Source organism: Pristis pectinata, chromosome 33 (genome assembly GCF_009764475.1).
Source record: "Pristis pectinata isolate sPriPec2 chromosome 33, sPriPec2.1.pri, whole genome shotgun sequence".
In the NCBI taxonomy this organism is placed as follows: domain Eukaryota; kingdom Metazoa; phylum Chordata; class Chondrichthyes; order Rhinopristiformes; family Pristidae; genus Pristis; species Pristis pectinata.
This window is the reverse complement of record NC_067437.1, coordinates 9657871-9729959: the sequence shown is the minus strand read 5'-3', so window position 1 is coordinate 9729959 and position 72089 is coordinate 9657871. Positions and strand designations below refer to the sequence as shown.

At 46.4% G+C, this 72089-nt stretch overlaps 2 protein-coding genes across 2 annotated transcripts in view; one reads left to right on the top strand and one right to left on the bottom strand.

The window, feature by feature from the left end:
- The window catches only part of LOC127585591 (calcitonin gene-related peptide-like), a 7131-nt gene extending 4870 nt beyond the window's left edge, over positions 1-2261 (top strand). The window contains exons 4-5 of the mRNA XM_052043179.1: positions 383-572; positions 1846-2261. Of these exons, the coding sequence (XP_051899139.1) occupies positions 383-551 (169 nt within the window). The 3' untranslated portion in view covers positions 552-572; positions 1846-2261. The remainder of the gene's footprint in view (positions 1-382; positions 573-1845) is intronic.
- Positions 2262-29869: 27608 nt separating this feature from the next.
- Positions 29870-66309, bottom strand: LOC127585497 (ras-related protein R-Ras2-like). Its single transcript, XM_052042993.1, has 6 exons — positions 66039-66309; positions 41967-42054; positions 34849-34951; positions 33828-33936; positions 33619-33737; positions 29870-31199 (listed from the first exon to the last, which is right to left on the bottom strand). Exons 1-6 carry the CDS (start codon positions 66135-66137, stop codon positions 31112-31114), a joined length of 606 nt encoding a protein of 201 aa, XP_051898953.1. The 5' UTR covers positions 66138-66309; the 3' UTR covers positions 29870-31111.
- Positions 66310-72089: the final 5780 nt, after the last annotated feature.

The following is a 72089-nucleotide window of genomic DNA, read 5'->3' as shown; positions in this document are numbered from 1 at the left end:
CTCTCCCCCTCTCTCTCCATCCCTCTCCCTCTCTCTCCCCCCTCTCTCCCATCCCTCTATCTCTGTCACTACCTCTCTCTCTCACTCTCTCTCCCCCCCCTTCCCCCTCCCCCTCTCTGTCACGACCTCGCACTCTCCACCTTCTAACAAGCTGTACCACGATCTCTGGGCATAATTCTTCTCTATTCCACATTACCCGTCTCTTTCTTCTCTCTGTCTCTGTCTGTCTGTCTGTCCCTCTCCCCTCTACCATCCATCTACCTGTTAGCCGGCCTGGCTCCCTCTCTGCCTCCCTCTCTGTCAGTCTAACTCCTGTCCTGATCGTCTCACTCCTTTCCCAGTGTTTTTAACTCCTTTATTTTTCCCCAATGTTTGCCGGCAGGCTCCTCCTGCTCCACAAGCAGAAGCGCTCCTGTAACACGGCTACGTGTGTGACGTTCCGCTTGGCCAACTTCCTCAGCCGCTCGGGGGCGATGGGCAGCAGTAGCTTCATTCCCACCGACGTTGGGGCAAAAGCGTTCGGGAGAAAGCGGCGTGAGGTTCCAGTGTAGGAGTCCCACTGCCTTTCACAGGTAGACGCAGCCAGTAAATATACAGCAGTGGGACTGAGAGTAACAGCTGGATTGTAACATCGAGATCGCATACAGCAGGTTGCACACCTGGGTCAACATCTGCATTGCAAGATTTCTTCATATACAGGTCTTAAAATCTGGATGATGAGATTTAGGTTGTCTTTCAAGTCTCATCTTCAGGATTGTAACATCTGCTTAGTAGAATGCAGGCTGTAGACGTGGGTTGTAACAACTGGGTCTCAATAGTTATATTGTACCATCAATGTCATAATATCTGGTTAGCAGCATTAAGACCTTTAAGATATGTACTGTACCATCTGGATTGTAAGTTTTTTGTTGTAACATCTTGATGGCAACATCTGTATTATAAGATCTGTGTTATAACATCAAGTTTGCAGTGTTATGAATTGCAACATCTGGATCACAAGTTTTACTTTGTAATATCTGGGTTCCAACATCTGTATTGTGAATTTTAAATTGTAACACTGGAGGTGGTAACTTCAGTATTGTAACATCTGTGTTAGCAGTGTTGTGACTCATAGTAGCAACATCTGGATTGTGGTTTTAGTTGCACTAGCTAGTTACCCAGGTGATGAGACTGTGATTCTTCAACTCCGAGCGATAAATCTGCTTGGAGTCATCTGATTTGGTCTCCGACGGATGGCGAGGCTGGGCATACAGAGTGCACTTTCTAACAGCACACAACCACACATCCTTCCCGGAGCACCTTCATTTGTGACCCCATTCTTACCTTAGAGAGGCGGGACCCTCTACGACACCGTCACGTGAGATCCAACAGCCTATTACCATCACTGAAAGCAGTTCTTTTGGCTGTAGGATATGGGTGTCACCTAGTGATTAAGCACGTCTTTATTGAACACAGGCAACAGCCATAGATCTGGCACCCAAAGGTCTAGTCAGAGTAGATATGGAGAGGGTGCTTCCTCTCAGGGATAATCTAGAACGAGGGGTTTACTACTTAGAAATAAGGCAGAGGAGGACATTCAAAGTGGAATTTTTTCTCACAGGGCGTTGTGTGTCTTTGAACCAACTTCCTCAAAGCAGAGTCTTTAAATACTTTTAAGGCAGATATTTTAGGTAAGCAATAGGCAAAAGGTTACTGGGGCAGGAATGCAGAACTAAAGGTTATAGTCAGGTGGCCACGATCTGATTAAATGGCAGAACAGGCTTGAGGGGCTGAGTGGCAAGCTCCTGCTCCTAATGAGGATGTTTGTATCCCTGCTGATTTATGTCTCCTCTCTCTCCTTTGCAGTTCAGCTCGGCTGGGACCCACTGTTCAAACTTCCCAGGTGTGTGATGTCTGGATTCCGCTCAATTCTGGAGAAACTACAGCCTCCCAGAACTCCTGTAATGTCACCAGAGTTTCAAACCCCAGGACAGATAAGGCACCGAAACGACCACATCCCCTACAAACACTATTTCACAAACCATTAGCGTAAGACTCTGTTACACACTTCCTTTCTCACACCCTGCTGTCAGTATAAAATTCCCAGTTGTAATCAAGGCTTGAATTCTTATTGTAATTTGTTTTTTTTCACACTAGAGTTTGAATGTTTGAAAGAAAAACTCACGGGACTTTTGCTCTCTAAACACAACTAAGTCAAAACTGAGACACAAGAGATCCTGCAGATACTGTAATCTGGAGCAACACACACACACACACACACACACACAAAAAGCTGGAGCAACTCAGCAAGTCAGGCAGCATCTATGGAGGGAAGTAAACAGTCGATGTTTCGGGTCCTGGAGAAGGGTCTCAACCCGAAATGTTGACTGTTTATATATCTCCATAGATGCTGTCTGACCTGCTGAGTTCCTCCGCCATCTTGTGTGTGTTGTTAAGTCAAAACTGGTAATTATAACTAATTAGTTCCTAATTATTTCTTTGACAAATCTTCAATTTATTCCACATGTTCGCAAACATCTTTTATTTTGCTCTCTACTTGCATCGAATCTTTGATCTTCCATCCACTGTCACCCTGTTAAGCCATTGACCAGTGAGTCGCCACAGACAAGTGTGACTAATCAGTGTAGTGTAGTGGTTAGCAGAACGCTATTACAGAGCCAGCGACCCAGGTTCAATTCCCACCACTGTCTGTATGGAGTTTGTACGTTCTCCCCGTGACTTCCAAAGACGTGCAGGTTAGGAAGTTGTGGGCATGCTATATTAGCACCGGAAGCGTGGCGACACTTGTGGGCTTCCCCCAGAAAACTCTACGCTAAAGGTGCATTTCACTGTGTGTTTCGGTGTACATGTGACTAATAAAGATCTTGTCTTATGTTATATAGAAGCAGGATTAGACCATTCTGCCCCTCATGCCTGCTGAACCATTCAACAAGATCGTGGCTGATATATGACCTCAGCCCCACTTTCTTGCACGAACTCCCTTGATTCCTTTAAATGCAAAACCCTATCATTCACTTGTCTTAAATACAGTCAATGACTGAGCATCCACAGTCTGTATCCACGGAGAATCCCAGCCTCTACCATGCACTCATACAGGGCAGAAACAGGCCCTTCAGCTCACCACATCTATGCTGACCATTGTTCCACTTACTCACATTTGCTCCATAGTCTTCTATACTTCAATGCCTGTCTAGATTCTTCTTAAGTGTTGTGAGAGTCTCAATCTCTGCCTCCGCCACCTTTTCCAGCAGCGCGTTCCAGATTCCAGTTGCTCTCTGTGTGAAGAATTTCCTCTCAGATCCTCTCTACAACCTCCCACCACTCAGCTTACACCAATGGCCACTTGTTTTAGACAACCCCACCGTGAGAAAAAGTTCTCACTATTTACCCATTCCACCGCCCTCATAATTTTGTGTATGTCTATCGGTCACCCCTCAGTCTCCTCCTCTCCAGGGAGAACAAGCCCAGCCTATCCATAGTCATAGAAAGATATAGTAGGAAACAAGCCCTTCAGCCCATCGAGTCCGCACTATCAACCACTTGCTTACACCAATCCTGCACTAATCCCATTTTTTATTCTCATCAGTTCTACCCTGATTCTACCACTCATCTACACACTAGGGGTCATTTACAGCAGCCATCTAACCTACCAAGCAACATGTCTCTGGGGTGTGGGGGGAAACCGGAGCACCTGAGGGAAACCCATGGAGTCACAGGAAGAACATGCAAACTCCATACAGACAGCACCGGAGGTCAGGATCAAACCTAGGTCTCTAGCGTTGTGAGGCAGTGCCTCTACTCGCTGCACTGACCTAGATCCAACCTTATAACTGAAATGTTCCACCCCAGACAACAACCCAGTGAACCTCCTCTGCACCCACTCCAATGCAACCACATCCTCCCTATAGTGTGGAGACCAGAACTGAACGCAATGCTCTGGGTGAAGGAATCTCTTTCCCCAGTGGCTGACCCCTTAGTTTGAGACTGTGACCCGTGGTTCCAGGCATCCCAGCTGGGAGAAACACCATCCCTGCACCCACTCTGGTCTGTCTATTGCTGGAATGGAGTTTTATCAGCAGGAAAGACTGATTTTACAGGAAATGTATTTTTTTGATGAAAAAAATTCAAGCCCTGATTATAAGACATTCTCTCTCTCACACCTGGCCCTTGGTATGGGAGTCTCAGCTGGTTTTATTCCTGGTCATCCCCGTTAAATCTGGCTGGAGTTGCCATGGTTTTCTCTCCCACCTGATGAGCCACCAATAGTGATTTCTCTAAGCCTGCAATGCTCCCCTTGAGAGAAAAATTTAAACAGTAACCCAGTGTCATCCTAGTGCATCATGGCTGCATGTGAATGCCTGTATGTGTAGTATCCCAAACTGTGCTTGTAAATCTCAGTACTGGATTAGTAAAGATACATGAATAAATATTTCCAACAATTGCAGTGCTCTCTCTGGGTTCTTTATTGAGTCCTTCAGTGGGAGTGGGGTAAGAATAATTTGTATTTATAAAGCACACTTACAGTTTAGGGTATGTGCTGTAAAAATAGAAAGCACAATGGTGCAGTGGTAGAGCTACTGCCTCACAGCTGCAGAGAGCCGAGTTCAATCCTGACCTCAGTTGCTGTCTGCGTGGAGTTTGCACATTCTCCCTGAGACTGCCCGGGTTTCCCCTGGGTGTTCCCAGTTTCCTCCCACATCCCACAAATGTGTGTAATGATAGGTTAGCTGGGTGTAGGTGAGTGATAGAATCTGGTGGGAATATGGGCAGGATGAAGAGGGATTAGTGTTAATGAGTGTCTGATGGTTGCCATGGTAGGCTGAAGGGCCCGTTTCCAGGCTGTATGATTCTATAACAGTATGACTCGATATGAACACAGCAAGATCCCACAAACAGCAAGTGATAATGACACTGCAGGGCGTAAATACCGGTATAAGTCCGATGAAAGGACATTGATCCGAAGCATTAGCTAGACTTCTCTGCGGATGCTGTCTGATCTGCTGAGCATTTCTGCCCTCTGACCAGACTCCCAACAAGGTTTAATTGATCTTTGAAATAGTGCAACGGAATCTTGTATCCAGCGGACAAGGCTGGGACAACAGAACAGAAGAGTGGTGCCTCCGACAAAGCAGCACTCACTCTGTACTGCACCGGGCCTAGATTGTGATCTGGAGTCTCCTGAGTGGGACTTGAGCCGCTGATTTGCTGACTGACACTTTGTAGTTGAATCTCTGTCATAAGCAAACAACACAGCAGCTCAGGGAAGCAATCACGTTGATGATTACGCATGGGGACATCATAAACACATTGCTTTATAATATAACCATTGGAGTCACTGACTGGAAAGCTATGTGGAGAGAGGGGAGAATGGTATTGAGATAAATGGTTGGTCACGATCGTATTGAACATAGAACATAGAACAGTACAGCACAGAACAGGCCCTTCTTCCCACAATGTTGCGCTGACATAGCTATTCCCTCCTACCTACAGAATGCCCATATCCCTCTATTTTCCTCTCACTCATGTGCCCATCCAAGCCCCTCTTAAAAGTCCCCAAGGAGTTTGCCTCCAACACCCTATCAGGCAACGCATTCCAGGCATCCACCACTCTCTCAGTAAAAAACATACCCCTCACGTCTGTTCTGAACCTACCCCCTCTCACCTTAAATGCATGCCCTCTGATATTGGACCGCTCAATAATGGGAGAATGATATTACTTGTCCACCCTATCTATGCCCCTCATAATTTTATACACCTCCAACAGATCACCCCTCAGCCTCCTCCGCTCCAGAGAAAAGAGCCCAAGTTTGTCCTGCCTCTCCTGATAGCACGTGCCCTGTAATCCAGGCAGCATCCTAGTAAACCTCCACTGCACCCTCTCTAAAGCCTCGACATCCTTCCTATAGAGAGGTGACCACTATAGTGAGGTTGACTGCTGGAGCAGGCTCGAAGGGCTGTAACCAAGGAGCTGTGACCCCCACAAGCCATCCTCGAGCTGCAGGTCCCACAGCTTATCCTTCTTCCCCTTGTATATCTGCCGTGGGGCTGGGAACTCAGTGGATCAACCAAGTCAAGCACCTCCCTTTCAAGGCACTCGGTTTTGGATCCTGCCTCTTGTTGGACCTTCTTGTGTACTCCTGACAGAAGAGGTGGATGTGCGTCTTGCACACGTCCCTCTGCATCTGGAGTATTGCATTCAATTCTGGTTGCCCCATTAGAGGAAGGATGTGGAGGCTTTGGAGAGGGGGCAGAAGAGGTTCACCAGGATGCTGCCTGGATTAGAGGGCATGTGCTATAAGGAGCGGTTGGACAAACTTGGGTTGGCAGAGGCTGAGGGGAGACCTGATGGAAATTTATAAAATTATGAGAGGCATAGATGGAGTAGACAGCTAGTATCTTCTTCCCAGGGTCGAAATGTCTAACACTAGAGGACATGCATTTAAGGTAAGAGGGGGTAAATTCAAAGGAGATATGCAGGGCAAACTTTTTTACACAAGGAGTGGTGGGTGCCTGGAATGCACTGCCAGGGGTGGTGGTGAAGGCAGATACGACAGAGGCGTTTTAACTTAGGCAGGCACATGAATGTGCAGAGAATGGAGGGATACAGACACCAGGTAGTGATCCGAACATGCTAGGGGGCCACATGAAGGCAGCTGGGGTAGGGGAGATGCATGATCAGTTTGGGATCTCCCCCAGGTCACACAGTGAAGGTTCACCAAACAAATCAAGGGAGCTGACTAGTTCCCTCAGCTTCACTATCAACGCTTCACCTCGAGTGGAATCCCCTGTGGGGAGGATGCACTCAATGGAGCTTGAGAATGGACAACTCTAGAAAGAAATGCATTTGCACGTGGACCAGGCTTAGGGGCGGGCACCATCGCCAATGTAATGTCACGTTATACTGGGAACAGTAAAGTGGAGCAAATGGCCTAGCACTGGCTGCATGAGCCCCAAGATCTCAGCCAAAAGGTCCGGGCTAGCAAGACAGCTAACCCACTGCAAGTAGAACAAGCAACTCATGTGGAATCTTCTTGCCAATCCAGTGGCTGTGGCCCACAGAATGGTGTGGGTTTCCTGCAGAAAATTCCCTGCATATCTCCCTTCCCTGAGCACCAACCACCTGTTAAACCTGAGGAGGGACCCTAAAACTGCCGTCGATGTTGGGCTGGCTGGGGTCATCCTCCAACTTCCTCCAAAAGAACCCACCACCAAGACCCTGCTCTGGGGAGGGAGCGGAGTCGCTCATCATCCTCTGCCCTGTCAGCCGCTCCTCGAGGAACGCCTTGAACTGATGTCGCTTGGTGCCAACCCTCCCCATCTTTTTGAGAGGGGTGGAGATAGAGTGCACAGTCAGCGCCAGTTCTGAACACCAATTAACCGGACCTAATGGCGGGCAACTCCTGGTCTTTCCTGGGAAATCCCATAGTTTCCCAGAGGGGAGAAGAGGAGACTTCCAACAGGGAGCAGGAGGAATGCCTCATGGCGATGGACATTGTCCTCTCCCACACTGAGTCCCCTGCCTGTTTTCAGAAGGCAATTAATAAGATGCTGTATGGAAGGTTAGTGGGGCAAAGTAAAGCTCTCGGTGAAGAGGATAACATATTGGAATGGATGAAGATTAGCTGGCTAGCAGAAACCAGAGACCAGGCATAAATGAGTGGGGTACCTTAGGAATCAATACAGGAGCCCCACCCTTTTTACAATCCACATGAATGACTTGGATGAAGGTACCAAAGGTATGGTTAGTAAATTTGCCAAAGACACAATAACAGGTAGAGCCGCTGCCTCACAGCTCCAGCGTCCCGGGTTCGATCCTGACCTCGGGTACCGTCTGTGTGGAGTCTGCACATTCTCCCTGTGACCATGTGTGCTTCCTCCGGGTGTTCCGATTGTTTACTGCATCCCAAAGACGTGCAGGTTGGTCGTTTAATTGGCCGCTAAAAAATGTCTCTAGTGTTTAGGTGAGTGGTAGGAACTGGGGGGAGCTGATGGCGATCTGAGGAGAATAAAATGGGATTGGTGTAGATGAGTCAGTGTGGACTCCTCGGCCTCCTCCACTGCCAGGAGAATTCTGGAGGAACAGCACCTCATTTTCCATCTTGGAAACTTGCAGTCTAACAGCATGAACATTGAATTCTCCCACTTCAGGTAATCACCACCCCCCTTTCCCACACCCCCACCCCCACCATGCTTGTTTGCTTTTTCCCTTTCCTAGCTTTTTTCCTCCTCTCTCTCCTTACCTTTGACCCATCCCCTGGTGGAGCTGCTCTTCCCTCCTCCCCCGCAGCTGCCTATCACCTGAGTCTACCTATCACCACCTTGTGCCCACCCCACCTCCCCTCTTTGTCCACCTATCGCTGCTCTGCTTTTCCCTCCTATACATTGGGCTTCCCCTTTTCCTATCTTCGGTCCTGAAGATGGGTCCTGACCCGAAATGGTGACCGCCTGCTTTTCTCCATGGATGCTGCCTGGCCTGCTGAGTTCCTCCAGCATCACAGTGGTTTTCAGCATGGACTTTAGTGGGCAGAAGGGTCTATTTCCATGCTACATGACTCTATGACCATGATAGGTAAGTAAGAAGAGAGCGTAAGGGGGCCACAAAGGGATATAGATAGGTTGTAAGTGGGCAAAGATCTGGTAAATGGAGTATAATGTGGAAACATGTGTAACTGTCCAATTTGGTGAGATAAGTAAATGGAAAGTATACTATCTAACTGGTGGGAGATTGCTGAGCTCTTGAGATGCAGAGGGATCTGGGTGTAGTAGTGCATGGTTCACAAAAGACTACTTTGCAGGCGAAGCAAGTAATTAGGAATGCTCAAAGAATGTTGCTGTGCATTGTGAGGGGAATTGAATACAAAAGTAGGGAAGTGATGCATGAGTCACTTTGGGCAGCAGTGAGACCACACTGGGGTGCAGTGCGCAGCACTGGTCTCCTAATTTAAGGAAGGATGTTTGGAGAATCTGGTGTCTGTTGCATAGAAGGGATGATTCAAAGGACATTTCAAAAGGGGATAAGAATGAAAGAAAACTTGAATAAAATACGTAGCACAGCGGCAGAGGTAGTAGATCCACTGCCTCTCAGCTCCAGTGACGTGGGTTGGATCCTGACTTAACCTGTTATTTTTTATATAAAGAGGGCAAATATTTTTCATTTACATCGGAACGTTATGAAAGGTTTACTTATCACACATTAATCAAGGGTGAATAATGTCACACATGCACCGAGTTCTTTCTCACTGTACCAGCTGACAGCCCTGCTCCTTTCATACCTGACACAGCCGCTATCTCTGGCCAACCACCTCAGGTACTGGCAGCATGCATTCAGGCCATGAGTGCTGGCGCACACTCAGCACAAGTGGGAGTCTTATCAGTAATTCCTGAGCAAACCAATACAACAGCTGTCCCTGCCCTGGGAGTGCGTGAAGGGACAGTGTAGAGAGAGCTTTACTCTCTATCTAACCCACACTGTCCCTGCCCTGGGAGTGTGTGATGGGACAGTGTAGAGGGAGATACATTCTGAATCTAACCCACACTGTCCCTACACTGGGAGTGTGCGATGGGACAGTCCAGAGGGAGCTTCACTCTGTATCTAACCCACCCTGTCCTTGCCCTGGGATGGGACAGTGAAGAGGGGCTTTACCCTGTATCTAACTCTGGGAGTGTGTGATGGGACAGTGTGGAGGGAGCCTTACTCTGTATCTAACCCATGTTGTCCCTGTCCTGGGAGTGCGTGGTGGGACAGTGTAGAGGGAGAGTTACTCTGTATCGAACTCATTTTATTTGCAAAATTGGAGCATAGCAAAAGGTTTCCTTCCCTCATGTGATCACAATATTGTTCAACATACCACGGAGCTCCTCTCCCCAGTGCACAAGGTTGGGATCTTGCTCCATTGAGTCCAACCCAACACAGCTACTATCTCCGGCCAACGACCTCAAGTGCTGACGGCACACATTCAGGCTGTGAGTGTTGGCACACGCTCAGCACCAGCAGCAATCCTGCCCGTAATTCCTGGGGTAAGACTGTCCCTACCCTGGGAGTTTGCAATGGGACAGTGTGGTGGGAGCTCCAGTACAGCCACTGGTGACCTCTCTCTGAGACCGGTGGAAGATAACCAGTTAAATTAAGCATGGTCCTCAGAGTCCAGGGTGCACACTGAGCCCTGCCATGCCACCAGTCTCCGAAGGCCATGTTGTGTCTTTTTGTTTCTGTTTTTTTTGCTCGGTTTTTCAATACAGTAAAGCTCCGATAATCCACTTTTCCAACCATTCAGAAATCCCAATCTTTTGGCATCTGGCTCAGCAGATAACGCTTGCCTTGCTCCTTTCTGTCTCACCAGGGCCCCAGTTCCTTCACTCCCTTACAACTCACTGGAGCCCTGGTCCCCACATTCCCTTCACTCTGAGATTTATTATAACACTGTGTAATATTTTCAAAAAGTGAACTGAAAATGTTGGCTATTATAAACACCATTATTACCATGGACTTCTCTCTGACTGGGTCTTTGTTTTTGCACAATCTTTTTTTCCCTCTCTCTTCACTTGTACAATTTATGTATAATTTATGTTCTGTGTGTTGTCTGTACCTACGTGCCTGTGATGTTGCTGCAAGTAAGTTTTTCATTGTACCTGTACCTCACTGCACTTGCGCACATGACAATAAACTCGACTTGTCCTTGATTTATCCAATAGTCTGGAAAATCTGACACCTTCACCATCCTGAGCGTGCTCGATTATTGGAGATTTACTGCTTCTTCATTTACAATGAGATACGAGATATCTTTATTAGTCACACGTACATCGAAACACACAGTGAAATGCACCTTTTGCGTGGAGTGTTCTGGGGGCAGCCCGCAAGTGTCACCACGCTTCCGGTGCCAACATAGCATGCCCACAACTTTCTAACCCGTACATCTTTGGAATGTGGAAGGAAACCGGAGCACCTGAAGGAAACCCACGCAGACACGGGGAGAATGTACAAACTCCTTACAGACAGCGGCAGGAATTGAACCCGGGTCGCTGGCGCTGTAATAACGTTACGCTAACCGCTAAAGTGTTCTTCTCCTCAGTAGGATGTACTGCAACACCTGCAGTGCCCACTGGTCCTGAAAGTCCTCCAGCAAGCCAACAAAAGCGGTGCTCCTTCCTTGGGGTCATCCAGACACATGGGGAGACGGGCAGGCTTGATCAGACAGACCCCTCCAATGGCCCGCTGCCTGGAACAGTCTGGCCCAGGGGCAGACAGATGAAGAGGTCCTCCGACCGACTCACCTCCTCCCCTCCACACTGGGTGCCCAAGGATCGAGAGGGTGGAGCCGAAGTATCATCAGAACTTGAGGAGCAGCCCCTTCACAGGGATTGCAACCTCTCATGTTTCTCACAGGTTTGTCCCGACTGGTAGTGCTATACCTGTCCGGGAGTGTTTAATAAGATAGTGTAGAGGGAGCTCTACTCTATATGTAACCTGTGATGTCCCTGCCCTGGGAGTGTGTGATGGGACAGTTCTTGGAAATGTGTCTGAGGGCAAGTGTAGAAGGTGACCTTATAGAAGTTTATAAAATCATGAGGGGCCACAGTCTTTTTCCCAGGATATCCAAGTCTAAAACTAGAGGGCTTGGATTTAAGGTGAAAGAAAGACTTAAAGGGGACGCAAGGGGTAACTTTTTCCACACAAGGGGGTAGTGGGAGCTGGAATGAGCTGTCAGAGGAAGTGTTAAAAGTAGGTACAATTACATTATTTAAAAAAAACGTTTGAACAGGCACATGGAAAAGAATGGTTTAGAGGTATATGGGCTAAACAGGCAAATGGGACTAGTTCAGGTAGACGACCTGGTCGGCATGGACGAGTTGGGCCGAAGGGCCTGTTTCCGTGCTGTATAACTCGATGACTATACCATATGTGCCCCGAGTGTGTTTGATGAGACCAAAATGGAAATGGATCTATTCTTGACACCATAATTCCTCACCTGTACGAGGACAAAGTTTGCGGAAAATAAAATTGACTGAGCTGAACTCTTGCCTGGGGAAGTCTGCTATTGCTATTCATCAGCGGAACGTTCTGAAGCCATTTGGCCTGTTGTTAATGAGCGGAACAGCTGTCAACGTGATTGTAAGAAGAGCTTAAAATACATCTGCCTGTACCCTTAAATAGTAAACCTTTCTAAATCCGACACATCTGTCAGGCGAACCCCAGTCACTGGAGAAGAACAACAAGCTGCAAACAATCAATTCAATTCAAAGACTCCTTGCTCTGTCAATGGTTTTTGATTTCCCTTTAAATTACTCTTGATTTGAGATGACCGTCTAAAGGGATTACGATCCTTAACTTTCAGTCGCAAAATCTTCTTTGTGTTAATGGCCTAATCGGGTTATAAAGGAGAGACAAAAGTGAAAATGATAAAGAGAACAGCCTCCAGAGAAATTATAGATCGTATTTATTCAAAAGACAATGCTTTTAAAGTGGCCCAGAAATAACATAAAGATTTGGAGTATCTTAGAACTCAGGAGATGAGGAACGAGAAATTGAAAAAGGAAGGGGAAGATGGAGTGTAGACGGGCAAGAAACAGACAGCGAGAGCTTTCGTGGGTCTGTAAAAAGGATAGGACCAGCAATGGAAAATGTGGGCACCTTACAGACAGGAGAATTTGTAATGGAGGAATAAGGAAGTGGTAAGGTATTGGGAACTAAACGATGACTGTGTGTCTGCGGGAGTTAGAGCGAGAGTGAAGTGAGAATGAGAGACTGAAGGAACTAGGCATTAGTCAAGAAATAGTGTTGGAGATATTGGTGAGCTTGGAAGGCTGATGGATCTGAAGGACTTGATTAAAGATTAAAGGGAGATGGGTTTAGAGATATTAGATATTCTAGTTATTATCTTCCAAGATTCTATGGATTCTGAGATCGTTCCTGTGGATTGGATGGTAGCAAATGTGATCTAAGAAAGGAGAGAAAGAGAAAATAGGGAACTACCAACCTGCTTGTGTAGCATCAGTGGTCAGGAAAATGCAGGAATCTATCACAAAGGATGTATAAACAGAACACCTTGAAAATAGTAGGGAAAAGCAGAGTCAACTGTTTGAGTTCTTCGAGGACCTGACAAGCAGAACAGACAAGGATGTGGTGCATTTGGATTTTCAGGTGGTTTTCAATATGGGAGGTTGGTGAACAAGGACCACATGGAATTGGGGGTGATGTACTGACACGGATTGGGAATCAGGGACAGAAAGCATGGGAGTTAATGGATCCTCCACAGGTGTGCAGGCTGTGATTAGTGGGGGACTTGGCCCCCGGACATCCACAGTCTATGTCGACAAGGGAATTAGTTGTCACATATCCAAGTTTGCTGGAGATACCAAGCAAGGAAGGTGTGACTGCAGAGGAGGATGTAACAAGGCTTCGGGGGAACAAGGACAAGCTTGTGAGTGGGCAAGAACATAGCAGCTGGAATATACTGAGGAAAAATGTGAGGTTATTCACAGTGCACGTGACAACAACCCAGAGTATTTGTGAAATGCTGAAGCAATGTGTAGTGTTGATGTTCAAAGAAACCTACTCGTACTTGTCCTTAAGTCACTGGCAGTGCATGAAGGAAATAAGGGGGCAAATGTTACATTAACTATGACAGGCTTTGATTACAGCAGTAATGAAGTCTTATTGCATTGGTGAGACCACATCTGGAGTACTGTGTACAATTTTGGCCAACATACCAAAGAAAAGATGTACTTAGCATAGAGGGAACACCACAAAGATTCACCAGACCGGTTCCAGGAACGGCGGGCTTGCCATATGAGCAGGGACCGTCCTCTAGAGTTGGTGTAGCGGTTAGCGTAACGCTATTACAGTGTCAGTGACTTGGCTTCAATTCCTGCTGCTGGCTGTAAGGAGTTTGTACGTTCTCCCCGTGTCTGTGTGGGTTTCCTCCGGGTGCTCTGGTTTCCTCCCACATTCCAAAGACGTACGGGTTAGGAGCTGTGGGCATGATATGTTGGTGCCAGAAGAGTGGTGACACTTACGGGCTGCCCCCAGAACATTCTTAGCAACTGAAAAAGACGTATTTCACTGTGTGTTTCGATGTACATGTGACTAATAAATAAATACATCTTATCTTATCTTAATTAGAGATTTCATCAAAACTTACAAAATCCTTCAAGGGCTCCACAGGGTGGATGTAAAGAGAAGGTTTCCCCTGACTGAGGAGTCCAGGTCTGGGGCACACAGTTTGAGAATCAGACGTAGGCTGTTTTGGACTAGGATGAGGAGAAATGTCTTCACTCTGAGGGTTGTGAATGTTTGGAGTTCTCTACCTTGGAGGGTTGTGGAAGCTCACTCACTGATTTCATTCAGAAAAGAGATGGAGAGGTTTCTGGACATTAAGGGAATCAAGGAATGGAGCTGAGATAGAAGATCGGCCAGGATTTTGATGAACATTGAAGTCGGATGAACAGCTTATTCCTGCTCCATTTTAGTACATGCTTATGTGCTATTGAAATGAAGATAAGAACCTTTATTGTGGTGAAATGTCCCCTTAAATAAATCATCCTTCCTCTTGTTGTAATAAAGGTTCTTACACCATTTCCCTCCCAATTACTTGCTGCACCTATATGTTGGTCTTCATTGACCTGTGTTCAAGCACATCAAGACTCACCAATCTCGCACCATTTAACAAACACTCTGCTCTTATGTTCACCAAAGCGGATAACGTCACATTTTTCCACATCATGTTCCATCTGCTGTGTTCTCACCACTTTGCAAGAGGTTCAGCTATCTGAATCCGATGCCAGGCCAGATTTTTGTTTACAGGATCTGTACATAACTGTCATTCATTGTCCATCATCCATTGTTAAAACTACCAACCGCAGTGGTGGGGGCTGGCGAGGCAGATGCCAGACCAGGTAAGGAAGGAAGATTTCTTCCCCTGAAGGCCATTGAGTGAATCCAATGGGGTTTTTAACTACAATCCAATAGTTTCTTGGCTACCACTACTTTTTTTTTAATTCCAAGTTTATTTAATTCCTTGAATTTAAATTCCCCAGTTGCCATGATGGGATTTGAACTGACACCTCTGGATGGTCCAGAACTCTGGCTGCTAATCTAGTAACCTAGCCACTACACTACTCCGCCTTTAAAGGTAACCACACACTCAGTCATAAGATAATACAGCACAGAATCAGGCCCTTCAGCCCAACTCGTCCATGCTGACCAAGGTGCCCACTTAAGCTAGTCCCTTTTGCCAGTGTTTGGACCATATCCCTCTAAACCTTCCCTGTCCATGGACCTGTTCAAGTACCTTTTAAATGTTGCTCAAAGAAGATAGTCTAACAAAGATCTGGGAGATTTAGGGAGGGAATTCCAGAGGATGGGACATTGAGATTTACTAGTGGTGGAAGAATTAATTTCGGGATAATCAGTGGGTCTTAATTTGGGGACCTCGGAGAGTTATAGGGCAAGAGGCAGTTACAAAGATAGGCAGAGGTGAAGCCAAAGTGGTGCTTATCCAGGCGCTAGTGTGACACACTTGAGTATGAAAGGGATTGGTGAGTGGGACTAGGAGCAAATTAGGATTGAGCATCAGCAATTGGGACATTTGGAATTTAGAATGGATAGCGTCAGGACTTCCCAATGCAGAGGTGAGAGTGTTACCTACTAAAGCATCTTTCTGCCCAAACTTGCTGTGAGATTCATATAGGAAATAGAGCAGGTGTGGGCCATTCTGCCCCAGGATTCAATCAGGCCTCGCCTGTACTCAGTGACCACTTTCTGATCACCCTGGGATAGAGAATCCAAACAGCCACAGCCCTGAGAGAAGTTGTTCCGGTAGTGTGGCGGTTAGCGTAATGCTGTTACAGCGCCAGTGACCCGGGTTCAATTCCAGCCGCTGTCTGCAAGGAGTTTGTACGTTCTCCCCATGTCTGTGTGGGTTTCCTCCAGGTGCTCCGGTTTCCTCCCACATTCCAAAGACGTACAGATTAGGAAGTCGTGGGCATGCTATGTTGGCGCCGGAAGCGTGGTGACACTTGCGGGCTGCCCCCAGAACACTCTACGCAAAAGGTGCGTTTCACTGTGTGTTTCGATGTACATGTGACTAATAAAGAATTAAAAAAGCTTATCCTCCTCATCTCCATCTTAAATGAGCAACTGTAGTAAGAATCCTCAAACGTCGGCCAGAGAGCTCAAGGAACAATCGCTGGGATCAAACGTGTGCGCACGGGGGGGGAGGGTGACCTGGGTGCTAGGTGACCAAGATATCGTCTCTGCAGACATGAGCCTGCAGTGGCCGAGGCAACGGCCACGTGATGGGTCAACCTGGACAAAGGATGGAGCCAGGTAGGGACAGAGAGAAGTGACCAGGGTATAAAAAGGTGAGCACACCGGTGGTGAGGTCTCTTGGATTTGGGCTCACCACAGGTTAGGTCGCGACTGACACTGTGGACCTATTGGAACGGGGTGCTGCAGTTAAATGGGCTCAGGCGCGCTCCCGAGATAAGTACCAATTGTTGTAACTTAGCAATAAAGTGTGGTGTATGCAGCATTGTGTGTGCAAGGCTTATTTCTATTGGAGCTCCGAAAACTCCTGCTTAACTTTGGCACAATAGCGACCCTCTATTTTGTCCTCCTGGTCCAAGTTTCCCACACCCAGGTGAACATCCTTCCTGCATTTACCCTCTCAGACCGCTTAGAATCTTATATCTACAAAATCATGAAGGGCGTAGATAGGATGAATGCACAAAGTCTTTTCTCCCCCCCAGCGAAAAGAAATCAAAAAGTAGAGGGCATGGGTTTGAGGTGAGAGGGGAAAGATTTAAAGGGAACCTGAGGGGGAACTTCTTCACGCAGACGGTGGTGGGTATATGGAACAAGCTGCCAGAGGAAGTGGTTGAGGCAGGTACAATTAAAACATTAAAAGACATTTGGACTGGCATATGCATAAGAAAGGTTTAGAGGGATATGGGCCAAACACGGGAAATGGAACTAGCTTAGATGGGCATCTTGGTTGGCATGGATGAGTTGGGCTGAAGGGCCTGTTTCTGTGTTTTATTGATCCATGACTCTATAAAAATCACGTCTCATTCTTTTTAAACATGATTGAGTGTAAACCCAGAACCTATAGCCCAGGAATCAGTGCGAGGGCCTTAGCTGAAGCTTTAGATGTGCTCTGGATAAAAATAAACAGCTAAAGAATAGGAAATCCGGAGTGACTTGAAGTAATTCTCTCCCGGTGACAGGCACTACCTCCACCGTATTTTTGGCCTCTTTTCTGTGGAATTTTCCTGGAGTGCTCAGACAGTAAGTGGCGATTGATGTCTTTTCTCACTTCCTACCACTGGTTAAACATTAAGCAACACTGCCATTTCCCTTGATCACAATCAATCAACAAAGGCTTCTCCTTTACTAAAGACCATTTCATCAACAGGGTTAAAATTAGCCAGATGCACTCGTTCTGTCAATATTTGGATTCTTGGTACAGACTCAGCAGGGATAAGTTTAAAGCTTTTTTTTTGTGTGTGCGTGGTGGTTCATTGGGTCAGCACTTCGGTCTCTGGGAGAACAGGGTCAAGGGTTCAAGACCCACCTCAGAGTCCTGAGCCCCACTGTAGGTCGACACCCCAGTGCAGTGCTGAGGGAGGGCTGCCTTGTCAAAAGTGCTGCTTCTTCAATAACACCTTAAATCCTTTTCATGTTGAAGCTGCATAAAACTTTGGTTAGGCCACACTTAGAGTATGGTATGCAATTCTGGTCGCCCCATTACAGGAAGGATGTGGAGGCTTTCGAAAGGGTGCAGGAGAGGTCTATCAGGATGTTGCCTGGATTAGAGGGTTTGAGCTATAAGGAGAGGTTGGATAAACTTGGATTGTTTTCTCTGGAGCTTCAGAGACTGAGGGGAGACCTGATAGAAGTTTACAAAATTACAAGTGGCACAAGTCAGCATGTTTTCCCCATGGTAGAAATGTCCAGTGCTAGAGGATGTGCATTTAAAATGAGAGGGGGGAACATTTAAAAGGAGATGTGCAGGGCAAGTGTTTTACACAGTGGTAGGTGCCTGGAAAGGGTTGCCAAGGATAGTGGTGTTTGAGAGGCTGTTAGGTAGACAGAGGAATATGCAGGGAATGGAGGAATATGGATCAAGTACAAGCAGAAGAGAATTATTTTAATTGGACATTTGTGTTCAGCACATATACGGTGGGCCAAAGGGTCTGGTCTGTGCTGTATTCTATGTTACCCAAGCCCCTTTCAATGGATACAAGAGAGATCACAACACTAATGAGGCAGTCACCCCGGTGTCACGTGACCAATAGTTAGCCCTTAAATCAGTCGGCAAGTAAAATAACAATCCAGGCTTTATTACATTGTTGGATCTTGCTGTGTGCAGATCCCTTACCGAGATTCCAATGTTATAACAGCAGCCACATTTTTGAAAGTTGGCTGTAAAGGGCTTGGGAAAAAGTGCTGTAGAATTGCAAGTCTCTCCTTGTGGGTGGGGGACTTCCTATCCTTTCCTGGACAGCTCCCCACCCGCGTCTTTCAGTAAAGAGGATCCACCCCTAGTTTGTGTACCCAGAGCCAGTCATTGTTGATGCACTCAGACCTCTCCTTGCTTGCTACAGGTGGGAGGGTGTGCCACCTGCTGGCACAGAAGAGTACAACAGCCATCTCCAACCCTCCTCACTTCCAAACTCTCTGCAGTCGGGACAAAATCAATTTGGCAAAGTGCGCAGTGTTCCTGATCATCTACCCTCTTTTGAAGGAAAAGAAATCCCAGAACAATTCCTGAGAATTTTTCTCTCCGTGGCCTGCTTTGGAAGAGTGCACGGAGCAGGATAAAGAGCTTAAGGTTTTGCATCAAGCTGGTATTTCAAAAACGTGGTTAAGTTTGAGCTAATGAAATACCTAGAAAAGCAGGCTGATGGCGCAACAAATTACCATCAGTGGTGGGGGAGGAAAGAACAAGGGTGGAGATAGAATAAAATTGGAATCAGGAAGCACTTATTCACACGAAGGCCACAGCTCCTGGCCCCACACCCATAACAAGCTGTTAAATGTGTCAAAAAACTGATAGCAAAGGATTTTCGTTAGGCAAAGGTGGTTAGATTATGAAGTCCTTAAGGGCTATGGAGTTAAGATGCTAGTCGCACGTAACCCGACTCTGAGGTGACCAGAGGGTGGTTCTTGGAGTGACGTTCCCACGTTGGGGAAGACGACCACAGACTCAGCCTGACATCAGAGCTGGCCTGTGCTTGATGTTCTTCTGCATGGAGACCGCCAAGTGCATGCACCATCAAATGGCATCAAGGGTTTGATGACCCGTGCACAAAGTTCTATCTGTGGGCCTCAATTCCATGGCATCGATGCCAGTCTTTACTGGAAGGTTGATTACAGAACGGTTAAGAGTCAGATGTTAACTGAGTGTTGTTGGAGACCAAGGCAGTAGCCTCACCTCCGACCCCCACATCATCAACTTGACCCCACATTAACAGCCTGTCTCCTGATACCCAATAGCAACAACCTGACACCCAACCCGCATATCATAAGAACATAAGAAATAGGAGCAGGAGTCAGCCATCTGGCCCGTCGAGCCTGCTCCACCATTCAATAAGATCATGGCTGATCTGGCCGTGGACTCAGATCCACTTACCTGACTTTTCCCCATAACCCCTAATTCCCCTACTATGCAAAAGTCTAATTGTGTCAAAAATATATTTAATGAGGTAGCCTGTACTGCTTCTCTGGGCAGAGAATTCCACAGATTCACTACTCTCTGGGAAAAGCAGTTCCTCCTCATCTCCGTCCTCAATCTATTCCCTTGAATTTTGAGGCTATGTCCCCTAGTTCTAGTCTCACCTACCAGTGGAAACAACCTTCCTGCCTTTATCTTATCTATCCCAAACATAATTTTATATGTTTCTGTAAGATCCCCTCTCATTCTTCTGAATTCCAGTGAGGATAGTCCCAGGTGACTCAATCTCTCCTCAGAGGCTAACCCCCTCATCTCCGGAATCAACCTGGTGAACCTCCTCTGCACCGCCTCCAAAGCCTGTATATCTTTCCTCAAGTAAGGAGACCAGAACTGCAGGCCGTACTCCAGATGCAGCCTCACCAGTACCCTGTACAGTCGCAGCATAATCTCCCTGCTCTTAAATTCAATCCCTCCAGCAACGAAGGCCAACGTTCCATTTGCCTTCTTGATAACCTGTTGTACCTGCAAACCAACCTTTTGCGATTCATGCACAAGCACTCCCAAGTCCCTCTGCACAACAGCATGCTGCAATCTTTCACCATTTAAATAATAATCTGATCTTCTATTTTTCCTTCCAAAGTGGATGACCTTGCATTTACCAACATTGTACTCCATCTGCCAGACCCTTGCCCACTCACTTAATCTATCTATATCTCTCTACAGACTCACCGCATTCTCTGCACAATTTGTTTTTCCACTCAATTTAGTGTCATCAGCAAACTTAGATACGCTACACTCGGTCCCCTCTTCCAAATTGTTAATGTATATTGTGAACAGTTGTGGGCCCAGCACCGACCCCTGCGGCACCCCACCCACCACTGATTGCCAGGCAGAGAAATTATCCCAACTCTCTGCCTTCTATTGGTTAACCAATCCTCTATCCATGCTGGTACATTACCACCAACTCCATGCATTCTTATCTCATGGTAAGTCTTTTATGTGGCACGTTATCGAACGCCATCTGGAAATCCAAGTATACAACATCCACCTGTTCCTCTCTGTCCACTGCACTCATTACATCCTCAAAGAACTCCAGTAAGTTTGTCAAACAGGACCTGTCCTTCCTGAATCCATGCTGTGTCTGCCTGATGGAACCACTTCTATCCAGATGTCTCACTATTTCTTCCTTAATGATAGCTTCAAGCATTTTCCCAATGACAGACATTAAGCTAACTGGCCTATAGTTACCTGCCTTTTGCCTACATCCTTTTTTAAACAGTGGCGTGACATTTGCCGTCTTCTAATCTGCCGGGACCTGCTCAGAATCCAGAAAGTTTTGGTAAATTATAACAAACGCCTCTACTATAACTTCCACCATTTCTTTCAGTACCCTGGGATGCATCACATCAGGACCAGGGGACCTGTCTACCTTTAGGCCCACTAGTTTGCTCATCACTACCTCTTTAGTGACAGCGATTGTGTCGAGGTCCTCACCTCCCATCGCATCCATAACACCTCTCTTTGGAACGTTAGACGTGTCCTCCACCGTAAAGACCGACACAAAATAGTCTTTCAAGGCCTCGGCCATTTCCAATATTAATTCCCCCGTCTCATCTTCCAAGGGACCTACATTCACCTTAGCCACCCTTTTCCACTTTATATAATTATAAAATCTTTTACTATCTGTTTTTATATTTTGTGCTAGCTTACTTTCATAATCTATCTTCCCTTTCCTTATTGCTTTGTTGCTTTTTAAAGTTTTCCCAATCTTCCAGTTTCCCACAACTCTTGGTGACTTTGTATTGCATGTGCTTTTAGCTTGATGCCTTCTCTTATTTCCATAGTTATCCAAGGCTGGCTCTCTCCACCCTGACTGTCCTTGCTTTTAACTGGAATATACTTTTGTTGAGCACCGTGAACAATCTCTTTGAAAGTCTCTGTTCCTCAACTGTCCCACCGTACAGCCTGTGTTCCCATTCTACGCTAGCCAACCACCACCCCCCCCCCCCCCCCCTCATCCCGTTGTAGTCTCCCTTGTTTAGGCATAATACACTGGTTTTAGATGAAACTATTGCACCCTCCATTTGCATGAGAAATTCAATCATACTATGATCACTCTTTCCAAGAGGATCCCTGACTACAAGTTTGTTAATTTTACCTGTCTCATTGCACAGGACCAGATCTAAGGTAGCATTTTCCCTTGTAGGTTCACTCACATGCTGTTCAAGAAAGCTATCACGGGTGCATTCTATGAAGTCCTCCTCAAGACTGCCTCGACCAACTTGATTCGCCCAATCAATGTGGAAGTTAAAGTCCCCCATGACAACTGCCGTTCCGTTCTTACATGCATCAAATATTTCTTGATTTATTGCCTGTGCCACCGTAATGTTATTATTCGGTGACCTATAGACAACTCCCACCAGTGACTTTTTTCCCTTTCCTAATCTCTACCAAGATGGACTCAACATTCTGTTCCTTGGATCTTATATCATCTCTCACTATCACCCCGATCTCATTGTTAATCAAGAGCGCTACCCCACCTCCCTTACCTTCCTGCCTATCCTTCCGTATTACCTGATACCCTTGGATATTTAATTCCCACTCATCCCCACCCTGCAACCACGTTTCTGTAATGGCCACTAAATCATACACCTTTGTACTGATTTGTGCCACAAGTTCACTGACCTTGCTTTGAATGCTACAGGCATTCAAACACTCATTGTCCTTCTAGAATCTAGTAACCTTTGTGTCCTTTGCATTTGACATTTCTGTTCTCCACTTTTTTCTAACTTTTGCTCTGGTCTCTGCTTTGTTTCCCTCTGTCTTTCTGCATGGATTCCTATCCCCCTGCTAGATTAGTTTAGACCCTCCCCAACAGCACTAGCAAACAATCCTCCTGGAACATTGATCCCAGTCCTACCCAGGTGCAGACCGTCCAGTTTGTACTGTTCCACCTCCCCCAGAACCAGTTCCAATGCCCCAGGAATCTGAAACCCTCCCTCCCTCCCGCACCACTGCTCAAGCTACATATTCATCCTAACTGTGCTGCTATTCCTACTCTGATTGGCACATGGCACAGGCAGTAATCCGGAGGTTATTACCTTTGAGGTCCTACTTTTTAATCTATCTCCTGGATCCCTAAATTCAGCTCGTAGGACCTCATCCCCCTTTTTTCCTATATCGTTGGTACCTACATGCACCAATGACAACTGGCTGTTCACTCTCCCCTTCCAGAATGCCCTGCAGCCACTCTGAGACACCTCTGACCCTTGGACCTGGGAGGCAACACACCAACCGGGAGTCCCGTTTGCGGCCACAGAAGCTCCTGTCTATTCCCCTTACCGTGGAATCCCCGACCACTATGGCTCTGCCACTCTTTTTCCTGCCCTCCTGTGCAGCAGAGCCACTCACGGTGCCATGATCCTGGCTACTGCTGCCTTCCCCTGATGAGCCATCTCCCCCAGCAGTATCCAAAGCAGTATATCGGTTTTGGAGGGAGATGACCACAGGGAACTCCTGCACTACCTTCCTGCCGCTGCTCTGCCTGTTAGTCACCCATTCCCTATCATCCTCTAGGCCTTTAAACTGCAGTGTGACCAACTCACTAAACGTGCTACCCACGACATTCTCAGCATCGCAGATGCTCCAAAGTGAATCCAGTGCCATCATGCAGTCTGTCAGGAGCTGCAGCTGGACACACCCTGCACACGTGGTCATCAGGGACACCGGCAGCCTCCCTGGGTTCCCACATTGCACAGGAGGAGCACGACATGGGTCTGAGCTCGCCTGCTATGACTAAAAAAGCTTTGAGGGAAAATAAAGAGACAGAGAGAAAAAAAGAACCTACCCTCATCTTACTTTAGTGTTGCTCGCCCTCCTCACTGAAGCCCACTGAAACCAGCAGCACTTTGACTAAACAGCAGCCCCTCTCAAAATGGCCGCTCCAAAATGGCCACTCCGTTTGACCCTTACTTTTTATTGACTAGTTAACAGCAGCCAATCAACTATTAACAACTTGCAAATGTGGCTCTTTCAGACTCCTGTAAGGTGTAACTCCCAAGCCTAGATCATCAGCCTGACCTTCCCCTCCCACATCAGAGTGACCCCCACCCCCATCAACAGCCCCACCCCTTCCCTCCTCATCAGTGCAACCACCCACCTGACAACAGCACGATCGCCCCCCCCCCCCCAATCCATGTGCTTCTCACCCCGTTGGCCACTGCCCCCATCAACAGTAACCCTGTCCCCATTATGAGTGACTCCTTCATCAGGGTGACCCCCTCCTCCCACCCCTTCCAACCCAATCCCCTGTATCTTCCTCTCTCCAGCCCCTCCCTCCACGATGTTCACAATGGCAGAGGACGACGAAGGGAGGGCCAATCTTACTCCATGTGATGTACCTCACCCATGGTCTTCCCACACCATTCCCCCCTTCACTGATGGGATTCCCAACACCATTCCAACCTCCAAACAAACCTCTGCCAGCTCTTTGAAAGAGCTCCCCACTCTGTCCTGTTCCTTGCTGTTATACAGAGACCAGAACCCCTTCACCCTTTAGCACTTACCCTGCTTCCACCGCCCTCCCAAGAAGCCTGTTCTGGATCACAGCAACTCACCGCATCAAACATCCTCCTCCTCTCCAGTCGTTTGGCCAAAGAGGGAAGCGAGAGCAGGAGAGAGGAAGCGGGGTGGGGGGGTGGAAAAATCACTTCTAACCCACATTAACAGCACTGCATGGAAAAGCATCCCCCCATCGCTTACCAGGAACTTCGAATTGCACAGGGTGAATATTTACAACCATACAGTCACAGAGCACAGAAACAGGCCTTTTGACCCACATATCCATACTGACCCTTTTACCCACCTATGCTAATCCCATTTGCCTGCATTAGGACCGTATTCTTCTCATGTCTTGCCTACTTTAGGAGGCAGTCCAGGTGATAATTGTGCCCGATTCACCACCACCTCTGGCAGCACATTCCAAAGTGTTCTCTACACTGCTTTTCCCTCAGGGTACTTTCTTTCAGCTGTTTTAACTTGCAGCTTAAAGACCGTGTTGACCAGTCCTGTGTTTCACTCCCACATCTGCAGCTTCACCACGCCAGTGCCATCACCATCTGAGTTTCTGACACCTCACCGGCCCAAACAACCTGTCATTTTAACTCATCCATTTTGGGTGTCTTGTCTTGGTTCAATGTGTAGCACTACGCCCCCCACCCCCACCCATGAAGTCACAGGCTGGGTGGTAGAACACATCAAGACTATGTTTAGTAAAGAATACACATGCCAGGCAATGACGATATCCAACCAAGAGAAAATCCAGCTATCACCCGCTGACATTCAATGGCACTACCATCACTGAATCCCACTCTATCAATATCCCAAGGGTTACCGTTGACCTGAAACTGAACTGGGAAAGCCATACACACAACATGGCTACAAGAGCAGGTCAGAGGCTAGGAATCCTGCAGTGAGCATCTCACCTCCTAACTCCCCAAAGCCTGTCCACCATCCACCAGGCTCAAGTCAAGAGTGTGTTGCAGTATTCCCTACTTGGCCAGATGAGTGCAGCTTCAACAACACTCGCTTAATCCATAGCAGCCCACTAGTTTGGCACCCCATCCACACACACTCACTCACTCCACCACGGACACAGTAGCAGCAGCGTGCACCATCTACAGCAATTCACCAAGAATCCTCAGACAGCACCTTCCAAACCCACCACCTCTACCAGCTAGAAAGATGAGGGCATGGGGAACACCAGCCCCTGGAAATTAAAGGTATCTTTATTAGTCACGCGTACAGTGAAATGCATATTTTGCATAGTGTTCTGGGGGGCAGCCCACGGTGTCACCATGCTTCCAGCGCCAACATAGCATGCCCACAACTTCCTAACCCGTACGTCTTTGGAACGTGGGAGGAAACCCACACAGACATGGGGAGAACATACAAACTCCTCACACACAGCAGCTGGAATTGACCCCAGGTCGCTGGCGCTGTAATAGCGTTATGCTAACCACTACACTACTGTGTAAACCGTGCAAGTTGCCCTCCGAGCCACTCATGCCTTCCTGACTCAGAAATATAATCACCATCCCTTCACTGCCACTGGGTCAAAATGGAACTCCCCAACAGCATTATATGGGTAGACCCATAACTCAAGGACTGCAGTGGTTCAAGGCGGCAGCTCACCACCACCTTCTCAAGGGCAACTAGGGGTGGGCAATTAAATGCTGGCTCAGCCTGCAAAGCCCATATCCCTTGAATGAATATGTATTAATAAAAACAATAATAAGGCACAGGTGGGAAGTCATTAAATCTTTATAAATTACTGCTTAGGCCACAGCTGAAGTATTGCAGCCAATTCAGTCGCCATACTTTAGGAAGTGTGTGAAGGTCCCCCATGTGGGAACAAAATAGTTCGAGGAATTTCAGCTCCAAGGTTTGACCGGAGAAGTTGGCACAAAGGTTAAGAGGAGGATTGATGCTCACACAGAATAAATATAGGGGGGCTGTTCCCATTCCCCATTCGTGGGCAGTTCAAGAACCAGGTGCACAGATTCAACACAATTGTCAAACGAAACTCCTACCTTGCAACTGTGGTAGAAACAGGCAATTGTTGGTTTTGAAAGGGAGACTAGCACAAGGAAAAATAATTTGCATGGCTATAGGGGGAATAGTGTGTTCCGCAAGGAGCTAGCACAGACTCAGTGGAACAAATGGCCTCCTTCTGTACTGTAATGAATGATACTAGTTCCAAGTGACAAGACTGCATTATGGGCTCAATTCACTGCAGTGGGGTTTGACGCCCTTTTCACACCCAACAAGCGTTCTACCCATTGAGCTATGGCCGTCTACACAATAATATCACTATTGTGGTGAAGCCATTTGCCTGTGATATAGCCACATTCACAACTCAATGATGATGTGGAAAACCCTCAATAGCAACCTGGAACAGAGTTGGCATTGTAAATGACTTTTCTCATCAGGAGTGGTTAGTTGACCTCAAGCCATTAAACTTCCCACTTCCCTTAAAAATGACTCTAAAGGCCCAACCCGCTGACCAAGATTTCCCTCACCTTATGTGGCTCTATGATAATGCTGCTAGGAAGTGTTGAGGCATTTCACTGTGGTAAAAGAGCTACATAATTGGCATTGCATCCCTTCCTTTTTCACGTGACAAAGAACTTCGGCCTTCAGGAGAGATGCCAATAGAACAGTAGCAACCTCCATACACAAGAGGAACCAGAGAGTGAGTCAGTCAAAAGGTTCCCAACTGGGATAGAAATATATCAGCCATCTTTAATTTAAGAGGCAGAACAGGCTCAGATTCAAGGGGTTAAATGGCCTCATCTTGTTTCTCCCACAGAAATATTCCCAATCTTCCAAATACCTAATTGCTGAAAAAAAAATATCACCAGATAGTCCCCTCTGTGCCCTCTCCAAAGACATCAACATCTTCCTAAAGAGTGTGGAATATTTCCTGAAGTTATAATATTTAGATTGGGTACCAATCTGTAGGTTGGACACACAGATCTTGAACATACCCACAGAAAATGGTGGTGATGCAACAGTTAAGTTACTTTAAGTTACTGGACTAGTAAACTAACATTCCAGAGACCAGAGTTCAAATCCCACCACAGCAACTATGGAATTTAAAATTATAAAACACGGGTACAAATGAGAAAGCTAGTTGATCGTCTTTAAAAGCCACTCATCCGTTTTACTAATGCCCTTCACGGGAGGAGTTTGGCATTTGTACCCACTCCAGCCTTTGAGTCCAAACCCACAGTAATATGGTCCACTCTGAAATGGCCTGGTTCAAGTGTAATGAACACTGGGCCAAAGTCACAAACAGAAGCAGTGCCCACATCAGTCAGAAGCATTTGCAGCCAAAGATTCTCTATTGTGTTTGGTAGTTGACGAATTGAGATGGACATTCCCAGAACAACCACAAAAACAAGTTTATTACAAATGTACTTTAATGACTTTGAATGAACATTTACATTGAGGTGCCACACTCCAGCTGTGCTGGAGAGACAGCCCTTGCTCCAATATAAACACAATGTACCTCTAACTATACATCAAAAGCCATATCTAACAATAGTTAAAGGTGAACAATTAAAAGTAAAGAGTTTGGGTGAGCAATGGTGCTGGGGAACAGGATTGGGAAATGGGTGGCGAGGTTGTGTCGAGGAGGTCCAGAAAGCTACACAAGTTCCAGAGGTGGCATCTTCTTGCAACTTGTGACCGTCCCTAGGTTAGACACAAAAGCTGCTCTTGACTGCTTGACACAGAAGACAGAGCAATGCTTTATCCCTCCAGTACTGGAATAGGATACAACAACTTGGTGCATCCTCCCATGAGATGGTGTCAACATCCAGCAGAAGGCTGCTGCCACAGTCACACAAGGGACGGCCAAGCCCTGGGGTTCAAGGTAGAGAGAGAGAGAGAGAGAGAGAGAGTTTGATATCCTTATTCCTCTAGGATTGGGGATCCTCTTCTGGAATTATGGATTTTAAATCCCCCTTCTCTTGAAAACTTTTGGACTTTAAAACTACCAACTCTCTACATGCATGGCTCCAACTATCAAACAAGGAGTACCTTCAGAACAGATAGATGGGTAATCGAACATCAGTTTCCAGGACTTGGGAGGTGTCACACTGCTCCAACAGAGTCTTGGCTAATCTCTGCAGATGCCAGCTGGGGTTATTCAGGTTCTGGATTGACTGGTGGATTATTGCAGAAGAACACTGTACCCCTTCTACAGTCAAGCAACAGATTGGCCAACCCCAGTCCTCTGCATGCAATGGTGCCTACAGTCAACGGTGAATATTGCACTCTGGTCCAGTGACTGGCTGTCAGTGTTGCCCAGTAGATATCACTCACTATTACACTCACACTAATGGAGGAACCATTTTCTACACTACTTCACTGCTTTACCAAAGCACCCACTGCATTTCAAAGCAAATATAGCAGTGAAATGATCAAAATCTTTGGCTGTCAATTTATCAAACTACATAAAATTTTGATAATCTGGCACCATCAGCACTGTGGTGGTTCCAGAATGATTGTTACTCTTGGTAATACCCAGCACTTTTATCGGTTAAGATGTTGCACAGTAGAATACTGGTCGTCCCCAGGTTACAAACACCCAACATATACAGCCCATCCATACGAGTGAGTGTTTGGGAGACCAGTGGGATGGATTTGACAATTGCTGCAGACATCTTCTACAGCTGGAAACTCAGTTTGTGGCAATATCATTGCATCTTGCAAAGAAGTCTGAATGATTGAGTTAAATGCTCTGGTTTAATTACACATTGCTCTTGGTTGGCCTAATGTATTTCTTTTTATTTAAATACATTGCTGGGCAGCTGCATGTCTGACATGCAAGCTCTTTGGGTTATGAACAGTTCTCAGGAACAGAACCCTGTTGTAACATGGGGAGGACCTGTAACAAGTTTTCTGATGAACCCAGCAAGTTTACAGGGAATATAGGAATTCACACCCAGTGAACTACACTCTGAACCATCAGATCAGAGTTTTACTGGAAGTCCACAATTCATGCGAGTTCACTGTGGGACTGAGCACTGATCACAGCACCAATAATAAGGCCCATTATTAATCAATCAGAAATGGAGTTAGTCACATCCAGATGCCCCCATTTAGCCGCAAGCAAGTAACGCATTGGACAACGCTGGCCTACAGTAGGGAGACTCAGGACAGATGGCAGGAATGGTAGAATGCACAACCTGGCAGGAATGTTGATCAACAGGGAAGGTCATCAGATGGGAAGATGCTCTGCCAAGGCTGGAAGTGCAGGAATGTTGGAGTTTGTATTGGGACAATTCCACATCCCTCCCCCACCCCCTAATCCTGACCACTCATGTCAACATTCTCGTCTCTGTTGGGCGTTAAGGGAGGGGAATGAAATTGCTAGCAGCCTCTGGACAGCCAATGCAAAGCCCAACACCACTGCACCAACAGCAGTCTGGGGAAGGGAGGTGTGTGGGGTGGAATTAGAAATTATACAACAGGGAAGTGTATGAATCCCAAGCAGTGGCGCAAGGATAGGGGAAAGATGGAAAACTGACAGCTGGAAACATCTGCAGAATTCTCCAATGAGCAACGCTGTAGAAAGATGTTAAGCACTTGGGCAAAAGCAATGGGTCTGCCCTGTCTAGAATCTCTGCAGGGGAATCAGACTCCACAGAGGGACGGCAGCAGTGGGTATGGGAAATGGGAGAGAAATCCCATTTGAAAAGCACCAGGAAGCACTTGAATGTAGGAATTCTAGGAGCAGTGGATTGTTAAGCTCATGGGTCACCATGGTCAGCTTAGCCCTTTGCAAAACTCTGCACCTCTCAGGGTAACCAAACCAAAAGACCTTCTCTAGCTTTAGAGGCACCTCAGGTGTTGATCACCCTTGATACCAATTCATTCTCCACTACAATGATGTCAAGTGCAACACTGCTGGAGTGATCAGGAGTAGGCACACTTTATCCAGAGATGCCAAGTTGACCCATCAGAAACACTTCTCTTGGCACAGGACACATCCAACCAGGGAGCAATTAATAATAACCGTCCTGTCAAGCAGAGGTACTGGGAAATGAAATCCCAACAGGTACCATCTGATAGGTCATATGGTTGAACAATACAAATTCCTACAAAACCAAACCTCCCAGTGTAACCCCCTCTGCCCAAGACCACAAGGGCAAGTGCCAAATTGGAACAGTTTGACTTGGGAAGTCCTCAGCACTAGGGTGGTCAGCAAGGGGGTCTTTTCATTGCTTTGATCGGGTGTGCAGAGGAAGCCAAGACCCACAGCTCCTGCCAACAATGACCCTTTCTGGGCTTCTTGACCTATGCCCCACTTCCCAGGCATCACGGTCTTGAGTTACCATGACTGAAACACCCGTTTGAAGATGATGATCGGTTTAAAGCAACAAGTGACCCGTAGTGTCAATTACAGTAGGACAAGGTTGACCTTGGTACATCCTTCCTCCAACCCCAACACCACCCCCCCTCCCCCAAAAACACAGCTACAGTGCAAAATCCCCACCCTGTCCAGCATTCCTGGCTTCACTTTTCCAGCAGAGTTTCCCTGTGTTCCGGCCACTCAAAAAAAGTATCACTGGAGATTTTTCTTTCCGTAAAAAGAGATAAGTTTGTTAAGAAACAGATTGAACCAGTCACCAAATACCGTCTCCCAAAGCAGCGAGCACGAACCCACTTGCGAGTGTCATTGCTGAGCGGGGGTGGGGGGTTGGTGGAGGTGGGGGGGTGAGGGAAGGAGGTGATCTTCGGCAATTCCACAATGGTCGCTAGTTCAAGAGGAGGGGACGTCAGTAGATGCCGTGGAGGAAGACTGGAGGAGCGGATGTCCCAAGGTTCCGGCTCAAAGCAAAGCCAACTCGCCCCAAGGGCAGGAGGGCTCACAGGAGGGCACACGGACACCCACTGGACTCTCTCTTCGTGGGCTTGGGCTGCGGGCTCGGAGGGCTTTCCAGCTCCTGGAACTTCCTGTGGCAAGAAACAAAAAGTCAAACCTCTCTGGTATTAAAATGATGGGGTGGGGTGGGCAGCGGGGTGCGGGGATAGAGAGAAAAAGATGCATTGGTGGGGGGGGGGGGGGGGGGGGGAATGCAGTGGAAAAAAATACAAACAAAAAACGAGAACAACTCTCTCTCAAATATCAATAGATTTGCTGCAGGTCACTGATGAGACAGCCCAGGCAAGGAAGCAGAAATTTAATCTGGCTTTTCCCTCAGAAATGTTCCCTTTCTCTCTTACAATTATTTCTGTTAAATGCACTCACTGTTTGCTCACACACCACCTCGTGCCTCTTCGTCGATGATTCAGTGCAAGAGAGATCTTGGGAAATGCAAAGTCCACAAAAGGAGTAACCACATCCATGTCTGGTCAGCTAACTGCAGTAAGGGCACCAACAGGTCCTGGGGAGGGTGTGTGTGTGTGTGAAAAAAATAAGTTTACTGGAGTGGTTCCATGGATGAGGGATTTCAGCTCCAGGTTTAGACTGGAGAAGCTGGGGCAGTTCTCCCAAAGCAAAAGGACCCAAGGGGAGGATGGATCAAGGGGGACAAAAATCAACGATGGGTTTCGATCTGGTAAGAAAAAAAAGCTCTTCCATTAGCAGGGATCAAGGACAGAGGGACGGACTGAAAATCTGAGGCAAAAGATGTAAGAGGAATTCAAGGAAAATAAAGAAAAACTTTATCCCTCCCCCCACCCCCATTCTAAAAAGGGTGGGGGGGTGGTGGTCGAAAACGAAACAAAAAAAAAAAGGGGATCTGGAATTCATTGCTCATACAGATGCCGATACAAACAAAAACACCCACACCCTCAGAAAGGCTTGAACAGCCTCGAGAAAGAATAATTAGCAGGACTGTGGGGAAGAAGCAGGGTCCTCAATGGTTGGATGGATCTGCTGACGAGGACGTTTTCATTCTTCACCCTGAGTGTGCCCCATTTCCATGCAACACTTTTGGCCCCCCACTCCCTCCCTCCTCCAGCCCCTGCCACCCCCTTCCTCTGGATCCTTCCTCATCCTGTGTCACTCCCTCTGGCCCCTACAGCTGTGCAAGATTTCTGTAGCATAACTACGAGGTCTTGGGCATCCATTAGGGGGCTACATGAGATTGGTCGCAGCAGCTATGGCTTTACTGCCTGGACCCCCCTCCCCATACATCTCTGCCTCCATTCTGTTGCTCCTTTAAAGTTGCTTTTTTTGACATATTTCTGGTCTCCCTCCCTTGTATCTCATGGTTTAGTGCCAAAGTTCTTTGGCAATACTCCCACAAAGCACCTTGGGACACCTTACAAGGGCTCGATAGGAAACCACAGAGCTGACAGAACACAAAGAGCAGTAGGCTATTCTGACCCTCATGGCTGTGATACAACTGAGCAAGACCATGGCTGATCTTTCGCCTCAGGTCCACTTCCCCTGCACCAATCCCATATCCTCAGACCCAAAAAACTGAAGAGTCAGCAACTCAACCTGTCCTCTTGCAAGGAGAATTCCATTATTCACCACCCCCCAGGGAAGGACATCCGAATGGACAACCTCTTATTCTGAGTATGTGACTCCTGGTTCTGGACATTTTAGCCAAGGGGAAAGCATCTAACCCCCCACCAACCCCATCTACCCTCTCAACCCTTGCAAGAACCAGGTATGTTCTTAATGAGATCACTTCTCATTCTTCCAAACTCGGAGTATAACATCACAGGTAGACAGGGTAGTGAACGTGGCTTTTGGCACACTGGCCTTCATCAGTCAGGGCATTGAGAACAGAAGTTGGATGTCATGTTGCAGTTGTACAAGACATTGGAGAGGCCCCATTTGGTTCAGTTTTGGTCAATCTGCTATAGAAAAGATACCACTAACCTGGAAAGAGTGCAGAAGAGATTTACAAGGATGTTGCCGGGACTCGAGGGACTGAGTTATGGCGAGAGATTAAGCAGGTTGGGACTTTCTTTTCTCCCCCTCATTCAGCATAGAAGAATGGTGATCTTGAGGGCCAATGTGCAATCTTTTTACCCCAGGGTTGGGGAATCAAGATCTAGAAGGAATAGGTTTAAGGTGAGGGGAGAGGGGAATCAGAGGGGCAACCTTTTCACCCAGAGGGTGGTCAGTAGATGGAAAGAACTGCCAGAGGAAGTGGTTGGGGCAAGTACACGAACAACATTTAAAAAGGCACCGGGACTGGTCCATGGTTAGGAAAGGTTTAGGAGGTATATGGGCCAAATGGGACTAGTTTAGATGGGAATCTTGGGCAGTTGGGCTGTAGGGCCTGTTTCTGTACTGTACAACCCTCTATAGGCCCAATTGGCTTAACCTCTGCAACTAACCCACATCCCTTGGCACTGTATTGGACGCAGCCATTAAAGTACGGACTCACCACAGAGTGGTTAAAGAGCTTACCGTATTGCGCGCACCAGATTGTGAAACGCGTTATCTACGTTCAACCGTATTTTGGCAGAAGCCTCCAGATAGGATACTTTGAGTTGCCGGGCAAGACTGTCAGATTCCTCTTTCGTCACCTGCAAAATGAGTGGTTACTTACTCACCTAATACAAATCCCCACCCTCTCCACCAGTCCCCCCCCCACTGCTCACCCAGGCGAGACTGACCTGTCGCTGGTGTTCGAGGTCAGCCTTGTTCCCAATGAGGATCATGGGAAACTCATCCCTGTCCTTCACTCGCAAAATCTGCCGGTGAAACTTGCTGATCTCGTCAAAACTGCGGAATGAACAGGAAAAGGGTTTTATTTTGGGAGTTTCTATCTGGGGCAAGCACATCCAAGGCAGGAGTTATGGCCTGGAGTTTGTGTGAGAAGGTACCTTCTCCAAGGATTTCCATAGCCTATGTGGATAGGGGATTCCTGGTACAGGGAGCATCTGTGTGTAATGTGCTGATGAGAGCAGAGCCTCGGAGAGACACTGGAAAGAAAATCGGGAGATATCACTCTTCAGCTTTCCTTCTTCCTCCTGTCGGATAGTGCTAACGCACTCCGGGATGGGAGTTTGAGACCCACACGTTGGTCACTTGACTCTTGTGGAGCACACGGATGGCTAAACTAGCAGTTGGGTAGGGGAGGTAAACCCAACCCCATTCTCCCTTCCCCCAAACCCTGATTTCTGCACAGAGGTGGAGCTGACCAGCTGGCGATTGGAGATTCCCCTGGCATTCCCGGGAATTCAAGACTGATCTCTTATGGATTCAGTGGGCTGTCTGACTGGGGTTTCAGATTTGTTTTCTCTTGCCTTGAAGACAAAGGGAAATGGGTTGGATTTGATGGCAATGGCAAGAAAGTGGGAGTGGGGCAGAGGTCACCTTACGGAACATCATCAACTAGACCTAGGTGTCCCAACAGGAAGCTTGGGTTGAATCCAGAGAGGCACAGCACAGGAAGGAGGCCATTCAGCCCATCATGGACACACTGGCTCTTTGCCCATCTCTACAACCCCTGCTTTTGTCTATAATTCAGCAAGCTTTCCTCTGTCAAAGCAGAACTACCACCTTTCTAGTTTTATGCAAGGAGTGAGCTCTGTGCTCTCTGTAGCACAGGGCATGGAACCACCAAGTAACCAGGGGAGGGGCTTCTCTGCACAACACCACTAATGGAAAAAGGGAGGCAGAAAACCACCTTACCTTCCCCGATCGTTGATGGCAAAGACAAGTAGAAAACCCTCGCCTGACCGCATATACTGTTCCCTCATCGCGCCAAATTCCTCTTGGCCGGCAGTGTCCAAAACTAAAAAGATTGATGGGGGAAGAAAGAAAAAAAAGTTTTATTCAGACACAGAGATGGCAAGGCCAACACTTATTGTCAATCGCAAGAAGATGGTGGCAAGTCACCTCCTGGAATCATCTGGTACAAACAAGTAGATCACCAGGCCACTTCAGGGCGGTGGGGGGGGGGGTGGTGCTGTGCGTGGTGGGGTGCAGACACAGGCATCATGTGTACACTTGACCAGGAAACTTCCTTCCCCCAAAAGGAGCAGGGAGATATTGGACACAAAGTACAGGGTCACCAAATCAGTGGTGGTTCAGCTAGTTGCATTCTTGCCTCAGGAAGCAAAATCCAGCCCAACACCGGGGTAGAGTACCTTGGGAGTTCAACACTGTCCACAAACCCAACTACAACCTGTGCTGTGTCACAGGGCCCTGGAGTACTTGGGAGTCTCAACCACAAGGTAGTTCGTCACTGACATATCCAGGTAGACAATACATTCAATGTTTGAACACTAATTAGGAAGGTGGGCTGCCTGTATTCATGCAACACCAGAAGCCATTCAGTCCATCAAACCCATGCCAGCTCTCAGGGCAACACCGTCAGTCCCATTCCTCAACTTATTTCCCCTGCAAGGATTTGTGTCTTAGATGCCCACCAACTCCAACCAGGCACCTACCCTAGGGGTAACTAGCAGGAGCAAATTAATCAGCATGTCCTTAGGGTACAGGAGGAAAGCAGAGCACCCTGGGAAACCCACCCACAGGGAAAACGCGTAATCTCCACAGACAGCACCGGAGGTCAGGATTGAACCTGGGAGGTAGCAGCTCTACCAGATGCAGTACAGTGCCACTTCATGCTCACAAATCAGACTCACTGGATTTTAGACCTTCCTTTTTAAAGTAGTCTCACAGGTGAGCTGTTAAAACAGACTTTCATCTGCAGATGTTGAAGATCTCATTCTGTAGTCGTAGTCAGTCCTAGGGAGATACAGCACAGGAACAGGCCCTTCAGCCCACTGAGTCTGGGTCAACCATCATATACCCATTTATACTAATGCTACTGATCCATTTAATCCTCCACATTCACAACAACCCTAGAAAGTTAACTAGAATGATTCCAGGAACGAGGGGGTTAATATACAAGGAATGTTTGACGGCTCTTGGGCTGTACTCCTTGGAGTTCAGAAGAATGAAGGGGGACCTCATAGAAACATTTTGAATGTTAAAAGGCCTGGACAGAGTAGATGTGGCAAAGTTGTTTCCCATGGTAGGGGAGTCTAGTACAAGAGGTCACGACTTCAGGATTGAAGGGCGCCCATTCAGAACAGAGATGTGGAGACATTTCTTTAGCCAGAGAGTGGTGAATCTGTGGAACTTGTTGCTACAGGTGGCTGTGGAGGCAAAGTCATTGGGTGTATTTAAGGCAGAGATTGATAGGTATTTGAGTAGCCAGGGCATCAAAGGTTATGGTGAGAAGGCAGGGGAGTGGGGCTAAATGGGAGAATAGGTCAGCTCATGATAGAATGGTGGAGCAGACTCAATGGGCTGAATGGCCAACTTCTGCTCCTTTGTATTATGGTCTTAACACACACACACACCCCTCCCCCCAGCCGCCGCTACCAACTCTCATACCTTGATACGTGGGAGGAAACCCATGTGGAGAATGTATAAACTATTGGCAGACTGACCAATATTTACCCCTCACTCAACTTCATGATCTAGTGTGGTTTTAACCATTGCCATCGTCTGTGGGAGCCTAACGGGCCAGTCACCTCTTATATAGTGGCTGTAGCTCAAAGCAATATCATTGGCTGTGAAGTGTCAAGGGATAACTTGAGGGGAATGTGAACAGCCCCACAGAAATGCAAGGATAAATCATTCAATCCATTTCTAATACACAGTCAGTCTTCAGGGCCATTACAGTAGCATTTGCTAGCACAGACAAGTTTCAGACATGGTTTCCGTGGTTACAGCCAGGGAAGTTACCCCACACTGACAGAATTAAAATTCCTTCATGGTAAGATATGCACCGTACAAGGAGGGACTAGGAAAAACAGAATCTTTCTTGATGAGTAATAGACTGTTGCTCAGAGGGGCTCAGATCAGGCTGAGCTCACTCCCTCACACACACACACCCTCCCTCCTCCACCCCAGTTTCCTCTGCCTTTTTCAAAGAAATGGCCAACAATAAATATACAAGGAAAAATCCCCACCAAACCCAGCCAGTTTCTCTCTAATAAATCACAATCATTCCCCAAAAACACAATCTTCCTCTCCAGCAGTTGGCAACTCTAACTAGTACTTGGTCTCTAAAGGTCCTGGAACACTCTGGAGTCTCAATCATGAGGTCATTTATCACCAGCTCACCCACACAGGCAATGTGTTCAATGTTAGAACACAAAGTAGGACGGCAGGCTGCCCGTGCTTCACTTAAAATGTTCACAGGCAGGCTCAAACACAACTTCAGAGCTTCCTCTTTAAAAAGTAGTGTCTGATTTGCAGTTGGACCCTCTCCATCTAAATACAAATGACACACATGAACACACCCACACACTCGCGTCATCTCCCTCAACACTGCTCCATGCATACAATGCAGCATCAGAAATAGCAATTAACCAAGTGTGCCCTGAAATTGTTCTTGTGGTGTGCATCTATGAACTGCAAGGGAAAGAGCTCTCTTAAAAAGATTAGTGGGCTACCTCCAGAGAGGGTTACACAAGATTACCATCTTGTATTATTTGGACCATGTTTGCAGTTTAGTTGCAGATCAAACTGCACCAGTAAAGGTCATGTTTACTCGATGTGCTGCATCTTCATGATCATCTTAGTTCTATAAGCTGGTTTAGGGGTTCAAATCCCTCCGCAGTCTCGCGTCTTTCACTCCAACCTGCAGTCAGACAGGCAGTCCCCAGGGCTCCATTCCTGAGAACGGTACGTAATCCGGACTTTTCGGTAGAGAAGAGAAAGCACGTGGAAATTCCCCGCTCCCACCCACCAGAAGATACCTGTAGCTCAGCGGCAGCCAGCCTGCAAACCCTCCTCACTGGTCTCCCAAACCCTTGTTCACACGTGCGGGGCGTGCACAACCTAGGGAGGTCCTGTAACTACTGCGTTCCCCCAATACCAACACATCATGTATCACCTACTTTCATCCTACCACTGAGCATCAATCCTTCAAATATCAGTGTTCCAAACTTAGGAATCCCCTCCCCAAATCCTCCTGCTTGGACCAGTCTATGGTTCACCTGTCCTGATCTCCTTTGGTGACTACATCAAATTTGCTTTGGTAACCACCTGAGTCAAGTGCCTTACGATTGGCTGACTGTGTTGATGGTGCAATGGGAATGCGAGCAGCTAAGATTTTAGACAAGCAGAACGGTCGCATGAGGACAGACCGAGAAACTGGATTAGAGAAAGATAGGAATGGATTGTAAAAAGAGAACACAAAGTGTGCACAACCTACAATTTTGGGCACACTTTACTGGAGCTAAACAGTATTAAGGGCAATACAAGGCTTCACAGCTCCAAAGACCCAGGTTCAATCCCAATCCCTGCTGCTGTCTGTGTGGAGTTTGCATGTTCTCCCTGTGACCTACACGTGGGACTCAACACCTCCTTCTAGAACTGGATCCTTGATTTCCTGACCAACAGGCCACAATCAGTGAAAATAGACAGCAATACCTCTGCCCTGTTAATCCTCAATACTGGTGCTTCACAAGGCTATGCCTTCAGCCCCTTACTTTACTCCCTATACACTCATGACTGCATGCCCAGATTCTGCTCAAACTCCATCTACAAGTTCGGTTACAGTTACAGTGAAAGTGCAGTGCAGGTAGACAATAAGATACAAAGCCATAACTAGGTAGATTAGGAGGTCAAGAGTCCATCTTATCGTACAAAGGGTTCGTTCAATAGTCTTATAACAGTGGATAGAGGCTGCCCTGAAGCCTGGTGATATGCATTTTCAGCTTTTGTATCCATAGTGGGCTAGATCTCAAATAATTAATGAGATAGAGTATTGGAAGGAGATAGAACACCTTGTAGCATAGTGTCATGACAACAACCTTTCCCTTAATGTCAGCAAAACAAAAGAGCTGATCATTGACTTCAGGAAGAAGTGGGGTGGAGCACACCTCTCCCCCAGCATACATCAATGGTACTGAGGTGAAGATGGTCGAGAACTTCATGTTCCTAGGTGTAAACATAACCAATAGCTTGTCCTGGTCCAACCAAGTAGACGCCATGGCCAAGAAAGCACACCAGCTCCTCAACTTCCTCAAAAGGCAAAGGAAATTTGGCATGTCCCCATTGACCCCCACCAATTTTTAAATAGATGCACCATAGAAAGCATCCTATCCGGATGCATCACAGCTTGGTATGGCAACTGCTCTGTCCAAGACCACAAGAAATTGCAGAGAATTGTGGACACAGCTCAGTCCATCATGAAAACCAGTCTCCCTTTCATGAGAGTCTACACTTCCTGCTGCCTTGGGAAAGCAGGCAACAGAATCAAAGACCCCTCCCACCCCAGACATTCTCTGTCCTCCCTACCCTCCCACCCCCATCAGACAGAAGCTACAAAAGCTTGAAAACATGTACCACCTGGCTCAAGGACAGCTTCTATCCCACTGTTACAAGACTATTGAACAGTAAGATGGACTCTTGACCTCACAATTTACCTCATTATGGCCTTGGCCTTGTCTACCTGCACTTTCTCTGTAACTGCAATACTATATTCTGCATTGTGTGTTCCTTTCCCCTTTGTACTACCTCGATGTACTGATATTTTGAAATGATATGAACGGATAGCATGCAAAACAAGTTTTTCACTGTATACTTGAGAGAATAATAAACCAATTACCAGGTGGTTTTCCATAGTTTTCCTTCCACATTCAAAATATACAATCATAGAACTGTACAGCAGAGAAACTGTCCCTTTCTATGCCAACCGTGATGCCCAACTAATGTCATTTGCCCACATTAGGTCCATATCCCTCCTTTCCCATCCAAGCACCTGTCCAAAAGCCTTTTAAACATTATTATTGTATCTGCCTCCATCTCCTCCTCTGGCAGCTCATTCACCACCCAGTGTGGAAAAACTTACCTCTCCCTATGCCCCCACACCTACCCATCACCTCCCTGGGCCCACCCACCTCCCCTTCTTTTGTCCACCTATCACTGTTGTTTTCCCCTCCTATATATTGGGCTTCCCCTTTTCCTATTTTCAGTCCTGAACAAGGGTCCTGACCCGAAACATTGACCGTCTGCTTTTCTCCACGGATGCTGCCTGGCCTGCTGAGTTCCTCCAGCATCATCGTGTTTTTCATCTAGATTCCAGCATCCTTTGTTTCCTTAGAGTACCCTGGGAAAAAGACTGACCGTTTACCTAGTCTATGCCCCTCATGTTTACAAGGTCACCCCTCAGCCTCCTAATCTCCAGGGAAAGCAGTTTCTCCTTGTAGCTCAAACCCTCCCGTCACAGGAACATCTTTGTGAATGTGTGTCACAGTAGGTTAATTGGTTGCTGCAAACTGCCCCTGGCATGTAGCTGGACAGTGGGGAGGTTAATGGGATGTGAGAGAAGGTGGAACCAGCTTAGATGGGTGTTCACTGGTTGAAATAGATGTGATGGACCAAAGATGCTGTTCATCTTGTATAACTTTATAACATTCTGGTGAAACCCTCTCCATTTGATAATTAGACCAAACATTTCCTGCTTCCACAGACACTTTTTTTGTAGCACTATTTGATTATTTTTTTTAATCTTCTGGTGTGATTGTCCCCAATGTGTATTCCCTGCATTGTATCTTGTGCCTGCAATGACATCAATGTGTGCACATGTATTAGTTACTTAGTGGGAGGGGGAAAAAAAAAGTGGCCATTTACAATCTGCCTCATTAACACAGGTCAAGGAGTACCTCTGCTGTGAGTAGTGAAGTCTGCCCAATTTCAAGTATCCTCCTCCCCAGCATATCATTTTTAGGTTGGAAGTCACCCTCAATAACCTTCAGCAAGAAACAAGCTGCTGGAGGAACTCAGTGAGTCAAGCAGCATCTCTGGAGGCAGAGTGACGGTCAACGTTTCAGGTCAAGACCCTGCATCTTAAACTTATGGGCCCCATATCAGAGGAGAGATGTGCTGGCCCTGGAGAAGGTTCAGAGGAGGTTCTTAAGAATGATCCCAGGAAGGAAATGCTTAACTGACAAGGAGCTTTTGATGTCTCTGGGCCTGTACTTGGAGTTCAGAAGGATGGGGAGCGGAATCTCAGTGAAACCCATGGGATACTGAAAGGTCTGGATAGAGTGGATGTGGAAAGGATCTGAGGGCATAGCCTCAGAATAAAAAGGGATGTCCCTTTAAAAGGGAGATGAGGAGGAATTTCTTCAGCCAGAGGTGGCGAATCTGTAGAACTTGCCGCCACGGAGGGCTGTGGAGGCCAAGTCATTGGGTGTATTTAAAGCAGAGATTGGTAGGTTCTTGATTGGTAAGGGGGTTAAGGGTTACAGGGAGGAGGCAGGAGAATGGGGTTGGGGGAAGAAAAAGTTAGGCATGATTGAATGGTGGAACAGATGATAGGCCGAATGGCCAAATTCTGCTTCTGTATCTTATGGTCTTAACTCTGGCGTCTCCTGATAACTTTCAGTTGTGTAAGTGGCAGCCCTCAGTGCAGGTTGCGGCTCCTGTGATCCGCCTTTGATCGGTGACCCAACGTTGCCACTGGGCAAGAGATCACTCACGGCTATGGGGCGTGACCATCTGCTCTCAGGTTGCCATTGTGAGATCACTGGGTTCAACCACAAGTTAGCTTGCATGTGCCATAGCTGCAAGCTGTGTAGCAATCAGCAGCATCCATGAAACAGCAGTTTCAACCTCAATCCCTCTTAACACTTTCTCAAAACAATGGAGGTGTTAATTTTGCAATTTTATTGACTATCAGTTTGATACTAGATTTAACTGAAGCTCACCAAAACTGGACCAACTTCTAGGCAAGATGGTAGGGACAAGTCACACTGGGAACATTGGATGGTACTTACTGTCTAGTCGTGCAGCTCGATCATCGATGACACACTGCTTGGTGTAGGAGTCCTCGATCGTTGGGTCATAGTCCGATACAAAATAAGACTGAAATCAGACAGGAACAGGTCCACCATTAAACAGCAAATGATTACACAACCAACCAACAAAGAACAAGGCTTCTTTCCTCAAGTGCTTGTCCCTTCACCAGAGGTGCTCACTGACCACATGACAGGAGCTTCCTCACTGGTGACATAGGAGATCAATGAGAAACAAGCCTCAGCAACAGTCACCATTGGATAATTGTAAAAACTGATCTGGTTCACTGATGTTCTCGGGGAAGGAAATCTGCCGTCCTTACCTGCTCTAGACTTCTGTGCAACTCCAGACTCACCAATATGGTTGGCTCCCAATGTCCCTCTGAAATAACCCAGATAGTCACTGTATGTTGGGAGTGGGATAGCAGGCACAATACGGGATGTGCAGTGCTGGCCACTGTATCCAATGAATAAATAGAGGGAAAAAAATTAGTTAGCTCTAATCTAGAACCCAAAGTTCTGGGAAATACTGGACTGTACCAAGGATGATACTTCTGCATAAATACATCTTGGACAAGACCTCCACTGCTTGAGTGGTATCCCTGCTCCAAGGTGTATATGAACCTCGATACTTTCTCCAACCCAAGCATAGCACTGGGTCAGGTAGCCAGTGGCTGAAGTGAAGAGAGGCCCCTGCATGAGGCGAATGCCCTGCATTCCTTGCTGACGTTGGCAGAGCTATCAAGCGGCATTTGCTCAGCAATAACCAGCTGGGGTTTTGCCGAGACTATTCTGCTCCAGAGTTCACCACAGCCTTGAGACAAGGGCGATTGCCATCAATATCAAGGCAGCATTTGTGGCATGGTATTAGGGCACACTGAAAATCAATGGGCATTAAGAGGGGAAGACTCCAGTAGTGACACATCTTTCACAATGGCACATGGTTGTAGTTGTCAGGAGGTTGATTACCCCTGTCCCAGGACATCACAGCAGGAGTCTCTCAGGGCAGAGTCCCACGTTTAATCACCTTCATCAGTGGCCATCCTTCCATCACAAGGTCAGAGATGGTGATGTTTCCTGATGATTGTGTAGTGTTCATCTGCAACTCCTGCACAGATCAAGACCCAGGCAATGTTCAGACCTGGGCTGAGAAGTGGCAAGTAACACCCATGTCACAAACAGGGAATAACCACCTCGAATGAAGAGTCCAGACAGTTCCCCTTTATGTTCAATGGTATTCCCATCACTGAGCTCCCCAACATCAACTTGGGCAGGGCCACCATTAACCAGAAACTCAACTGGACGAGCCAAATACATACCATGGCTACAAGAGTCTGGGGATCTGTGGCGAGTGACTCACCTCCTGACACAAAATGCACATCAGGAGTGCAAATGCAATACTCTCCACCAGCTTGAATGAGTGCAATGGCAACTCAAGAAGCTCAATACCATCCATGACTAAGCAGCCCAGTTCACTGGCACCCCATCAACCACAGAGTGAAGAGTTACACAGCACAGAAACAGGCCCTTCAACCCAACTCCTCCATGCTGATCAAGTTGCCTACCCGAGCTAGTCCCATTTGCCCACATCCCTCTAAACCTTTCCTATCCACATATATGTCTTAATTGTACCTGCCTCTACTACTTCCTTTAGCAGCTCATTCCAAATACCCACCACCCTCCATGTGAAAAAGTTGCCTCTCAGATCCCTCTCAAATCTTTCCCTTCTCACCTCAAACCAGTGTTTTAGGTAAACTAGATAAAACTTAGCTTTAGACTCCCCTACCCTGGGAAAAAGACTGACCATTCACCTAAAGATGCACTCCCTCTACCACTGGTGCACAATGGTAGCACTGTGTACCATCTGCAAAATGCACTGCTATTACTCAGCTGGGTTACTCAAACAATATGTCCCTGACTGTGACCGCCACCACCAAGGACAAAGGCAGCAGATGTTGGCCAACACCAGCTGCAGGTTCCCCTCCAAGATGCACACCGTCCTGGCTTGGAAATACATCCCTGCTCCTTCGTCACTGGGTCCATCTCCTGGAACTCTCTCCCCGATAGCACTGTGGGAGTACCTTCAGCAGAAGGACTACTGCAATTCAAGAAGACTGCTTACCATCACCTCCTCAGATAATAAATACTGGCTGTGCCAGCAATTGTCAAATCCCCAAAAATGAATTTAATTTAAAAAAAGTTCCCACCAGCACTTTTCAAACTCTGGAAATTCCAAAGAACTTTATTGCCAATGACCTAGTTCTGAAGCATGGCCATCGTTGCATTGATGGTGCCAGCAGTGCACAGCAAGATCCTAACAAAATATCTAGTGGGGCGGGGGGGGGGGCTGGTGGAGAGAAATCTCATCAGTTGTGGGGCAAATATTCTGCCAGCATACACTGAAGAATCCTTCCTCGAATGAAGGATCATTTACTTTACCTTATAAATCGGAAGTGGCGTTTTGGTTTAATCTCTCATCCAAAAAGTGCAGCGGAAACACTGGCCTACATTCCGAACTCCTTCCACACATCAAGCTGCAGGAGCAAGATTCTCTGGTCCAGGGCAGGACCCTGCCTCAGAATCCTGTTCTGGTTTTTGATTGCCACAGAATTCCCATGAATTCTGTGGCATTCCCTTGTTATTCCTCTTTTGCACTATTTATTTATTTTTGCAATTTAGTGATTTTTATGTCTTGCACTGTACTGTTGCCACAAGACAACAAATTTCACAACACATATGTCAGTGATAATAAACAAGATTCTGGACTTTTTCCCCCCCCATTTTTACCTGGTAATGCTTTCAGGTAAAAATCCATTCTTGCCCAATGCACCCAGAAACTGTGTAAAAGATCCAAATTAAGACCCAGGAGTTAAGAGGCAGTTAGTTCAATAGGCATTGACAACACTGCCTGGACATTAACTAAATTACTATTAATAACACCAAGTGAACCTAAACATGACTTCAGATTTTCCAATTACAGCCTGCTGACGACTCACTTCCTGGCTGTGGACAGTTGCCAAGGCAATGGTTTGCATTCTCATCAATTGCTCATTTCCCCTACAAGGTTGATAATCCAACTTCTCAGCACAGCAAGTCAATTCCCTCCCTCCAGGCTTGGGATTTTCACGTGTGGGATGGGAATGTTCCTGTCCCAACACTGCCACGTCAGACTGGGATCAATCAACTCCAGGATGCACCCACAAGTGACAGCGAGTAACAGAAGGATCACCCTCTCAGAAGGGGTGTGATTGGGAGGAGAGAGTGCCACAGGGACCCCTTCACATGAGGACTGGCTGACACAAGGAGAAGCTGTTGTAAGGTGGTGCAACAGGGAGGGCAAAAAAACAAGTACCAACTGTCAGTGAGGTGCCCTTAAACATCGTGGTTGCACACCTAGCAGAGATGCTACTCCACAGCTCCAGTGACACAGGTTCGATCCTGACCTCCACTGCCAAGTGTGGAATTTGCACATCCTCCTGTGAAAACACAATGTTTCTCTCTTCCCACCCCCACCCACCAGATGCTCCAATTTCCTCCCACATCCCACTGGCAGGTTAATTGGCCACTGTAAATCAATGGCAAAAATGGGAGTTCAGAGACACACAGACAATTGGATTACTCTGCTGGAACCATCATGAACCCGATGGCATCTTAATATTTATCACCACAAAATGATCCTTGGAGGGGCAGGGTGTTTTGATCTACCTCTACAATGAGGAAAATCTCATCATTGCTGGTTGTGGGATCCTACTGTCCAAATTTCCTGTTGTGCTTCCTACATTACAACATCTACCACATTTCAAAAGTACATTGCCTGTAACGCACCTTGGGGAGATCCAGCAAGGAGCTATACAAGTCTTTCTTTCAAATACTTATGGAATAATGCAAGAGATGCAGCAACTTGGATTTGTATTGCATTTTTACATAGCGGAGTGCCCAGTGCACTTCGGCAGATGTTAGGGAAAAGGGACTAAATATTTAGCATGAAGTAGGTTTTAAGCACTTTAGAAGGGGAAGAGGTTTAGAAAGCAATTCCATTCAGACCAGGGTCACCAATGGTGGGCGATATTCGAGAGGACAAGAAGCAGCAAAACCAAGGAAGCATCTGCAATGGATCAAGGGAGAAAGGGAGGGTGTTTTCTCTTGGGGGGGGGGGGGGGGGGGGGGCGGGGTGCGGATAAAAAAAAAGGAGAAAAATCAAGAGATGCCAGAACTGGAGGAACGTGGAGATCCTGCAGGGTAGAGCGATGTTCGAAGAGATAGGGAAGAGGAAGCAGTCAAGGGATTCAGAACACAATGAGAATTTAAAAACGGGAACACTGAGGTAACAAGCGAACAGGAGGGAAAGAAAGGAACCAGGAGTTCAGGTGAACAGGACAGATCTCGATACAAAAATGCAGCTTGCATTACCTGCTTATTCACAGACTACTGCCCCTTTGCAGGTCCCGATTGTGCATCGTTTCCTGCCACTAGCATACACTCAGACACAAGATGTTGCAAAGTGGGGAGGTTTTACAGAGGAGCACCTTTTCCTGCCAGCAAGCCTGAACAGGTGCCTCCCACGGCCTTCTGGAGACAAGTTCAATCCATTCCCCCAGTCTGGGTATGCCAGGTTTCAGCAGTTCAAGGTGTGCGCAACAGAACAATGCATCGTCTCTGCTGCAGAGGCAAGAGAAAGTAAAAATATATTCAATTAAAAAGAACAAGGGGAAAAAAAAAATCAATGAACCCCACTCTCATCAACAAGCAGAGTCAGATTCACACAGCAGGAGAACAGGCTCTTTGGCCAATCTATTTGCACTAATCCTTTTTTTTATTCTTCCCCACATTCCCATCAATACCCCACAGATTCTACCAATCACCTACACACTAGAGGTAATTTATAGCAGCCAATTATCCTACAACCCACACATCTTTGATGATGCGGGAGGAAACCAGAGCATCTGGGAGAAAACTCACGCTGTCACAGGGAGAACACGCAAACAGCACCTGAGGTCGGGATTGAACCCGGATCGCTGGAGCCACAAGGATGCAGCTCTACCAGCTGTGCCACCCAACAGTGAGTAGCACCCTTGCCTTGATGGCAGAAGGTTGAGAGTTCGTCCTGCTGCAGAATGCAAAAATCTAGGCCTGCACTCCAATGCCAGTGACAAGGTGTGCTACACTGTTGGAGGTGTTGTCTTTTGGATGAGAAGTTAAATTGTGGTTTCTTCTACCCATCTCAGATGAGTTAAAGATCCCACTGCATTTTCCACCCACAGCAGAGGAACCTTCTCCAATATTTATCCCCCAATCACATTTAATGACTTCCATCTCCCTCCCATCTACTGAACCTTGCTGCATCCATTGACTAGAGGAAGATGGCAGTCAAAGTCCAGCTTATTGTCACATGCACAAGTACGTGTGTGCACAGGTGCAATGAAAACTTACTTGCAGCAGCATCACAGGCACAGGGCATCAGATAAGCAGCATTCACAAGAAAAAGAAACAGAATTTTTATAACAAAGAACACAACTAGAACAAAAAGTCCATTGTAATGCAAAGAGGTCATAGTGTTGCTAGTGCTAAGGTAGTGATTAGTTACTCTATGTTACAACAGTGACAATACCTCAAAATGACTGGTGATCCTAAAGCAGTTTGGGGTTTTGAGGTTCTAAAATATGCTAAGAATTGCAAGGCTCAAAGACTGGGGGCTTTTCCCAGGATCCCAATCTAATCTTAATTTCCAGTCCCTGACATTCCCTGCTAAATAGGAGTCATATGGGACATACCTTTCCTTTTCGCAGTAATTGGCTCAACTGTGACTCCACTCTCCAAAAGTGCTCAGGGATGGAGGAATTTCCAAGGAAATTGAATTACATGTACAAATGTTAAGTACATAACCTTCCTTATGGAGGGGGTCCCCTACTCTAATCAACCAAATGACCACCTATCCCACCTCCACATACCAACCATTGGTGCCCTAAAACGTCATTGAAACAATCTTGTGATTGTTAGAGGTCAACAGGCTAGATGGAGGGAGGATGTTTCTCCTGGTTGAGAAGTCCAGGACCAGGGAAGTCAGCTTGGGAATAAAGAGTAGGACCGAGGCAAAGAAACTTCTTAACTCAGAGGATGGAGAATCTTTGGAATTCTTGACACCTACCCCCCCCCCCCACTACGGCTGTGGAGACTGAGTGAGTTCATTCAATACCCAGAAATCTCTCAATTGTTTACAGGGAATTAAAGGATATGGGGATAGTGCAGGGCAAGGGCACTGAGGTAACAGATCAGACATGATCTTGGTGAATAGTAGAACAGGCTTGAAGGGCCAAATGGCCTAAACAGTTTCATTTCTTTTTAATGTTTGTTCTTTTAGCCACCCAATCAATGGAAGTCTTTAGTGAAAGAGTAACACACAATCCTGATGCGAAATGTCGACTGTTTATTCCCCCCCCCCCCCCATACATACTGCCTGACCTGCTGAGTCCCTCCAGCATTTTGTGTGTGTTGTCCCAGATTCCAGCATCTGCAGAATCTTGTGCGTCTGTACTTTAGACAAAGAGCCTCCTCATCCCAGCTACACCCACAGCACATCCAGTCTCTTTCAGTGCCATCCCAAAGGGGACGGCAGCCAAAGGACTTTTGAAGCATTGTCACTACAGGCGACAAAGGTAGACAAAGTGGTGAAGGCAGCATATGGAACATTTGCCTTTGATGGACGGGGATCAGAGTACAAGAATCGGGACTTTTTTTTTTTAAAACAGCTGCACAAAATGTTGGCGAAACCACACCTGGAGTACTGTGTGCAGCTCTGGTCACTGTGAGAAGGATGGGGATTAAGATAGGGAGGATGCAGAAACGATTCACGAGGTTGGGATTGGAGTGCTTGATGAGGAGAAACTGGGACTTTTATCCCCCCTCTATGGATTGCAGGAGGCTGAGGGATGACTTAGAGGTTTATCTGTGCCCCTCATGATTTTATAAAGTGGATGGTCACAGTCTAGTTTTAGACTGGAAAATAGAGGGCATAGGTTTAAAAGGGGACCAGAGGGGAAGGTTTTCCCCCCCCCACACAGAGGGTGGTCAGTATATGGAACAAGCTGCCAGAGGAAGTGGTAGACATGGGGACAATTACAATGTTTAAAAAAAAGACATTTGAACAGGTTTGTGGTTAGGAAAGGTTTAGAGGGATACGGGCCAAACACAGGCAAATGGGACTAGCTTAAGGCACCTTGGTCAGCATGGACAAGTGGAACAAAGAGCCTGTTTCTGTGCCATGTAACTATGTATTATTAACTAGTTTATGCACAGCCCTCATAGGCACAAACCAGATAATCTCTTCCGATAATGTTGGAGGGATAAATATTGGTCCTAGGACAGATAACACACCTGCTTTTTAATTTACAGGGGGGAAAAAAATGGGATCATTTACTTTCAGGAGAAAACCAAACGGGTTCTGGAGTTAGGGTCTTGTCCAAAGATGGCATGTGTGGCAGTGTTGCAGTTCTCCAGTACTGCACATGGATAGTGGCCTGGATTTCACTTTCCCACCCCTGGCCACCTCTAATGGGCTTAAAGCTCACAACTTTTAACCCAAAAGGCAAGAGGAATGTTTACTGTGCTGCAGCTAACTAGACTTATAACCCAAAGCTTCAAAGAAAGTAAAGGATAGTTCTTTAATGAAAAGAAAGTGCTAGAAATACTCAGCAGGCCGGGCAGCAACTGTGGAATCAGAACTCAACCTCGCCTGACCTGTTGAGTATTTCCCTTTTGTTTGTTTTCCAGCATCAGCAGTTTTTGTTTTATAAATATTTTATTTGCCTTTCACTGACTTTCAGCCTGAGTCACTGTTTACATGCGGGGTGGGTCACCCAATTAAGGTTGGCAAGGTAAAATTCTTTAAGGCGGCATAGCTTTGGAACTCTTAGACAGTGGAAGCAAAATCAGAACAATATTTTAAAAAAATACTATATTTTAAAAGTTGTAGATAGATTCATGACAAGGAAGAGGACCAGGGGTAGCTTAGTGAGGGGCATTGAGGAGACAAGACAAGGCACAGTGACAATGAGGTTGAGGGACTGCTGTCCAGTGAATCCAACACCCATAGACTCAGCTACAAAAGGGACAAGGAGAAAGCATCCGAAGACCAATGTATAGTCCACCTATGGATATTGGATGCAAAGGAAATGCTAGCATAACGTGTTTTTTTTTTGAAATATTCATTCACAGAACACAGGCAATATTGGCAAGGCCAATGTTTAATCAGCCAAACCCAACTGCTCGTGAACTGAGTAGCTTCCTGAACAGAACTGGAGTCAACCACACTGTTAAGTATGGAGTCAGGCAAGCCCAGAGAAGGACAGAAAGTTTCCTTCCCTGAAGAGACATTGGTGAACCAAGTGCAGTTTTTCAGACACCAGTACGGACATTGGCTTTTTATTCCAGATCTATTTTGCATAAATTGGTAGGAAGGCCATACACTGCTTCATGTCATCAGGCCAGGCTAGTCAAGCAGTACAAACTCCCGGCCACAACAGGATGTTGTTGCTGAGATTGGCCCTGCTCCACTCAGAGCTTTTGCATGTCTGATAACCAGCATCCCCGCTGCTTGTATCACAAGGAAAACTTCACAAGTGGATCGGAAGGAACAAAACCTCTCGGGACTTGGCCCCCAAGACACTGCACTTCCCATCATTTACTTTAATAACCAGAGGACAGTTGAACTAAAGCTCTTTTTCAAGAGAAAATATACAACCCTTATCTGCAAGATCAGATGAATGTCATTTCTAGCTCGTCCTCCCTGGCCATTCAAACCTTAGGAAGGCTGAAGTCTCAACCCAAGGGTAGTCATGCTGCCTGGAGCAGGTAAACAGCCCTGGAAAACCAGGCTGCAGATGGACACAAGAGCCACAAGATAGCATCTCTGAATCAGGCCTCTCACTCAAGTGTACAGCAGTCAACTTACAAGACCAGTGCTCCAGACAGTAGGGGTTTGAATCCTGCTCGAGTCTTGCAGAAGATGCAAGAATTTCTTGGGTCCACCACATCCATACCAACCAATAAGCACCCATCTACACTAATCCCACTTACCAGCACTTAAACTTTGCATAGAAAGCTACGAACTAAGTCTAAGACAAGTTTATTGACATATGCACAAGTATATGTGCAACGAAAATCTTACTTGCAGCAGCATCACAGGCACATAGCATCAGATAAGCGGCACTCAAGAAAAACGAGTTATACACAATTTTTGCAAGGAAGAACACAATTAAAACAAAAATAATCTGTTATAGTGCAGTGGTCATAATGTTGCTATACTGAGGTAGTGATTAGTGTTGTGCAGGTTGGATCAATGCCTTGGCCATTCAGGTGCTCCTCCAGATACTTCTTAGTGTACCTGCCTCCACCATCCCCTCAGGCACAATGGTACAATGTTTTAATAAAGAGAACAAGTACCTAATTACATCAGATTGTAATACAAATCTGACTGGTTCACTAATAGCCTCTTACAGAAGGAGGTTTCTGCTTTGGGCTTATAGATTTAAGCGATGATCGAAAATGCTTGAAGGAGAAATAGTTTGTTGGACAATGGGAAAGATCAGAGGATTGGGACTAATTGGTTAGTTTGACAAGAACGGGCATGGGATGGTGGGTTGAACAGCCTTCCACACTGCATCATGCCAGGATACAACATGGGCCCAGTCTCCCACCAAAACATTTAGCATTTAATTGGCTTCTAAATGTGGCTCAGCAAGAAAGGTAATCTGCATCAAATCACTATAAATCAGAAGACCATCACTACATTTAAGGGTCAGCCCAGGACCAAGGCCTTGTCAGTACCACCACAGCCCAAGAATATACGTAGGAAAATAGCAATATTCAAAGGCAGGCATAAGATAGTAAACAAAATTATAGATCAGGCAGATTAAACCTAGAAGCTTCCTGGTTTTAATAGTACAGAACCACATCAAAGTGTTCTCATCCTTCAGTGAACCACATTGTCCAACAGAATTGCACACCAAGTTTTATCATTTAGTCTGAAGGGCTTCTTAGTATACAAACACACTGATGGGTTTGAGAACTACCAGGGTTTCTAAACTTCCAGTTTTAATTAACAAGAGCCCATGTCTTTGGATCACTGATTTTATTGAATTGTAGAACAGGCTCGTAGGACCAAATGAAGGGCTCCTGCTTCTACTCCTTATGATATGTTTGTTCTCGTAGCTTGTTCCACAATTCAATAAAATCATTGGTGTCAATTCCATTATCCTGTCTGATCCCCATCTCTCTCAATTCCCTGCAGTCAAAGAAATAAAGTCACAGAGCACATGGCACTAGCTTTACTACTAGATGAGCCGAGACAAAGGAACTAAAAATGAGCTAGGGCTGGGGGGGGGGGGGGGGGGGAAAGGGAGAGAAAAGAAGAGCAAGAGATAAGCAAGAGAACACGATAAGCAAGAGACACTGCAAGATAAGCAAGAGGGGGATAGAGGCACGAGAGTGATCGACAAAAAAAAAACGACATCTTTTATACCTGCAATAAAGAGGTATTCCTTAGCTAACAATAGTCCAATCAGAAAACCTATTAGATACCTGTAGCTAAATCAACCAATGAGAAAACACATATTCATCTGATGGATGAACCATTAAGCTAAAAAGCGGTTATACCTCACACAGCCACTTGAGGTGTATTAAACACTATACATGTTAAAAGAACAACTTAAAACAGTCAAATCCAACAATGGTCTTGAATGCAAGAACCTGGATCCACAGCTCACTGGAGCAGAGAGTTCCAAAAAGATTTACTACTCTCCAGAAGAGATTTCTCCTCATCTCCATTCTAAGTGGGTGACCCTTTGCTCAGAGTCTATGCCACTGGTTCTACACTCTCACTGCCAAGGGCCAACATCCTCACAATATCTACAGTCTCCCAACTGCTCTGGTAGAAGGAACAAAGAAAATAGGAATAGGCCCCTCAAGCCTACCTCACCGATGGTATCATGACTGATCCACCTCAAAAAGGTAGCATAGTGGTTACGTTATAGGACCAGTAATCCAGAGGTACTGATTAATGAACCAAAGGCACAAGTTCATGACTTGTGAAGTAAAACTGGAAGTTTCAACACTGATCATTCTCAAAAAGCCACAGAGTTCACCAATATACTTTTAGGGAAGGAAACCTGCTGTCCTATTCTGATCAGAGACTAAACTCTCAGCTGTATGGTTGGCTCTCCATGGCCCAATGAGCCTAGTCCAGTGGAGATAAACTGCAGATGCTGGAATCTGGAGCAAAAACCAAACTACTGGAGGATCTCAGCAGGTCAGGCAGCATCTGTGGAGGGAAATGGACAGTCGATGATTCTGGTCGAGACCCTTCACCTGGACTGCAATAGGTGAAGAGTCCAGATGAAGGGTCTCAACCCGAAACGTCGACTGTCCATTTCCCTCCACAGATGCTGCCTGACCCGCTGAGTTCCTCCAGCACTGTGTGTGTTGAACTTAGTTTGCAGTGGGCAATCAAATGCTAGCAACACCTACATCCTGTAAAAGAATAAAACCAATCCATATGCAAGCAAAAACCAGATAGTCACTAACAAGTAATTCAGACGAAAATTTCTGGTTTTGCCAGAGGTTGAAACAAGTGGAGGTGCTTTGAAGGAGAATCTGGTTAAAAACACCTGTTCCATTTGATGCACTGCAATTCACTCTCTCCTTAGTTCCAAAGGAAACGACTCCAGACTCCCCTCATGGCTAAAATTCTTCTGCTCTGACAAAGTCCTCATAAATCTCCTCCAAATTCCCTCTGGTGTTGTATTTAGCATGTTGCAACACCCTCTCAAGTTGTGCAAGTGGACAATCAAACTAGGTGCAATATTTGTTCTGCATTATTGGGTTTGCAAGATTTGGGTATCTGCACACCCTCAAGGCAGTGCGAGCTGCTGGAGCAAGAGAGCAGTTAGGATACAAGTGAATGGGATGCCGAGTCACTTTAGATGGGAGTTAAATGTGACTCCAGACCCCTAATCTTAAACCAGACTTGGGAAATGCAGAATTCCTCACCCTCAGGCAATCAGTGAACCACATGGCCATTTATAAAGCTTTCTCCTCACTGTTGTTGAGACTAGATTTTCTTCCCCCCACCTTAAATTCTATTTTATTTACTAACAGAATTTGAATTCTGCTATGATGGGGTTTGAACCCATGTCTCTGGATTGTTAGTTCAGGTCTCCAATTACTAATCCAGTAATTTAACTGCTGAGCCATATTCACCTCCCCCCTCCAAAGTTCGGTGGCTTGCACACTCATCATCTCTGGCCTCCGGGTCCCAATCGCAGGCACACTGCAAGCTGCGATCACTCAGATGTTTAACCTCCACCTCCCGCACACCCAGCCTCCCCCTGCTCACTGCTGTCAGAACTCATATCCAGAGGAATGTTGCACTAGTGCATTTATCTTATCACATCCTCGTGATGTCCTTAAGTACAGTGCAAACAAATGAATCATGTCTGAAGCACATTAGGTCTGTGTGTTAAAAGGCCACAATGTGGACACAGCAAGATCCCACAAAGAGCAACCCATGCCCGTTTGGTTGAGGAGGTGAGGGGGTGCCAGAATGGAAACATTGGCCCACGTTGAGGCAATAGCAGGAGCACCCTTCAACAAGATTGTTAACATCTACTTAGACAGACGTACAAGTAGACAGCGGGCTCCATTACTTCCCAATGACCTTGCAGCCCCTCACGTGTTGCTGGATGCAAGGAGGGACATTCAGCACGGGTGCAAGGAGAATTCTGCACTCCTCCTTAAAACTTACATCATCGTGTCCACTCTAGAATGGGAGAGAAAGGACTGTGGATTCACGTTACAAATTTCCTTTAACTGCACTGGAGCATCTTCCCAGATGATAGAGCTTGAATTTTGAGGTATGGATTGATCCCACAACCTTTCAGATTTGGAGGCAAGGACGATACAATTTAATTGGTTTATTATTGTCACACAAATCAAGATTCAGTGAAAAGCTTTTGTCTGTGCGCCATCCAGACAGATCATCCCATACACAAGTACATCAAGGTAGTACAAAAGGGAAAAAAAAAAGCAGAATAGTGTTACACTTACAGAGAAAGTGCAGTGCAGGTAGACAAATAAAATAATATTTCTTTATTAGTCACATGTACATTGAAACACACAGTGAAATGCATCTTTTGTGTAGAGTGTTCTTGGGGCAGCTCACGAGTGTCACCACACTTCCAGCACCAACATAGCATGCCCACAACTTCCTAAACCGTACATCTTTGGAATGTGGGAGGAAACTGGAGAATCTGGAGGAAACCGTCCATTCAAGAGTCTGATAACACCATGCACTAAAGCACAATAATCTGTTGTCACAGGGTCTACCAAGGAACCATGCAATACACCAAGAGGCAGAAATTCTCCCAGACGTGGCTGGTACAGAATCTCAGAGGCAGGAGTTTGGGTTCAAACTGCCAGTGGATGCATGGTTAACCTGCCTTAGTGAGGTCTGGGGGATCCCCAGCAATCCAGGCAGAAATACAAGATGCTACTTGCGCTGAACAGGTGCCCTGCGATCCCAGATTCAAGAACAGAGTGAAGGCATGAATAACTCAGGGCTTCCAGGGTACAAAGGTCAAATTGAGCTGCCTTCCACTGTAAAATAGTCACTCACTGCCCAAGCTCGCCTTCACAGAAGGACTCTCTCCATTGGGCCATATTGCCAAAAAAAAGTTCCAAGCCTCAAAGGAAACAGCAATGAACTCAGATTCAGAAAGACAGAAAATGTAGACTGAATGGTCCCCTGTACCTTTGCCAGCCTCATCCCACCTACCAGCACCTGATCATTACATCCACAGGTTACATCCAAGGATTCCACCAACCTCTCCTAGGACTTCACAGAGCACACTGATCCCACAAATGGAAACTTGCCATTCCCCTTGCCAGGCACAATTCCCCTGTGGCCTGACATCAAGCAGCCAGATCCAACATTCCTAATCCCACCCAAAGAGCAGCACAGTGGCACAGCAAGTAGCACTGCCAGCTCAGTCCCAGAGCCCCGGGTTCAATCCCGACCTCGGGAGCTGCCTGCGTGTAGTTTGCACATCCTCCGTGACCACAAGGATTTCTCCCAGATGCTCCAGTTTCCTCCCACATCCCAAAGACACGAGGGGTGGTAGCGAGAGAGAGCGAGAACAACAGGCTACTGGGAAATAGTCAGGAGGAATGGATTTGCTCCAACAGCCAGCATAGCTTTGAAAGACTGAATGGCCTCCTTCCAAATCTTTAATGAAAAGCAAAATAATACAGATGCTGAAAATCAGAAATAAAAAGCGATGACAATAGTCAGCAGGTCAGGCAGCATCCGTCGAGAAACAATGGATCAGCTTCGTCAGAACTAGGAGAAGTCAGAGATAAAAATAGGTTTTAAGAAGTTAGGTGGGGGAAAGCAAGGGGTAAAAATATCTAACCTAAAACACAGGGAAAGGGGAACCAGTAAGGAGTTTGTTCGTTCTCCCCGTGTCTGCGTGGGTTTCCTCCAGGTGCTCCGGTTTCCTCCCACTTTCCAAAGACGTACGGGTTAGGAAGTTGTGAGCATGCTATGTTGGCGCCAGAAGCGTGGCAACACTTGCAGGCTGCCTCCAGAACACTATGCAAAAGATGCATTTCACTGTGTTTTGATGTACATGTGACTAATAAAGATATCTTATACAAGGTTAACGGTACAAGGACTGAACTGAAATCCCAGTGGAGAAAGGAGCCAAAGCTCAAGGTTGGCATTTTCCGGTTTTAGTTCAGATTTCCAACATCTGCAGCTTCCTACTTTGATTCCTGTGCAACTCACTGCCCCTCTCCCCAGGAAGCCCACCTCAAACCTCTGCTCGTCCCTCTGTTTTTTTTTGTTTGTCCCTTTTGGCTTTTCTCCCTCGTTGGTTTACACAAGATATTTTTACCTACTTCACCACTTTCTCTGCAACTTCAAACATGTTTTAACCTCTCAACTCCCCCCACCCCCAAATTCTGATGGGGTGGGGCCTTGACCCAGTTTGGATCTCCACAGATGCCAACCACTTCCAGCCTCTCTCACCCAACAGAAGGGAACCCACCCCTTTGCCACTCGCTGAGTGGGTGGACATCTTCACTACAGTTGAGGGTAAAGAGAACCAAGATAAAACCACTAAAAAAAACACCAGAAGGAAAACTGAAAATTCTGGAGTATTGCATTCAATTCTGGTTGCCCCAATATAGTAAGGCTTTGGAGAGTGTGCAGAAGAGGTTTACCAGAGTGCTGCCTGGATTAGAGGATATGTGCTACAAGGAAAGGTTGGACAAACTTGGGTTGTTTTCTCTGGAGTGGCAGAGGCTGAGGGGAAAACTGATAGAAGTTTAAGTTTATGTGAGGCATAGACAGACAGCTGGTATCTTTTTCACCAGGGGTGAAATGTCTAATACGAGGGCATGCATTTAAAAAGGTGAGAGAACAAGTCCGAAAGGAAGTGTGTGGGGAAAGTTTTATTTTAAATATATAAACACAGTGGTGGGTGCCTGGAACAGGCTGCCAGTGGAGGCAAATACATTAGAGATGTTCAAGAGATTCTTAGGCACATGAATGTGCAGAGAATGGAGGGATAATGGACATTGTGTAGGCAGAAGGGATTACTTTAGTTAGGTGTTTAACTAGTTCAGCAGAACATCATGGGCTGAAGAGCCTGTTGCTGAGCTGTACTGTTTTGTGCTCTAAAATTCCATACAGCAAGTTAAGCATTACATTAAAAAAAACCTTGCAGTTATTCCACACAAGATGTCTAAACCAAGTCACAGCCAATTAACTACAGGCTGTCTCTGAGTAATGAACAGGTTTAGTCTTTTTTTTACAGACACCCTCCAGTTGATTGTGTCCACAGTAGGTACACACACACACACACACACACTAAGCCACTGAATATGGTAACCATACCTCTACAGTATTGTAATGAATGGTATCAAAAAACAATGCACTGATAAGAAAGAACAATTACTGAGAGTGGGGGAAGAGAGGGGGATGTGGGGACTAGTCCTTAGGGATGAACATACGTACAATGTTCAACTTTTAAACTTAATAACATTATGGGAGCTCATTCATGGGGTGCCAATAAGTCAAGCACTTGTAACACGGCAAAGACCTGTGCTTTTTTTTTAAGTGCAGAACACTGTTGCAATGTAGGAGATATGTCAGCCAATTTCTGCACAGCAAGATCCCACAACCTGTAACAAGATTCCCCAATGGGCTCAGTCGCCTCACCCTATCCAGCAGTGTCTCCAGCTACCACTCCCTTCCCCATTAAAAAGGAAAAGGGAAGCATTTCTATAGTGCTCTGCATTGCCCTTTCAGTATGCCCCAAATGCTTCATGGCCCACAAAGTTGGGGGGGGGGGGGGGGGGTGAAGGAGTAGCTGTTGTAGTTTAGGGAAACCAAGCAGCCAAGATCCCACATGAATGCAGGGGAAACCCCGCAGCCAACTTGCACACAGCAGGGCCACATTATTGGAGGAAAGTCAACTTGCCCTTTTAAAGGGGTCTGGTTGGTTGTTGTGTGTGAAGGAGGTGGACAATTGGTCACAGCTGAATGATTCCTAGAAAACCTACAGGCCGAATCCCATATAAAACACTGCACTGACCCTGCTGGAAGATCGACGAAGGTACAGAAGAGATTATCAGGAATATTGTAGGAATGGTGGATGCATGTTATGTGGAGAAACTAGGTCTGCTTTTCTCAGGAGCGATCTCACAATCTATATCTTCGTGGCTCTTGCACCTTATTGTCTGCACTTTCTCTGTAACTGTAACACTACATGATTATATTGCTTTGTCCTTGTACTACCTCGAAGCACTTGCTTTGAAACGATCTGTACGGATGGTTTGCAAAACAAAGTTTTTCCACCATATCTCAGTACAGTGGCAACAATAAACCAATACGGGAAGGTGTTCAAAATCATGATACATCCCCATAGAGACAAAAGCTCGCTTCCCAGAGGTAGGACAGTTGCTCATCACCAGCACACAGATTTTATGATTGGCAAGGAATATCTTCTCCACAATGGTCTTGGATACACACACCGGTAGATATAGTATATCTGAAGTAGTGAAGGTATTAACAATAAGGGGAAAAAGGAGAGTATGACCAAATGGATTGGTCTTCTCAGCAGCCAGCAGAGAGTCAGTGGGCCAAAAGGCCTCCACCTGCATCACACAATGCAATGAGAAACAAGTTATAAACTAACCCATTTAAAAAACAGCACATCAAAGGGGAACAGGAGCACTGCTGATTAGGGTTGGGCATGAATGGGGCAGAACAATGTCAGACTGAATAGGATTACCGTGAGATTTCTGCCACACAGCCTGGTCTCTCTCCACATTCCACACACAAGGCAAAGCTCCAATAGTTAACAACCCACTTGTGCTCTGTATTAACCTCTGACCCTCCCATTTAGCCAGAAACAAACAGTTAGCCTAGTGAATAACCCCGTCAAACCTCTTGTATCAACTGAAATAAGACAGCCTTTACTACCAACTAGCTTTCCGGCCAAGAATCAGCAAGATCCCGTTATAAAGATCAGAGGGCAGACGCATCTCAATCAAGGAATTCTTTCAGTTCCTGCCTTCGACAGCAGGACAGGGTCAGTACTGCTGGGCAACCACTATCCAACTGATGGGAAGGCCAGCTTCATGAACCACTGCTGGAGGTCTGCTGAACCTGGAGTGCCTCGCTAGGATGCTTTGGAGGGCTTCTTTGACAGCCCTCCCAATACATTACCCAAAACGGCAAGGTCAGCAGGCACATGGGAATGCCACTATCCCAGAACCAGAAGTACAAGCTGTTATTCTTCCATCGTCGCTGGGTCTAAATCCTGGTACTCTCTACACGACAATACTATGAGCATCTTATTTGTGCAGACTACAGCAGCTGAAGGTGGCAGCCCACTGCTGCTTCTCAGAGGGTAATAAGGCACACATCCCAGGACTTCACGCGTCAGATTGGGGCTGGGGTCACATAATCGGCAAAGGCAGCAAATTTCCTTCCTTAAATGGTCTTTAACAAACTGGATTATTTTGTACGATAACCCATGCTGAGTCAGTCAGTTCCAAAAAAAAACTCAATGAAAAGATCTTCAGTGAGACTTTTTAGAAACAATTCAAATTCTTGATGTCAGGAACTGACCCTCAGTTTTTGCCTCAAAGCCCGACAGACGTCTCAAAGCCCTTGGGAGTAGGCCAGGCTTCCTACAGTCTTTTGGAATGAGACCCAGCGCATTACTAACACAAAAGGGTAGGTGGGAAGTCAAAAGTTATTCAGACGCAGCTAGATGGAGCGCCAGCCTCATCTCCTGACTGCACAGGACTAGGCAACTTTCTCCATCCCATCTGGCCAAGCCAAAGACAGCCAACAACCCTTCAAAAACCAATTGAAATCAGAGCAGATGTGCTTCAGCGAGTTACTCTCGCCTCCAACTGCACCACGTGTCTGTTCAAATCCTTCTCCAATACAGCAACCTCAAAAACCAAGGCTGGCATTTGCCTCTTCAGGGGAATTGGCTGCTGTAAATTACCACTAGTGTAAATGGATGGCAGGAAAATGGGGAAGATGCACAAGAAAATAAGGGGAGCAATGGGATTTCCCTATGAGCTGGTACAGACTAGATGGAACAAATGACCTCCTTGTATATCATGAGAAAACTTTACCAGAGCTATTGCCTTTCAAATAGCAATGTTAAACACAAGCCCTGGCTGTTCACTCATCTGGGGAAGCTGAGAGGAGATGTGCGTTATTTTTGTTAATTACATACAGAGTGGTAGGTGCCTGGAATGGGAAGCACAAACAATAGTAGCGTTTAGATACGAATATACAGGGAATGGAGGAGCATGGATCACGTGCAGGCAAAGAGATTTAGTTTAATTTAGCACCATGTTCAGCACAGACATCGGGGGCTGAAGGGCCTGTTCCTCTGCTGTACTGTTCTATGTTCCAAAACAAAAGCAGGGGCATTCTCCCTTCTGCCCTGCGGCCAATATATATCTGCCCACCCACAGATCACCTCTTCATCATCACCAATACTTTGCCACTTTATCTTCGTCAGTCCCTTGGGATCGAGGATGATCTGCTTCTGTTTGCGGCCCATGGCGACTGATGAGGCCGACGTGGGACCTGTGGATGCAGAAGGTGGTGTCCAACAAGGTGGGCAGTGTGCGAGGTGGTGCCTTCCAACTGCTGCTTACTTCGGGCTTCTGTGTGATCTCCGCAAGTGGAGCAGAGGTTCTCTGTGCCATCCCGAATGCTGATCAAGTGGACACAGGAGGGGGCAGCCTTATCCCCCACCCCAAGGAGGTTTTAAAGAATACCCTCAAATATTTCCCCTCTGTCAACCTGGTACTTTAACCACCATCATTCCCATTTCAATGGTAAGCAAGAGAAAAAAATTGTCGGATACAGTTCCTGCCGGAAACACACGGATAATTGGCTGGTTGATCAATGATATTTGCAGCTCAGATATCCAACCCCGCAAACTCCTCTCTCCTTGGTCATTGAGCATGGAAATAACCCCATGTTGACGAGGGGCAATTCACAGCAGCTAATTAACCCATCAACCCGCTCATCCCTGGGACATGGGTGGAAACCAGAGTACCCGGAGGAAACCCACCTAGTCGTAGGGAAAACGTGCAAACTCGGCATCAAGAACAAATTGCATTTAACAAAGCAAAATGCCGCAAAATATTGTTGCCAAATCTCAAACATGTATTAGGATGCAACTAAATGAATGGTGAGAAACACGGGGACCATAACCATGATAGGGGACAAGTTGCCAAGGAAGGAATTTAAGAATCTACGGCGCAAGGTTTGGTTCCACTGATGTAGGTTTGGCAGGAGACTGGACTAGAGGAAGGTTTGGTGGAGTGTGTACAGCTGGAGATGGGAGGCAAAAACCACTAGGAAGGATTTGGTAGCCGAAGAGAATTTTAAACATTGAGGTGTCACCAGAGTGGGAACCAAACCTAGTGGGCAAGCAGTGTCCCATGGGGGAAATGGGACTGGGCAAAACCAAAACTCATTTGGAATGCTGCATTGATACACATATTCTATCAGGAGGCCACCTCATCCACGGAAAAGTTACAACACTGAAGGCGGCCATTCCACCCATCACACATGTGCCAGCCCAAAGAGAGCAACCCAATCCAATTCAAGCGTAGCAGTTAGTGTAACACTATTACAGCGCCAGCGAACTGGGTTCAATTCCGGCCACTGTCGGCAAGGAGTCTGTACATTCTTCCCGTGTCTGCATGGGTTTCCTCCGGGGTGCTCCAGTTTCCTCCCACATTCCAAAGACATATGGGTTAGGAAGTTGTGGGCATGCTATGTTGGTGCCGGAAGCGTAGCAGCACCTGCAGGCTGCCCCCAGAACACTCTACACAAAAGATGCATTTCACTGTGTGCTTTGATGTACATGTGACTAACTACAAGCCCTGCAGGTCACAACTCTCCGTACACACCCTGGCACTATTTAAATGTGACGAGGGTTTCTACCTCCACTACTCCTTCGGGCAGTGAGTTCCAGACCACCACCACCCTGGAGAAAGTCATCCCTCTTCCTTCTACCCCTTCCATCAATTACATGAACCTCACCTTATTCTACACGACAACTTCTTTTAAAGTTATCAGCTCACTGGCAGCAGACCAGCCTTCACCACCGTTGTTCCACAGCCTAATAATCTCTACAAACAAAGCAAAGTCCGCTAGGGGTATTTAATTGCACTGCAGGGTGGATTTACAGTTAGTGCAAAGCCAGAGCCATCTTCAATCAACTATTACAGTCAACTATGATAACACTTAAGATACCACCCACCCCCTCTTTCTATCTAGGTGCTTAGCTATCTTGTTTATTGAGCGAGGCCATTACAAAAAAAATTACTTTCCCACCCAAGCGGGACCTTTGAACCCAGGTGCCTGGCATCCCGCCAAACTGATGAGAGGTGCCCAGATCCTGAATGGGTCGCAACCAGTGCAACCCAGCCCTGGAATATACACAGTTATCATTCACGAAAAAAAAACAGCAAAACAGGAAATGCAGTGGTTTTTTTAAAAAATGAGACAAAAGAAGACTTGCTGCTGTTTTCGGGTGGGGGCCAATCCTTTACAAGAGATTTTTCCGCAGGCTTGCTGGGTTAAGTGTGCGGCAATTTCAGGAGCAATAAAGGTTTGGCAATGCAGAGTCCCCACCCAAGGTCTAAACCTGCCCGTTCTCGCTCAAGTCCCGCTGAACATCCTGATGTTATTTTAGATCACACATCTTGGGACTGCCTGGTTTCAATCTCACTGCTGCTCCCAGCCGAGTTCAGACAGCTCCCACAGTGGCCAGCACTTCCCCAACTTCTCCTCTCTCGGCTAAGACGTTGGCAATCCAAGCCTGCCCTCACAGGAAGCAATTGTTTAAATTGGGCTCTACTTAAGCTGCTCTCAGTCAATAACTTGCATGCATGTAGCAACTTCAGTCAAACAGTCCTGGAGGAGGTGGGGGGGGGGGGGGGGGGTGGTATTTCTGGAGAAAAGCCAACACCCAATTAGCAGAGGTGACCCAAAGTCCAGTCAAATACCCTCCACTTGATTGACACCTCCTGAAACATTTATTCCTCCATCGTACTGCACAGTGACTGCAGGGCATACCTACAAAATGGGCAGTTCTAACAGAGATTTCCAAGCTATGACCTCTACCATCAGAGGTACAAGGGCAGCAGGCGCATGGGATCACTGCCACCTCCAGGCCACACACCATTCATCATCACTGGGTCCAAAATCTGGAACTCCCTCAACCCCAGCCTCCCCTCCATAGACTGTCTACATTTCTCATTGCTTTGGTAAAGCAGCCAACACAATCAAGGACCCCTCCCACCCCAGACATTCTCTCTTCTCCCCCCTCTCATCGGACAGAAGATACAAAAGCCTGAACGCACGTACCAGCAGGCTCAAGGACAGCTTCTATCCCGCTGTTATAAGACTATTGAACAGTTCCCTAGTACAATAAGGTGGACTCCTGACCTCAATCTACCTCATCACGGTCTAGCACCTTGTCTGCCTGCAACTTCTCTGTAACATTATGTTCTGCATTCTGTTATTGCTTTTCCCTTGTACTGCCTCGATGCACTGATGTTGTGAGGTGACCTGTATGGACGGCATGCAGAACAAAGTTTTTCGCTGTACGTCAGTGCATGTGACAATAATAAACTAATTACTGATAGCACTTGGGAGCACCTTCGCCAGAGGAAATGCAACTGTACAAGGTGGCACGTGACCAATGCCTCTGCGGGCACAAAAGGTTGACCTTCTTAGCGATGCCTGAATCCCAAAAGATGAACAAGTTTTCAAGAGGAAAAAGAGAGAATTGGGGCCCAGGCAGCTAAAGGCACAGTCACCGTCAGAAGAACAAGGGCGATCAAGGATACACAATAAAGGTGAAGGACTATAGGGAGCAGAAAGGGTTGGGAGAACATAGAACAACATGGAGTCATAAAGACATACAGCAGAGAAACAAGCCCAACTGGTCCACATCAATCAAGACACCCATCTAAGCTAGTCCCATTTGCCTGCATTTGGCTCATATCCTTTTAAACCTTTCCTATCCATGTACTTGCCAGATATCTTTTAAATGTTGTTGATGTACCTGCCTCAACTACTTCCTCTGGCAGCTCATTTCACATACTGACCATCCTTTGGGTGAAAAAAAAAGTTGTCCCTCAGGTTCCTATTAAATCTCTCCCTAAACCTATGCCCTCTAGTTCTGGATTCCCCAACCCTGGGGATAAGACTGTGTGCATTCACCCTGTCTATTCCCCAACAGATATCAGAACCTAGCCAACAGCAAAAAAATGCAGATGCTGAAAATCCAGAACAAAAAACAGAAGATAACAGGAGCTATACACAGACACAAGAAATTCTGTAGATGCTGGAACCTGGGAGCAATACACAAAAAGTACTGGAGGAACTCAGCAGGTCAGGCAGTATCTATGGAGGGAAACAGACGGTCAACATTTCAGGCTGAGACCCTTTATCAGGGTAAAAGCCAGAATAAGAAGGTTGGGGGGGGGGGGGGGGGGCGCGAGGGAGGAATCTGGGAGCAATACACAAAAAGTACTGGAGGAACTCAGCAGGTCAGGCAGTATCTATGGAGGGAAATAGACGGTCAACATTTCGGGCTGAGACCCTTTATCAGGGTAAAAGCCAGAATAAGAAGGTTGGGGGGGGGGGGGGCGCGAGGGAGGAGTATACACAGGCATGGGATAGGTGAGTTCAGGTGATAGGCGAGTCCAGGTGAGACGGCTCTCGATTCTGATGAAAGGTCACTGACCTAAAACATGGATTCTGCTTCTCTCCTCACAGATGCTGCCTGACCTGCTGAGTACTTCCAGCTATTTCTGTTGTTTGAGAAGTTTCACAACCAAGTCAACACTTACACTGGCACATAGTTAACCAACACATCTTTCCAGTTTGCATGAACAGATACTTTGCCCAACATAGGGCATCAGCTGGAACCTCTAAGTTTCACCCACTCTCTCCAACACAACCAGCCTCATTCCACCTAAGACTACACAATAACAATTTTCCCCTCCAACCTAAACCTACAACCCTGAATTACTATTTCACTTTTAAATCGAATAAAATTACATTTTGAGTGAGAGCAGAATAAAAAGCGACGTTAAAGTTAGAGACCAAGAGAAGGCCTCTTTAAAGAAAGTTTAAAACTTTGTTACCTAAGGCGTTAGAAAACCCTACCGCACGCAATTATAACTACAAGCTGCAGGCGACGAATAAAGTGCCTTATTAAAAATAAATTTGAGAAAGGAAGTGAATTTGAAGTGTTTGTGAAACCTAATAGATCCATAAAACTTCACTCTAACAGTGGTCATAACACAATAAGATCAGCTCAGCCCCAGAAAATAAACTTTACAAAACTTTTCCAAACTTTTTTCAAAGTTTCTCTGAAGTTTTTTTTCTTCCCCCACTCCTCCCCCCTTTGCGTCTGTCCGCACACAAGTTACCTGGATGAACTGGATAGTGAGGGCACTCTTGCCTACACCTCCGCCTCCGACCACCACCAGTTTATACTTCTCCAGCGGGCCGCTGTCTTTGCTGCCCATTGTCCTGGGACACAAGAGCCAAGTAGGGGAAGCGGGCAGAACGAAGCCGGGACACCGGGGCCGCTGCTTCTGGGGTTGGGCTCAAACACAAACTCCAACGTCCCCTACATATGCAAAATACATGCTAATTTATACATAAATATTAATCGCGACTCAAACTCGTTTGGTTTCAGCCCGGCGCTTCCCTTATTTGGTGAGCTTCTCAAGGCGTCCCGCCGGAGATCACGAGGTTTCCGCGGGGTCCTAAATACCGCCCCATTTCCATTGTCGTTTAGCTCTTGTGGTGCTTGGTTCTTGATGGGGAATAACTTTTGAGCCAGATAATCGAGTGCTTTCCACAACATTACTAAAGAAGACAGATTATCTGGTCATCATTACTTTGCCAAAAATTGAAAAGTAAAACTGCAGATGCTGGAAGTCTGAACTAAAAAATGGAAAACGCTGGAAACACTCAGCAGGTCAAGCAGCATCTGTGGAAACAAGAGTTAACCCAAGGACCTGAGACGTTAACTGTTTCCCTGTCCACGGACGCTGAGTGCTTCCAGCTGTTTCTATATCGTTAAATTGCTGCTTCTTGGATCTTGCTGTGCATAAATTGCCACATTTCCTATAAGTGGATGCAACTCAAAGATACTTCATTGGTTGTAGGGCACCTTGAAATATTCTGGAAGGTGTCATTTGGAAGGTATCCATCTGTGGAGGGAATTGGGCAGTCGATGTTTCAGGTTGAGATCTGAAACATCAACTGTCCGTTTCCCTCCATAGATGCTGCCTGACCCACTGAGTTCCTCCAGCATCTAGTTTGCTGCTCCTTTACAAATGAGGTCCTTTGGTATGCACATAGTGTCAGCACCAGAACTCCAGACAGGGGAGCAGTCTTACAGATGAGGCATTAAACAAGTCCCCATCAGAATTTTAACTGGATGTCAAAGATCCTCCAGCCACAATTTCTCAAAAGTTCTCCCCAGTGTTCTGTGGTATTCGAGCTGATAATCACAAACTCACACTCTCAAGTGGTAGACAAGGATGGCGAGGAAAGGCGGTAATGACTTGCACATCTTTTGATTCCTTTGACAGTTTTGACAACACAGTTCCGGTCATTATGAAACCTCAAGACAAACTTGGAGGGTGGAGCCATGTTAAGCAGATTCTCAAATTACTCATGGAGATTTACAGCATGGAAACAGACCCTTTGTCCCATTAAGTACCCAACTATTTTAATCCCATTTACCAGCACTTCAATGCTTTGACAATTCAAATGCACCTTTAGTTACTTGTTAAGTATTGTGAGACTCCCTATCTCCATCACCCCTTCAGATGGTGTGTTCCAGATTCCAACCAGATGAAAAAGATCTTCCTGAGATCCCCTCTAAACCTCCTACCCCTTCCCTTAAACATATGCCCTATGATTTTAGACACCTCTGCTATGGGGAAAAGTTTCTCACTGTCTCCCTTATCTGTGGCCTCTCCAACTGCGTCCCATGGGTTGACTGCTTGCCTGTGTTAACCCACAAGTAAAAGATCATGCGACATTCAGTTGTGACTGTTTCAAGGAATTTTTTTTCCCAGGGTTGGGGAATCAAGAACTTGAGGGTGTAGGTTTAAGGTGAGAGGGGAGAGATTTAAAAGGAAACTGAGGGGCAATTTTTTAATAGGAAACCAAGGGGAACAATCTGCCAGAGGAAGTGGCTGAGGCAGGTACAATAACAGCACTTAAAAGACATTTGGACAGGTACATGGATAGGAAAGGTTTAGAGGGATATGGGCCAAACGCAGGTAAATGGGGCTAGCTTATATGGGCATCTTGGTCAGCATGGACGAGTTGGGCCGATGGGCCTGTTTCCATTCTGTATAACTCTATAACAAAGATCTAAGATCACACAACACAGGTGGAGGACATTCAGCCTATCATGCTTTAACATAGAACATTACAGCACAGTACAGGCCCTTCGGCCCACAATGTTGTGCCGACATTTTATCCTGCTCTAAGATCTGTCTAACCCTTCCACATAGCCCCCCATTTCTCTATCATTCATGTGTCTATCTAAGAGTCTCTTAAATGTCCCTAATGTATCTGCCCCCACAACCTCTGCCCTCAGTGCGTTCCATGCATCCACCACCCTCTGTGTAAAAAATTTACCTCTGACATCCCCCTTATACCTTCCTCCAATCACCTTAAAATTATGATCCCTCATGTTAGCCATTGTCGCCCTGGGAAAAAGTCTCTGACTGTCCACTCGATCTATGCCTCATCATCTTGTACACCTCTATCGTCACCTCTCATCCTCCTTCTCTCTAAAGAGAAAAGCCCGAGCTCACTCAACCTATCCTCATAAGACATGCTCTCCAATCCAGGCAACATCCTGGTAAATCTCCTCTGCACCCTCTCTAAAGCTTCCACATCCTTCCTATAATGAGGCGACCAGAAATGAACACAATACTCCAAGTGTGGTCTAACCAGAGCTCTATAGAGCTGCAACATTACCTCACGGCTCTTGAACTCAGTTAGCCCAACTAATGAAGGCCAACACTGCATACGCCTTCTTAACAACCCTATCAACCTGCGCGGCAACCTTGAGGGATCTATGTACATGGACCCCAAGATCCCTCTGTTACTTGCTCTTTAAAAGAACTCTCCAATTAGTCCCACTCCTTTGTTTGTCTGAAGACCTGCAAATTAAATACTTTTAAAAACATATCTTGGAAAGGAACTGAACTCGAGATGTTTGTAAAACAAGACAGAGCTTTGAGACTTTGCTCCAACAGTGAACAAAGCCCAAGAGACTCTCCTCATTCCAACTAAAGGTTCAGAAAGAAATGTTTTCAAATCTTCATTTACTTCTCATCTGAACCTTCATATTCCATCAACAAGAAATATTAATGTACCTTAAATGCATTAAGGTGCATTTGTCTAGCACCTAAAGGCAGTGAACTGACTTACATATCTACTGGGACGGAGTTATACATTGCCTAATCTGGTAAAGGGTGGGGGTGCAGGAGGAGGTTGTAGAGAAGGCATTGTAGAGGTGGTGGAAGATTAACATAAAAGAACCCTTTAAGGGACTATGGTGAGATTTCAGCACAAGATCTACCAGTGACAGCAGAATTGACAAGTAGTTTGGACAAAGCGGGACAGAGGTGGGATGTTATGGAGGGAATTCCAACGTTCAGGCATTGTGGACTAGAGGACGAGGAGAAGAGTTGAGAGAGCTCCATGTAGCCAGAACTGGAGGAGCCCAGAGATCTCAGGGGCAATGGAAGTATAAAGAGTGAAGCCATGGAAGGAGTTGGACACAAGGATAAGAATTCCAAACTCATGCTGTTAGTGGGAGATTAAGGCACAAAAACAGTGCCGAGATGAATAAACAGGCTCCTGGTTTCTGATGGTCGTGGTTGCTGGAGAAACAATAGGCAGAGCCTGGACAACTGCTCCATTAGAGATCATGGAATGGGACCTTCAGCGGGAAGGGCATCCGTTTATTGCCTCGTTTGGTGCTTCTGATGGTCAGGACTGCACTGGACTGTCACCTTGAACAATATGCTCAGCTTTTGGAGATGGGCATAGGTGGGACTACACTTCCCCATCAAACACTCCAAGTCAGGGACAGCGCGAGTTAGAAAGAGAATGAAGCCCCATGCACACTGACCATCAACAATTCCACAGGAGGTAGAGCATGGGTTGGTATATAGTAAAGCTTCCTCTACATTGTCCCATCAAATACTCCCAGGGTGATGGGAACAACACGGGTTAGATACAGAGTAAAGCTTCCTCTACACTGTCCCATCAAATACTCCCAGGGTGATGGGAACAACACGGGTTAGATACAGAGTAAAGCTTCCTCTACACTGTCCCATCAAATACTCCCAGGGTGATGGGAACAACACAGGTTAGATACAGAGTAAAGCTCCATCTACACTGTCCCATCAAATACTCCCAGGGTGATGAGAACAACACGGGTTAGATACAGAGTAAAGCTTCCTCTACACTGTCCCATCAAATACTCCTAGGGCAGGAACAGCAGAGGTTAGATACCTGGTAAAGCTCCCTCTGCACTGTCCCATCACACACTTCCCCCAGGGCAGGAACAGCATGGGTTAGATAAAGAGTAGAGCACCCTCTGCACCGTCCTGTCACACAATTCCGGGGTTGACACAGCCACCACTTGCACTTCACCTGCTCGTTGTGACCCAGCTGCTGGTATCTGCCAGGTTTGTTACAAAGACTGAGATAATGGAAGGCAATGTGTACCTTCTTAAGACCAGGGCTCATTGGAAAATGCCAAGCAAAGCTGCCACGTACTGAACAAGGTGTTGGTCACTGTACAGGATGCTGTGTACCAGTAGATGAAATGTTTAGAATGGGGCTAACAGATCTTCCCAAGCCAAATTTGCCCCTAACCCAAAAATTGGAATACTGGAATTGGAGTATATCTTTCTTGCAGGCTGTACCCACAAAATTTAACAAGTGCACTCAGAAGGCATGTCAATACATCGTGAGGAAGACTAGTAGCACATAGATTAAACCACCATCATTTTTGTTCATGACTCAACTGCATCAACATGTAAATACCATATGATGCAATAATTATATTTGAAGTGATTGAAAAGAAACAGGTTAGATACAAAACTGCATTTGAACTACCCAATCAAGCATTATAGGTCAGACAGAAGCAGAATAGTCTTTCCTTAACCAAAATTGTTAAGAAGTATGGTCAAAATTGTGATTAAGGGGTTAGGTCATAGAACAGCCACAATCCCAGTAAACACCTAAACAGGCTTGAGGGACTGAATAGTCTAATTCAGCATGAATCATAGAATAATAGAAGGGAGTCATTTGGCCCACTGAATCCATGTTAGCTCAGTGTAGAGGAAGTAGTCAGTCTCATTCACCTCTCTTTCCTTTAACCTGCAAATGATTTTCCTTAAGGTGCCTGTTTTATTCCTTTGGGAAGCCCTGATTTCCGCTGCCCTTGGAGGGAGAGGATCTCTCTGCATTAGTGCATCTTTCTCCACATTGCCACTGTGTCTGTTGACATTTCTTGACGGTGAGCCCTGGTCCTTCGTTCCATCTGAACATCCCTATCAGGCATTCTAAACATTTGCATTCATACAAACACCTCATTATCTCCTTGATTCATTTCAACAAACTTCTCACGCGATGGACTGTTTGATCCCTGTTATTAGTTAGCTATCTGTGGTGCTGGCTGTATGTAGAGTGAAGCTCCATCTAATGCTGCTCAACAAACAACCTTCCTCCAAGGACTCAGGTAGTAGACACGACTCAATCAGTGTGACCTTTCCCTCATCAGCCAACCGTACCATGGAGTCCATCAATTCTATTGCCCATTGATGTTGTACCATTGGGCAATAGACTCAAACCCAGCAGAGATGGGTAACAATAGTGGCTTGGAGACAATGCTCAAGGCATGATAGTGTAGCGGTTAGCATAACGCTTTACAGCACCAGCGACCCGGGTTCAATTCATGCCACTGGCTGTAAGGAGTTTGTACATTCTCCCTGTGTCTACGTGGGTTTCTTCCGGGTGCTCTGGTTTCCTCCCACATTCCAAAGAAGTATGGGTTAGAAAGTTTTGGACATGCTATGTTGGCGCCGGAAGCGTGGCGACACTTGCGGGCTGCCCCCAGAACACTCTACGCAAAAAGATGCATTTCACTGTGTGTTTCGATGTACACGTGACTAATAAAGATATCTTATCTTTAGACAATGCTCAAACATTTTATCTTGTCAATATACGGGGGGGGGGGGGGGGGTTGCCACACTGTTGGAGGTGATGTCCTTTAGGTGGAATGTTAAACTAATGTTCCAAATACTCTCCCGGTGTCCTGTTCAAATATTATTATTCAACCAACTTCACTGAAAGTGGATTAATTTGGTCACTATCACATTGCTGTGTGCCTACTGGCTGCTGTGTTTCCCATGCTATGCAGCGCT

What these genes read in the sequence shown, in the direction of transcription:
- LOC127585497 (XM_052042993.1), bottom strand. Translation starts at nt 66,137, where the DNA reads ATGGGCAGCAAAGACAGCGGCCCGCTGGAGAAGTATAAACTGGTGGTG. An exon ending in TCGAGCTGCACGACTAGACA is followed by an intron (nt 34,952 to 41,966) that starts GTAAGTACCATC and finishes CAATCTTTTTAG; the next exon opens with TTTTGGACACTGCCGGCCAA. An exon ending in GCCATCAACGATCGGGGAAG is followed by an intron (nt 33,937 to 34,848) that starts GTAAGGTGGTTT and finishes TTCATTCCGCAG; the next exon opens with TTTTGACGAGATCAGCAAGT.